The sequence below is a fragment of the Tamandua tetradactyla genome, chromosome 4 (genome assembly GCF_023851605.1).
Source record: "Tamandua tetradactyla isolate mTamTet1 chromosome 4, mTamTet1.pri, whole genome shotgun sequence".
NCBI lineage: Eukaryota > Metazoa > Chordata > Mammalia > Pilosa > Myrmecophagidae > Tamandua > Tamandua tetradactyla.
This window is the reverse complement of record NC_135330.1, coordinates 190,119,691-190,191,779: the sequence shown is the minus strand read 5'-3', so window position 1 is coordinate 190,191,779 and position 72,089 is coordinate 190,119,691. Positions and strand designations below refer to the sequence as shown.

Genomic DNA, 72,089 nt, shown 5'->3' with positions numbered 1-72,089 from the left:
ACAGGTTTCATGATCCAAAAAAGGCTAAGAATCATTGTCTTAAAGGGTGGGAAATGGAGGAAGAACTATTGAAAAGGGGCAGTAAGAGCCATCGAGGGAAAATTCTCAAGGCCAGCTGAGGAGGATAAATCAGCAGAATCAATGGTTCAACAGAAGGAAAGTGTTGAAAGTAGGCCACGGAGCTTGGCTGTTGCAGGAACTCGGAGGGGGCAGAATCCTAATTGAGTGGACTAAGCGAGGCAATGATGGGAAAGTACAGCTAGTATAGAACATTTTGGGGGGGGGAAGTGGTTTTGAAGTAGAGGAGAGAAAAAGCACAATAAGTTGATTGATTTCCTCGAAGAAGGAAAGGTAAAAAAGAAAAAGAAAAAGGGTGGAAAATCAAAGTTTTTCTTTCCTTTTTTCTTTTTTCCTCTCTCTCTCCCTTCCTTTTGACTTTTTTAAGTGGAAAGGATTATGTGTGTTTATATGTTGAAAACAAAGCCAGTGGAGCAGGAGCAGATGGAAGTTAAAGAAAGAGGGAGCATTGATAAAGCTGAGTCCACAAGGAGGGCAGAGGAGACAGGGCCAAGACGAAAGCAGGGCAGGCTCCCCTTGGACAGGAGCAAGGACACCTTCTATGATATTCCAAAAATGACAGCGGTGAAGGTGGAAGAGAGAAGCCAGGGGCGTTGTGTCTGACAGTTTCCTTTTTCTTTTGTGGTAGGAGGCCAGCCATCTGCTGTGCAGCCTGGAAAGTTCTCAGATCTACTCGCAGGAGTGAACAAGGGCACTGGCTTAATCAGGAATCTTCCAAAAACAGGCAACAGAAAACCCTGCTCAAACAGGCTTGAACACACAGCAAACTCAAGGTTCCTTGAGCGAAAAGTCCAGGGGCAGGGCTAGGTTCAGGCAGGATGGTATCCAGGAGTCCAAATGATGGGAATTGGTTTCCAGTCTCAGGAAAATGAAGCTGGCTCCATTCTCAGGCTCCACTGCTCAGTTCTTGGCAACAACGATTGCCTCCTCTTTGGATCAAGTACAGCAACAATGAAGGGAGCTTCCTCCTGGAGCTCGTGCCCAAGTCCCGGTCTTGACCCGGACTAGACTAGGCCCCTTTGGATCAAAAGCCCAGCCGTGAACCATGACTGCACCAGGGATTTTCATTCCCCTGAATGGCCATCTGGTCCACCATTGTGCCAGGGGATCTCAGAACACCGAAGAGCCAGATTGGGTCTCCAGGTCCATGTGGAAAGATCATCAGCACCGTGCTCAAGCCACATGTACTGAGCAAGGCAGGGAGTCCTGCCTCCAAGAAAATTTGGGACGCTGTTATTAAAAGATGAGGAGTGTGATGTAGGAAAAACAAGAATGCTAAGTGTGAGCCACAGGCATTGCTTTAGGACAAGTTGGTCTCTTAATGCTCTTTGTAAAATGGAAAGTAAAGCCTTCTGCTCAGAGGGCTAGAGCGTGCTAGAGGTGTAAGATGACTGGACCAAATCTGAACCAGCTTCTGCGGAGAGTGGTAGGGGAGACAATTAAGTATGAGTAAAGGTATCATTAGGAGCACCTGCTGAGGTAACTTAGCACCCATACGCAGTTGGCACGGTTATGAGACTGTTTTTTAGCAGCATTTGGTAGCCAGCTCTACAGCATGAGAAACTTTAGAAATATACTCACTGAAGACTGAGTTATAGCCAGAACGTAAGGTGCTCTATTTCAGTGGCAGTGGGAAACTCCTGACTCATCCTTGCAGGCAACTTGTTTGGGGCATGCACAGACCACTGAGCAAGTTACAACCCAAGAGCATACATGGTCCACACTGCAGGGAAATTTACTGTGGGGAAAACATAATGTTGTGATTTGGGAGTGATCCCCAGACAGTCTGGACACCGTGGGTTGCCGTGAGGGATCGTGAGTGTGCGCCTTCCTGGATTTGATATGCTTCCATGAATCCCATGTAACTAAACCAGTTCTTAAAATAGAAGGGCCACCAGTGGATTGACAGGCAATTCACTTTCAGTTTAATTTTACATTGCTCCCCTTAGGGGGCATTCCTATTATTTCTTGATTCCTGATCTTGTCCCCCAGCCTTGGTTTCAATTATTCTCAATCACTCACTACAATAGCCAAAATCTTCTCTGCCACAATTCTGTAGTTGACTCAGAAGAAGCATTGAACCTGGGGTGAGACGGGACAGGGAGGCCTCTACAATCCCTGTGGGACATGGCTGCAGCATGACCTCAGCACGTAGGGATAGAGTTAAATAAGCACAATAGGAATTAAAAAGCAAGAGAAGAATGTTTCACATACTTTAAGCAAATATGTTCATGGTATGTTTCCTAATTAACATAGAAAGTTGCACCATATTTCTTATAATAGGCATTTTGCAACAATTTCCCAGTGCATCTTTTGCCTCTCGCCCTTCTGCTCTGTCTCAGTTCTAGGTGGCTACTACTAGCTTTGTACAGCTCAGCTTCTACAAGCCTGCACCCTAAGGCCTAGATGAAAACATTGAAAACCCCAGGCATGGTATTCTGGATCCTTCCGAAGCTACCTTCAAACTTCCCTTTCATTATTTTACTTTTTTGTGTTTACATATTAAACATTTCATTGTGAAGAAAAATTCAGCGAAGAATATAACAGATTCCCAAGTGCCACAACCAAGCTGTAACTGTTAATTGGTTTGCCAGATTTGTTTCATAATTTGATTAAAGTATCACAGACCCAGCTGAAGCTTCCACCATCCCTTCGTTTCCATGTAGGAATTCAAACAATGTTGTGGCTGGCTTGGTCTCTCTGTGCCTCCTAAGAGGGAGTCGCTGTCTTGAAGTTGTTGTGTATGTTTCCCATCCATGTTTATATATGTATATTAGTTATACATTTCTATAGACAAAGTATGCTATATTTGAAGAGACTTAAACTTTTATATCAATCAAATCATACTATAGTTATCATATTCCAACTTGTTTTTTATTCAATAATGTTTGAGTTTTATCCATCTTAATAATGCAGATTTAATTCATTTGTTTATGTTAACTGCTCAATTACATTCTATTGCATGGATATATCAAAATTAGTTTATCCATTCCCCTAATGATGACTATTTATTTTGTTCCTGATAGAACAGTGGTTAACAGCTATCCTTGTAATTTTCCATATGCACGTATGGGGCTTTCTCTAGGGCTGTGCTTTTCAGAATGGTGCTCTGTTAACATAGCTTTAAAATAATGAAGATGAGTGTAAAAAATAATGGAACAGCAAACATTAATGTTACTCCAAGTTTACAAATCCCTCAGGAACTTGTGTTCACCAGCCACAATAGATAACTTTTTCTCAGGAATGCTGTACTTCTGAACAACTTTTCTATGACACTTGTAGTAATCAGGATACCCTTTTTGCTCTGGCTGCTAAGGAGCTTGGCACCCAATTTGTAGCTTCCTTGGGCACCTGCATGAGATTCGTGGTATGTATTTTGTGTGCTGAGCTCATCCCTGGCCTAATTCGTTTTCCTCAGTTTTACCACCTCAACCGATGAGTGCTTGTGTGTGTTATATGAATGTGTGCGCCCTAGAATCATTTGTCGAGTGTAGCATAAATGAATTACTGGATAAGTAAACAGATCAGTACAGCAAGACCAGAAAGGGCAGAACTGATGGACAAAATACGCTGTACCTATTGCAGAATCCTGCCTTAAAACTCATTTCTGTCAAGAAACATTTTCCTTTCATAAAGAACAGAGTTTTCAATTTCATAATTTTAACATTTTCTACTAGGGAGCTAAGCTCAACCGCACACTATATAAATACCATTTAAAAGGTTAAAGATAGTTTGTCTTGCTTCCTCGCCTTGATCAGAGGTGTTAATATATAAATCAAAAGGACAACTCGCTGTCTGGCTAATATTCAGCGACTGGAGGCAGGAACCACAAAAGCTGATAAAATACTAATATATCTCAAAGAAATCCTCAGCAGTGGTGAATGCATCTTTCTCTTTGAGGGGGAAAAAAGAAGAAGAAAAGATCAGACTTGTGAATGCTATAATCTGCCTGCAAAAAGATTATATGTAAATCATATGCAAATTCCCTCTGCTGGGCTGACAGTGACTAAAAGCAGTTATTGTGTCCCACTTGCTCAGCTACCGAAAAATGTGGGGAGTAACTAGTTCTTTAATAGTGTTCTGGGATCCAAGCCATTCTCTGGCTCCGAGTAAATAAGCCTTGTAAGTGTCTCGCCCTGATTAACCTTTTATGCTATGGGTGGGAGTCTTTTTCCACCTCGATTTCGTGACTTCTGATGTTTGGCCACTTCATTTCATTGTAAATTTCTTGCTTGTATCTGTTATTGTCATAGGAGCTATCGGCCCTATAATATGGAAGCTATTTTAAGTGCTTATTTCCCCCTCTACCGCCCTACTGTTCTGCTTTGGCTCTGTCTAAACATGCAGAATGGTTTGGCAGTTTTTAGTGACTTGGCAGGTGAAAGTAAGTTTCTGGTAGAAAAAGAAACAGAGATAGGGAGAGAGAAAGAGAAATAGGGAGAGAGAGAGAGAGAGAGGATGCTGTCATGCTTGGAAGAGACCAGAAGCCAGTTATGTTGTTTTTAGCCAATATTTGGGTGTTAGAAGAAGTATATCAAGGTAAGCAATGGAAGCATAGGAGAATCAAACGCTCTTTCAAGGCTGGGTTGGGAGACACTGATCTGGGGTGAAGCAGAAGCTGCCCACAGGCTGGGCTGGGGACCTAAGAGGACACTGTCAAATTGGAGAAGCCAAGAGCAAGCACCCAGGAGCAAACACTTATCATCCCACTTCTTGCCACTGCACTCAGGAAAGTGCTAAAGGGGTAAGGCTGGCAGACAGGAGCGGTAGCTGGTGGCTTTCCCCGCGGCTGCCTGTGGCCCAGGGACTCTAAGGAGGCCAGTGACTTCATTCTCAGGGTCGCTGTCACGCTGCATCTGGATCAGCTGCACCGGGCGGGGCGGGGCTGAAAAGCCATCCATCTGCTCCAGCCCCTGGCGGGTCCGTTTTGGGCTGGAAAGGGCAGGACCGTGGCCGGGTGTGGACCCCTCAACCCACACCCGCTGCACACACTTGGGACCCCGGAAAAACTGTAAGCCAGAGTAACCTGTCCTTGCTGACACTGGGACCGGCTCGCAATTTTCCCCCTCCAGAACAGGGCAGAGGGGAATTCCAGAGAGAGGTGATTGGGCCCAAATCGTGGGGCTTCTGAAGCGCCGCTCCCCACCCCCACCCCCGCCAGGTCAGCCGAGGGAAGGAACTTGTTGGGCTAATTCCATATTACTTCCAACCTCTCCACTCTGGGTTCCTGGCAAACATAGGCTTACCCTCAGGCCCTGTTAGTCTTGAGAAAGTATGTAATTCTTTAAAAGAAAAGAAAAGCCAGGCTTCCTGACTTCAATACCAGGTATTTCAGTGATGCCTGTGGGTTAATGACCATGCTGGCAAGCCCGCCCCCACCCTTTCGGCCTGTGTCGCCCCCCTGTTGCCCACGTCTTCGTGTGAGAAGGGACAGGCCCGGCGACTGATGTTGTTCCCTGAGAGCCAGTAGTTGGAAGAGGCTGAATGCACACGTGGACAACGGTGGGGCACTCTGACCCACTCTACAGCAGGCAGCCCAGTAAGTTAAACCACTATTCCTGCCACAGTCGACCCCAAATAGCCAGGGCTTGGTCAATAACTGAGAACTGCTCTAATTTTTACTCTTTCTCCCAGCTTAGGACCAACTGAAGAAAACCAAATACGCCCTCCTAACCAATCACGTGGGATGCCCTACTTCTAGGCAGCCTGCCGCCAACCTCCCCAGGCCAACAGCGTCCAATTGGGACATGCCCGAAGTGTTCCCTTTTTCCACTGTAAAGTGTTCCCATTCCCCTGCTGGCTTTTGAGTCTTTGCCAAATGCAAGTGATGGTAGTTGATTCCCTTGCTACAGCAAGTTCTGAATAAATAGCCTTTGTTTGTTCCCATTTGGGTGGTCTTTGTTTATTTCCACAGTTGCATACAGCTAAATACCAACCGTTGATGGGAAGGATAAATGGACAAGGATGCTGTCATGCTTGGAAGAGACCAGAAGCCAGTTATGTTGTTTTTAGCCAATATTTGGGTGTTAGAAGAAGTATATCAAGGTAAGCAATGGAAGCATAGGAGAATCAAACGCTCTTTCAAGGCTGGGTTGGGAGACACTGATCTGGGGTGAAGCAGAAGCAGCCCACAGGCTGGGCTGGGGACCTAAGAGGACACTGTCAAATTGGAGAAGCCAAGAGCAAGCACCCAGGAGCAAACACTAAGAATAGGGAGGCTGAGAGATTACAAACCTATGAAGCAGGTGCTGCCTTCACGGAGAGCGCATAAAATGTGTTTCCTTGAAAAGAAAGCTCCGAAGATCATTGAGCAGCTCTCTCAATTCTGAGGAGGCCGAGAACCTTCATATTCATTCAATCTATGTCTGCATCTATATCTATGTCTGTATCTATATCTATATCTAATATCTATCTGGTCTTCTCTGTGCTAGCGCTTTTCTAGATGCTTGGGAGAAAATAACGAATAACAGACATAACTGTGAAACAATTGTTGGTTTTCTGGAGATTGCATTATAAATGTCTAGGTATCTCTTTATCTATGTATATGCATATATGTATCTGTCTATCAAGTCACACGCTGAAGCCCATACTAGTGGCTACCAAAGTAATGACAAACCCTTCTCTTCCTTTAGAGTATAGACGAAGAACGCAGAATCCAGAGCATTTTAATTGACTTTGCAAATGATGCTGCAAAGCACGAAAGCATTTTGTTCCTGTTGTGAGAGCATTTTGTTCCTGTTATTATCTCATTTGTACTATTAATCGATCTAAAAGCCTTTCTTTGAAGAAAAGATGCTGCAGAGGGTAGACCACAATCCCTGATGTGTTCCTGGGCTGGTGGTTTAGGGATTAGAGGGTTTGGGAAGGTGGAGGTTTGACTGTTTGGTCTTTTTAAGCAGGTCAGGGTGGGGCTTTCGAATTTGCTGCGTTTGGACCGACTGGAGTTAATGAAAGCAGCATGGATTGTCTCAAGGTATTGACTTTCTTTACATAGAATTAAAAAATGTACAGATGCGATTCATCCACTCGGTCAAAACTTTCTTATGGAAGTTCATCTATTTTCTTATTTCAAAACTTGGGAATGAATTCACGGCAGTTGGAAATGAAACCATGTGTCATTAAACAACCAAACGTCCTTTCCTTGAGTCTCTTTTTTGCTATCTGTAAACAAGAAGTAAGAACACTGGGCTATCATAATACATTGCTCTAATACACTGCCTTTTCCAAGACACTTTGCAAAAATCAACTGTGCTTTTAATTTGAAGACCCAGATCTAGTTATGAAAATGTCACCAAGCAGATAGGGCAGGCTCTAACGCTGCCTATGTGAGCGACAACAAGCTTGTACAGAAATGTTTATTGGAGGGACATTGGGCTCATTCCCTGAGCAGCAGGGTTCTTTTTCTCTTGGTTTTTTTTTTTTTTTTTCTTTTTTGTCTTCAAAAAGATTTGCTGGTGCAGCAGTGGTGCTTCCCCTATTTGTGTGTGTGTGTGTGTGTTTATGTGTGCGCCTGAAAGCAGCATTGTGTAAGCTCAGCCTCTGTGCCGTTGGCAATTTTCACTAATTGTTTACAGTGCTCTAATTTTTACACTCTGCTTAAAGGATCTTTGTATGTGCTGATTGCAGAAGGTAATATTTCTGGCATCAGTAACCATGGTAATGAATCACCCTCCTCTCTGAGTTGGTGCCAGCTGTGCAGTGTCTAGATAGTAGCGCCCCAGCGTTTTGCTAATGAGTGACTCTCATTGGCTGGAGGAGGCCACAGCCACGTCTTCCCGTGCTTCCTTGGGTTCTGTTAGAGACTCTTCCTGGAGAAAAACAATGTGAAAAAATAAATCCCAATTGGCGAAACCCTGATCTCATCAGGAAACTATTGCTCGTTCTGGGAAACAGCACATGTGGAAAGGAGCCCTTTGAAGGTTCTGGGGAGGCCGTCTTCGGTCTCACCATTGCCTCCCCTCGCCTCCACCATCCATCTGGATCCGCGTCCATCATGCACAAAGCTCTTCATCAGCATCTCCTCTGTCCGCTGAAGACAGGAGTTTAAATCGTTTAGAGATTTATGTTATGAATAATTTAAGAGAGATAAAGGAAGCTCCCGAACTCTCTTTGAATTATGTAATGGGAGCTTTGAAATATGTTAGCATTTTGCCTTATCAGATTTAAATATTTTTTTGTGGGAAGATTGAAGTGGAAATGGAACCCATTGTTGCCTCTCATTCTACTGACTAACGATGCAGCCAGGAGAGACCAAGAGAGCTTTTTAACTTCATGGGAGAGATAAGAATCTGCAGTAATGGATGCTCTTTTCATCTATATCTATCGCCATGAACAACTGACACAATATCCTTACCAGCTTTTACAATGTTTGGATCCCAAACCCCTGCGACTTCTTTCACAGCCTACTGCTGCTTGGTTTTGTTATCAGTCTTTCAGCCTGGGTGGCATTTGGAAGAAAGCTAGGGACAGCTGATATCCAGAATAACTGCTAAGTTTTCTTTTCTCATAGTCATTTAGACATGGCCTCCCAGTTGTATGATTCTGGTGCAGCTGCTGTTTTTATTTTATTTTATTTTTTTGCTGAACATTCCCTAGCATGTAATGTAGGTATATGAGAGGCAGCATAATGTAGACATAATAAAGATAACATGTGGTGACTTCCGTGCTGTTCTACATACTTTGCATATATTAACATAGTTTATCCTCATATCAAGTCTATAAGTAGATATTAGCAGTCCCATTGTACAGAAGAGACAACAGAGGCACAGAAAGGTAAAGTAACTGTCCAAGATTACCCAGGTGGTAAGTGGCAGAGCCGAGATTCCGATGCAGGCAGTGGAGGTGCACCGCCTATACTCTAACCTCAACGCTCTGCTGTGGCAGGTAGCACACGGGGCTCAGCTTCAATCCTCAGCTTTGCCATTTGTCCCATATGAGCTCCCTTATCTTACTGTATCTCAATTTCCTTCTCTGTAAAATGGAAATAATAGCAACTGCTTCACAAGTGTGTCTTACTTTGCCAGAGCTTCTATGGCAAATACCACACAGTGGGTAGGCTTAAATAACACGTGTTTGTTGGCTCATGGTTTGAGGCTAGGAGAAGTCCAAAGTCAAGATATCAGCAAGACTTGCTTTCTCCCAGAATCTGTACATTCTGGTGCCGGCTTCTGGCAATCCTTGGGACCCCTTGCTTTGTATCTCTGCCTCTGTGGTTGATTATATATCCCAGAAAAAAAAACATGATCATAATCTTAGTCCATTCCTGTGGGTGTGAACACATTGCAAATAAGACCTTTCAAAGATGTTTTTCTAAGTTTATGTGTGTTACCAGACAAAGGTTATGGATGCCTGATGCACTCAATAACCAATCCCTGAGACACTAGGGTAGCAAAGAGAGAAAGAGTTTATTACTAGGCACGTAGTAGGAGAGCAGATGGCCTATTGGCCCAAAATCTGTCTCCTGAACTGCAGTAATTCTGATAATTTTGTTAGAGATAAAGATGGGCAGGGCTTAGGATAGAGAGCACAGTGGCCGCAGATGATGTAATAGAGGTGATCTAATTATTGAGCACGTGCAGAGTGATTACATGCTTAGTCACAGGATGTACATAATAAAATGGTGGAATGAGGTCTAGGTGACTTGTAGGTTAAAGTCTAAGCTACTGCGCATGTCAAGTGTATCGATTTTGGTTAGATCCAGTCTCAGTTGTCAAGATAACTTTGGACTTGGGATGGGTTAGTTTTGGGCTGACCCAAGAGCCTTCATTAATCAACATTAGGGGCTGTCTTTAATGATGATAAGACTCTTATCATCTTATGGGTAACTGGGTTCAAATGAAAGTTAGTCACAAGGTTTCTACAATCACAGGGGCAGAAGATACCGATCATACAATCATTATCAGAGGTGAAGGCAGTTAGACAACAATTTAGAGATTTCAGGCATTTCCCTCTGTTTACTCCATTATACCAGAAAGCAAAAAAGGAATATCTATATGATGATTCAGTAATCAAAATCATCCCTTAAATCCTGATTTCTTGGTTACATGTGTGGCCAACTGAATCAGGATGGGTCTTAATCTTATAACTGGAGACCTCATAGAGAAAGGGTATTAGTTAGGGTTCTCTGGAGAAACAGGATCAACAGGGAACACTCGGAAATATAAAACTTAAAAAAGTGTCTCACGTGACCGTGTTAACACAGAGTCCAAAATCCGCAGGGCAGGCTGTAAAGCCGACGATTCCGATGGAGGGTCTGGACGAACTCCACAGGAGAGGCTCGCCGGCTGAAACAGGAAGGGCCTGTCTCTTCTGAATCCTCCTTAAAAGGCTTCCCATGATTAGATTAAGCATCACACCTTGCAGAAGACACTCCGCTTTGGCTGATTACAAATGGAATCAGCTGTAGATGCAGCTGATGTGATCATGATCTAATTCTATGATGTGTCCTTATTGCAACAGACAGGCCAGCACTTGCCCAACCAAACAGGTACCACAACTTGACCAAGTTGACACATGAACCTGACCATGATAGGAAGCCACAGGGAGAAGCCAGAAGTGAATAAGAACCCAGACAAGAAAGGAGAGGACATCACCATGTGCATTGCCATCTGCCAGGAAAGCCAAGGAACCCAAAGATCCCAAACATCCAGTACCGATATGTCACAGTCCTCTTCTTTCTGGTTTCTGTGACTTTCAGGCTTGCTTTATAAGACCTCCAGCTAGCCAGATGACCCACCCTGAGTCAGTTGGGCCACACCTTAACCAAAAATAACATTTTTGAAGGGCCCATTTATAAATGGGTTCACACACACAGGTATGTAGAGGAAGATTAAGACTGAGTGTTTGTTGGGGTACTTAATTCAACTACCACTGGGTGGTTGGGGGGACTCAATGAGATGAAGTACATGGACGATGTTTGGAAACTCTAAAGTGTCACATAACTGTGTGACTGACGACGACGATGATGTCCTCAAGTGGAATGGTGATGAAGAAAATGTCTCCCTAAGGAATATTGAAATAAGAAGGTTACCAAATTATTAAACACTCTCAGAACTGTATTATTAAGAACTCACTTGTTTCAAAATATTGCTCCTGTTAATTGAATTAACTTGTAAGTTTAAAACACATGAGAACAAGTATGAGACCCATTAAAGATAGAGTCTTGCACTGTCACTGTTATCGTTTGAACATACCTATCATTTTTTGGGGGGTTAATGCAATATGCCACTTAAGAAAAACAAATTTTTTTGTTATAATAGATTACTTTGTCATTTTAAATAACTCAGGGTAAGAAGGAGAAACAACTGGTCCAGCAAAGCGAGACCCTTGATGGGAGCTGGGAAGGGCAGGAGCAGTGGCCATTAGATCATTAATATTTAGAATGACACATGACGGAAATAAAACATAGCCACGGCAAAGGAACTTTGCAAAGGATAAAAGGAAAGTAAATGGCATAAATGTTACTGCATACAAGGTTTGAGGCTCAGTTGGCAAGATGTGGTTGAGAGAGAAAGTAAGGAGATAGAGGCAGAGAGGGAAAGAAGACAAAAGACAAAGAGACGATATAATTTGATAGTTATGTTGAAGGCTTCATAAAGTTCTAAGTGTTCAAAAACAAGGAGGCTTGTTTTTCTTTCATCCCAGAAATGATCATCTGACTCTGATTTTCTCCAGGGATATTTTCCCAGTAGATAAAATAATTGCAAAATATACTTACACAATTCTCTCAAGAGGACAAGAATGATGCGTTGCTTTAAATGGAGAATGGTTTTTAGAACTTAGTTACTGCTAGCCAAAACTGTTAAATCCTTTATTGTCATAACTATTCCAGAATCGAATTGACAAGTGGAAAATATGGAGACTTGGAGCTTTCTAATAGAAAACCACAGTGCAGCTGGCTTTGGTGATATTGTCTTCTAATATGGTGCAATTATCTTCCCTAAAAAAGCTAATTTTAGTGTGGTGTCTGTGAGTCATGGAAGTTTAAGTTCTGAGAAGCAGAGAACAGGTAGGAACTACCTCTATTAACACTGGTAAAGGCGGGAAACAATGTAGGACAGCTGGCTCTGGAGCATTTTTGCATGTGTTTATCCCACACGAAAATCTATGAAAGCCTTGGAAGGGATCCATTAACATTTACTCAAAAAGACAGATGGTGAATGAGGGAGAGAGAACATTACAGTAGAAAAGGAGGAGAATTAGCTTCATAAGAAATCAGTGACTTGATATAACATGGCAGGTTTCCATGGAATACTATATGAGGGTTGATTCAAAGAGGAGAGGGATTTTCCAAAGGCTTGCTCTGAAGTAAGGATTTGGCTTTGGGGCCCCATGAATTACATTTATCTTTCAAAACAATCCTTCTCAGAATTTTAGGATTCTCTTACCTGGATCCCCCTGCTTCACTTCCACTACAGATTCACTGTTCCCCACTGGTTTCTCCATTTTATTCTTCCACTGCACGATTAAATATGCACGGATGGAGTACCCACTCTATTCCAGCATGGTGCTGGGCTCTGAGGGAGAGACAGATGACCCCAAGAAGACCTTTATTCTCAGGGTTCTCACAGTTCAGAGGAAGAGAGAAACAGGCAGAAATGTCATCTAGTGATGGAGGCAGAGTGTAGACAAATGAAGTGGCCAGGTATAAAATCTCCGGGAGTGCTCAGTACTGGGGTAAGCTGAAGAGAGCAAGTTATTGGGTGAAATTTTTATTTGCAAAATACTTACAGAGAATTTGGCCTGTTAGACCATTAGTTTGCACTTTTTTTGGTGAAAGATGGGAGTACAAGAGGCCAGAGCAGGGCGAAACCGTAAAAACGCACCAATCTCTTCCTTATTTCTCCTGGAAACAGTAGAGTTAAAATGGTAATAGAACAGCACAAAACAAAACACTCAACGGAAAGCAAGAACACAAAAAGCAAATACAGACAGCTTGAAATCCCAAGAGTCTCAAAAGCTTGGGGGTAAACTTACAGAGTGGGGGCAGGGCTGCCTGGTGTGAGTCCTGGGCCCAGGACTTGCTAGCTCTCTGGGCTGGGGGGGTCACCCTATGTCTCTGAATCTCAGTTTCCTTATCTGTGGAAGGGAGATACTATCCACAGCCAACTCACAAGGTTGTTGCGACAATTAAATGAGTAGATACATGTAAAGTCCTTGGAAGAGTGTCTGGCACCATGTATGCATCAGCTATGATTATATCTGTTAAAATGGATGATTTCAGACTGGAAGAATCCCAATAAGCATTTTAGAGGGGTTGACTCAGCACAAGAGATCCTCATTCTCTGGATAGTCCTATCTCTAAAGCTGTGCATTCCTGGGCTCCACTTGTTTACAACTCCAACTCTCGTCTCCACTCTAGGCTCCCTCTTCTTTCCAGATCTAGACCTGCACTAAATGTTATGTGCATATGAATCCCTAGAGATCTTGTTCTTATTCTGTAGATCTTATTCCGGGACTCTGCATTTCTAAGAAACTCCTGGGTTTGCCCTGAGCAACAAGGAATTAACAGCATGCTTTCTCGACATCCTTTTCCAAACAAAATTCTATTCAGAAAGGAAATAAGGAAAAGGAAAGCTTTTCTATTCAAAAGCTACTTGCGTGGCTGTGATGAAAGGTGGACCCTGCCCCCACAAACAATCCCGGCGCTTGCTGTCGGGCTCCATCTGCCTCCCCATGTTCTCCGTGACTCAGGAAATGCACCTCCTCCCCGTGGGAGGCTTCCAATAAGTGTCTACCATGAATAGAGTTTTCAAAATCATTTTCCAATTTCAAAATGCCATAGAAACACTGTGAGGAGGGTCATTTTCTCCCAGAATAATCACAGCTAAAAGGAACCATATGTTACAGTCTATCGTATTTGCCTATCGGCGTGTCTGCTTTCTTTCTAGACAATAACCTCATAAAGGCAAGGCCATGGGGTTCACTGTTGGCTCCCAGTGCCCTAGCTCGTTAGCACCATAGTCAATCCTCAACAGAAGTTAGAGGAATAGATTGATGCATTTCCGCAATGTGTGCATGATCTGGCCACATTTCACATCACCCTTTGTTCCGAGATGCCCAAGCTACGGATATCCCATTCATCTATGAAAATATCACAACTCTTGGCTCAGACTCTCACCAAAACCAGAGCTTTTCTGTATGTTGGTACCAACTAACCAGCCTCCAAGCATCCCAATTGCAGTTGTTATTGAAAGAAAGAATACTCTGTAAATAGATCATTCAAGGTGGAAAAATGACAATAACTTAAAGCAAGGTAATGTCGTACCATCTTTCAAAGTTCCAATGTAAGTGGTCCTGGTGTTATCTGTACTTAGTATTTTGGTCCAGAGCATCCTCGCGGGTGTTGGGGAATGGTCTCCAGCCTCACCCTTGTTCCACCACCCACCCTTACCTTGCACAGTTCCAAGGATTGGCTATCACATCAGCAATCCTCTTCTTTCATTAGCATCATTTATTTTTTTCACTGATTCATTAATTCAGCATACATTCTGATCTGTTCATGCCTTATTCTGGGGGCACACATATGGACAGGATGTAAACGCTTATATGCCTCTTGTTCCCTGGTTGTAAGACTTAGAGTGGGAGAGTCAGCGGTTTCTCCCCTAACTCTCAATGCACAAGCAGTGGCTCCCATCTTCGCCAAGGTCTGCCAGAGCCCTCAACATCTTCCTTATCATCAGGCAGAGGGTGGTGGCCAGGATGTCAAGTTGCCAGGAATCTCATGGAAAAGCAGTGGTCACCACCTACTAAGCCAGATGATGTTGTCCTTTCTGTTGCTATAAGTCATCACCAACAATACTAGTAACAAAGCTAACACGTAACATCTACCGAGTGCTCACTACCTGGAAATGTTTTAAGTGATTAACTTGAATTAACTCATTTAATCTCCACTACAGCCTTCTGAGGTAGCTATTACTCTTCCCACTTTATTGGTGAGGAAACTGAGGCCCAGAGTGATCAAGTAACTTGCCTTGGAGGGGCTGGGATCTGAAACCAGCCAGCCTGGTCTGAGAACCTCCACTCTGAGAGACCCAGGGCTCCCCAGTTCCAGCCTCTGCGTAGCTGGGAACGCTGGGGTGAGCAGTCAAGAGATTGGCACTGGCACGCTGGATGCAGCATATCACTGCAGGCCCAAGTGGGCATTAAGTTATGCTTCTCTTTCTCGATTGGGTTCTGAACCAAATGAGAAATAAGATTAGTGAGGAAGGCGTATGGGACACCCAAATGTCACCTTCATGACAGATAAAACTATTAGTGGAGAATGTGGCTGCTCCCTATGGAAGGGAGTGTATTAAGAATGAGGTAGCCATGTCCACTTGTCCAGGAGGGCCGGCGCCCAGAAGGCCCCTCTCCCCAGCAGGCGCTGGCAAAACCTGCAACAGGGAGGGGAAGGTGGAATGCCTTCATCCTTCAAGGAGCCAGCCGCCAAGGAGGGGAGGAGAGGACGGGGCTGGGCTGCTCCTTCCCATGGCCCCTCTTAGGCATGGAGTGGCCATCAGGGGGGCTTTCGTGGCTGACCCTCCCCAACAAAGAAGAACCCTCACCAACACAGAACATGTAGATTATGTAAGTAAAGCAAGCATTTCCCTACGGCCTTACAGCTCACCTTCACGTTTGGCCAGCACTTTTTACTTTGCGTTGACAAGATGAAGAGGGAAGCAGCCTCTAAGAGGCCAGAGGGCAAAGGCTGCAGGGGCTGCTCTATCTGAATGGATTTCTCCAAAGAGACACTCATCCTTTGCTCCTATACCCACCTCCCCACCTCTCCCCCGCCCCCTCAAAGCATCTGAATCCTCCTGCCTGAAGAAAAGATGTTAAGCATCTTAGAAACTCTGCCCTGCAGACTGGATGGTGATTGGAGCTTCAGCTTAGTGAGATCCAGAGGGGCAGGAGGCAGGATGCTGAACCACGAGAGCTGAATTCGGGGTGGTGTAGGGGCATCAAGTTTCTTAACCACCTGTAGAGTTTGTTAAAAATGCAAATTCCTCAGTTCCACACTCCAATCCTCCACCTGAGACCGTGATTCTGGGGGCCTGGGGCAGAGACGCAGAAACTGATTTTTCAGTAGGTGCCGCCCAGGTGATTCTGATGTGCTTGGTGTATGGGCCACAATTTGAGAAAAAGTGCAGTTTGTTTCTCATCAGTCAATTTAGAATAATGCTACATCCCACACAGTGCTGTGTTAGGACATGAGACAATCTGTGTCAAATCTCTGTGTAAATTGAAGATACTATACAACTTTAGGGTCATTCTGTGAAGACAGCTTCTATTATACCCCACAAACCTTTCATGCGCCCCATTAAAACCATTTGGACTCTTCACTATAGAGAATTTGGATTCAAAGTATTTTGTGATTTCTATGCTCTCCATTATAATTTTTCCCACCCTCTCTATAAGGCATTTCTTTCTCCATTTTCCCCCCCTAAAGTCAAGCATTTCTTTGCATTTCTGATTTTCTGTGGTACATGTCAATCATATCTCAATCCAGTTGCATTTCACTTGCAACAGATCCTCTCTGATCCCCTGTTCTGCCAACCTCATCATCAAAACCGTCACTCGCAGGCACAGAGCTGTCAGGAGCAGAGGCTCGCGACAGATTTTGGACATCACAGCCAGACCGAGCCCCCACTGGGACTTTATCCAGGCCCCTAGGATTTGCTGTAGCTTTGTTCGCTGCTGCTTTTATTGCAGGCTCACTGCTTCAGCACTCACTGCCCCATAACTGTCTCTACACCACCCATTAACTGTCTCTCAGCATACAACAAGGGGCTCCACCTACAAACTGGTCTTCTCAGAGGTACCCCAAGGGACTGGCTGGGTGTAGGTAGGACTTACAACCAGACCTGGTTTCTGGCCTCACTCCCCACCCCAGCACCCCAGTACATGACTCACGCATCATCTGTGCGTTATTGAATTTTCATCCCTTTATCTCATTCTAACTCAAATATACTGTACCATATGCTCTAACATGCCAGCCACTCACTCTATTTAATAACATCAAGTGTAACAGCTCCATTTGAATTAGATTACCTGTATTTATTGAATTTCTCTTTCATTCCACTAAAAATTTTCCAGAGTTGAGGTAAAACAGAAGCTTGGTGCACCGGGTTAGTTGCAAGATCCCCAAATGCATATCTGCTGTTAATGGATAGATTTATCCACGAATGGGCTTAGCTTGCAACCTTCTTCTCCACCCTTATTTATTGTTATTGAAGCAACAGGATTGTGGCAACCCCAAGCCTCCCTCCTATCTGTAAAACATTCTGCACTAGCCCTTTCAAAAATAAAGAAATTCAAGTATTCAGACCAAGATGGCAGCCATAGCTTGGATGGTGTACAATGCTCTGAGTGTGTGATCATCTGAGAATGGGCTTATTCATAACCCCTCCTTTCCTCCCCCTTCCCTTCCTTTCTCTGACCTCCTTTTCTTGGCTTCATTCTTAGAAGTGGTGTCTTTTCCCAATATTGCTCACGAACTCAGGAAATTCAAGGATTAATTAGGTTGTAATGACTGAAGGATGGCGGCGCCAAATACCCAATTCCAGGCAAGAACTGCATTCTAATCACCCTAGCACAGCACATCCTTGAATTGCTTTCCTGGGGTTTTGGTTACACTCAGCCAGAAACCTTACTGGGAAGGTGGTGGCTCTAGGGGATGCTGTCCATGCCTCAAATACACTGATTGACAAAGAGTGCCTGGCTTCCTCTTCAATGTGAAAAAACCTGGCCAAGAAAAGTATTCATTTAAGTGATCATCTTGTTTACAAGTATTCATGTGCCAGATACTATGTGATGTTAAATAATAGCAGAGAGGAGCAGAGAGTGTTCAGAAAGCAGTAAGGTTCAAATAAGAACTGTGATTGTAAATCCCGTAGGGCTTTAGGGAGAGAGGGCCCTGTCATCTGGAGGGTTCCAAGAAAGATAATTGTTGGCTTGAAGAATGGATCAAGTGAAGATGGTGTTCTAGTTTGCTAGCTGCCAGAATGCAAAATACCAGAAATGGAATGGCTTTTAAAAAGGGGAATTATTAAGTTGCTAGTTTACAGTTCTAAGGCCAAGAAAATGTCCCAATTAAAGCAAGTCTATAGAAATATCCCATCAAAGGCATCCGGGGAGGGATACCTTGGTTCAAGAAGGTTGCTGAAGTTCAGGGTCTCTCTCTCTCAAGTGAGAAAGCACATGGTAAACACGGTCAGGTTTCCTCTCTCATGTGGAAGGGCACATGGTGAACATGGCATCATCTGCTAGCTTCTTCTTCTGGCTTCCTGTTTCATGAAGCTCCCCAGGAGGCATTTTCCTTCTTCATCTCCAAAGGTTGCTGGCTGGTGGACTCTGCTTCGTGGTGCTACAGCATCCTCTGCTCTCTCTCAATCTCTCATTCTCCAAAATGTTTCCTTTTTTATAGGACTTCAGAAACTAAACAAGACCCACCCAAATGGGTGGAGACACGCCTCTACCTGATCCAGCTTAACAACCCCTCTTGATTAAATCACACTTCCAAGGAGATGATCTAATAACAGTTTCAAACATGCAATACTGAATAGGGATTAGAATAAATGGCTGCCTTTACAAAAGGGGATTAGGATTAAAACATGGTTTTTCTAGGGGACATACATCCTTTCAGACCAGCACAGATGGCAACAGAGGAAAGAAAAAGACATCGTAAGTGTGGGAAAGGCAGACCTCTGCCACCTGCCTTGCTATCCTCAACTGTGGTCCCAAAGGAGTATCTGCTGGATCTTCCAAGGAGTTGCTCATGAACTCCATTTGGAGGGATTTGACTATTGCACCTTTGGCTGATTTGAGGACCACAGTCAAAGGCCCTGGCAGTAGAGGGAAGGAAGCCACCCCTCTGAGGGTGCAGAGAGGCATTACCGTGAGCCCAGACCCTGCGTGTGTGCCGGCTGCCCGCCTGTCCCATGCCTTGAAAAGCCAGGCTGGGCTTCACGTAGCTTTCATTATGTTACCATTCGTTTGCTCGCATCTTTCCCTAGGGCTGTCGTATCAAAGTACCATTAACCAGGGGAGGCTCAAAAACAAGAGAAATTTATTGCCTCACAGTGCTGGAGGGTAGAAATACAAATCCAGGTGTCATCAGGCCCATGCTCCCTCTGAAACCTGTCGGAGAGAATAGCTTCTTGTCTCTTTCAGTTTCTAGTAGTTGCTGGCAGTGCTTGGCCGTTCCTGGCTTGCAGCTGTACTCTTCAATCTCTGCCTCCGTTGTCACATGGCCTTATTTCCTCTGTCTTTGTGGGTTCTCTCCTTTTCTTATAAGAACAATAGTCAAGTTGCATTAGGGGTGCAACCTATTTCTGTACGATCTCATTTGAGGTATGGAGTTAGGACTTCAACATATTTTCTGAGGGGTATATAACTCAACCCATAATAGCTTATATCTATATTAAGTCTAAGAAAAGGAAAATCAATTCAAATAAAAATTATTGTGGAAATGATTTTCTCATTTGAAACATACTTTTGATAAGCTCCTACTCTCCCTTTTTTTTCAGTCTCTGGATTCTCCTTCTCAACTCAAGGATGACATCTTTTCTATCTTCTCTGTTGACCTCTCTCCTTTCAATTTATCATTTTTCTTCTCCCTAAAAATGTGTTCTTTGCTTTTCTTGCTTTACATCCTCCTCCTGAACAATTTGATCCACATCAGATGGTTACAAACTTCCCTCATGACTCCAAAATCAATACTCAAGCCCTATTCCTAAATTGGGCCACAGACTCGCATATCTGTATTTATCCATTTTGGATGTCACTCAGGTATTTCAAACCTAACTTGTTAAAAATAGAACTCACTTTTCTTCTCCCTAAAAATGTTCCCAATCCCTTTTTTCTTTGCTCACCCTTGTTATTCAGTTTATTCCACATTGTGTCAATGTGTCTAAGATTTGTTCCCCTAAATTGAGCAACTTCTTAGCACACATAATTAACAGACTACCTCTTACCAGGACAACAACCTTTTAACTGGACCAGCTGCCACCAGCATCTCTGCATTTGAGCTCATCTTTACATTGCTTCCAGAGCTATTTTCATAAAAATAAATTCTTATCATGTTCTCTTTCTCTAAAATTTTTGGCTTCCAGCTGTTATAGAAAAAAGTCAAAATTTCTAACTAAAAACGTAACCTCTTTGATATCACCTTTTGCCACTCCCCATCACTATTTTATATTCTCATTATACCAAACTTGTCTCCAGTCTATAAATGAGCCCTTTCACAAAGTCATGCCTTTGCACATGCTGTTTTGTTACCTGGAAATCCTTTCCTCCCATTAGTTATCTGGTGAGCTCCTATTCATCCCACAAGAACTGGTTTAAATGTCACCTCTCCTCTAGGTAGCTTTCCTGAACCCTCTAGTTTGCAAATCTTTGCTCTCACATCTGAGGTCTTCTGGGATGTGAAATAAAAATCCCACTTGTTTAATCTGCTGATTTTTAAAATCAGTGCCAAATTTTCATTTAATATGTGTATCTATATATAATTGATGTGTTTAAGAATATTAAGTGAGTTCATGAGCATTTTTATATCTCTGTGAAATAAAGTGTTTAGAAATACGTGATTCATGTTCTTCACTGTCTGAATGAAGAACTTTTTAAAATTTTCATTTTGATTTTAAAAATTCAAAAATTTGCAAATACCCTGTATCTACCAAGTGATGACTTCAGCTTCCCCCTTCCCCATCCAACAGCAACTCTACCTTCACTCTCTATGAATTTGTCATCATTTGATATTTTACCCCAGAATAGTGCCTGTGTTTCTACTACAGTGCCTTTCATTAAAATGGAAGAGGTATTGTTTTAACTCCACAAACGTAGAACAGTTTGCCATTGCCCACTGTGGCTCCAGGTGAACATTTCTGGCCCCTCTGTTCTTGCTTCCCATCCTCTATCCAACAATCATCGTCACCTTTCAGCTCATGGAATAGGAGAGAAGTTCTCAGGGCCCAGAGCACACATGTCCCCTTTCCTCTCGTTTATTTTCTTGATATTCTTAGAGGTAGATGCAGGGTGGAGTGGAGCCCTGGTGAGTCTCTGTCTTTGGGTGGGGTGATGACAGTGTATTTGGATGGAGGTCTCTCCAAAGGCCTTCCTTCCCCTTGTCCCTCTTACCCCCAAACATATCCTCTGAGTGCCACCTCAGACCAGCAGTGGTGACATGCTTAGTACAACGGGCTGTTTCCTTAACCTGTACAGGAATGTTAAGAACAACAATTCAAGAAATATGAAGGATCAAGGAACAAGGATGTGATCCCAGACAGTGATAGCCTGGTCTGTTCCTTGGAGGAATGTATCGCAGGATTTGGTTAGCAGATGGTTCTTGCCTTTGGGTGCAGAACAGTTGCTTCTATGAGAGATGTCTAGAGCATGGACTGAGTTCTAGGAGTATGATTGGGCTTTGTAGATACCTCACAGTGTCATCAGGATTTTCTTTGATTTGATTGTGTTTCATGTTCTATGCATTTCTTTATTTCCAAAGTCCCTGTGCTCAATAAATAAATGTTCATGGTTCAAATTATTAATAAGACTATAGTTCAGAGCTGTGAGAGTTTTTCTTTGTTTTCTTTCCTTTGATTTTAAAATAATGTATGATGGAGGCAGATTTTCTAATAACCTTTTGCCCAAGTAGTGCTTTGCCAAGCTTGGTGTGGAAACCAATGGTTCTGCCTTTGTTTTAGTTTCTTAGCTGCTAAAACAAATACCATACAATGGATTGACTTACACAATAGGAATTTATTGGCCATGGTTTTGAGAATCAAGACTTGCTTTCTCCCAGAAGACTGTGATGTTCTGGGGCTGGGTGCTGGCTGCTGGCAATCCTTGGTTCTTGGCTTTTCTGTCACATGGTGGTTGTCTTCTCTTTTCTCTTTTTGGTTCCACTGACTTCCAGCTTCTCAGCTTCTGGTTGCTGTCCCATGGTTTCTTGCTCGGTCTAACTTTCACTCTGCTTATAGAGGACTCTGGTAATCCGGATTCAAGACCAACCTGATTCAGTTGGGCCACACTTTGAAGAGCTCTTATTTACAGCAGTCCGTACCCATCAGAATGCAGACAAGACCAAGAACATGTCCAAACTGGGGCACACAATTCAGTCCACATCAGCATTCCAACATACTCTGGACTCTTTTCCTTTCTTTCTTCTCTGAGTCAGTGGGCAGGAGAAGGAACTTGGGGTGACCTGGCTGCTTTGAGGTCTTCAATGGCACCATGAAGGAAACCCAGAATTAGGCAACCCTTCCCCACCTCTAGAGAGCAGGAGATAGCGTTAGGAGTAGGTCAAGGGACAAACCTAACTTCACCACTTTCTATCTTCAGGATATTTGCTGAATTAATTAACCCCTTTGAGCCCCAGTTTTCTTCTCTGACAAATGGAGTCAAAATTTAGCTTAGAACTGAAGGGGGAGAGACCCTCTTAGAAAGGCGAGTCCAGAGCCAGTTTCCCTGGGACCGCTATACTAACTTCTAGACTTCTGCCCAATAGCCCTGACAGCTAGCATTTTGCTCACTTGGGTTATAAATTTGCCATGTTTTGTGGTGCTATTTACTTAAATACTGGTCTGTCCCTCATAATCAACTCTTGGAGAGAAGGTGATGGGTCTTTCTCTGCTTTTGCAAACTCAGTGTCTCAGGAGGGGCTGGAGTAAATAAGTGACTACGAGAAGAAAGAACTAAATGAATATATGAAGTGCAAATCCAACCTTCAACGGGACCAAGGAAGGATCTTCTTGCGATCTGTTAATGAGGTCTTCAAATCTCATTCATATGTTGAATTACCAATGCTGAAATTATGAGTATTTAAATGTCACTTTAAAAAGGGTAGAACTGAAACCTGTGGATTTTATTTCCTGAAACAGGGAGAGGTGCCATGAGAAGGCCTTGAGGGAAACAGCCATAGAGGGGTGGGTGGGCTTCTCCACTGTCTGGGAAAGGAGACGAAAGGCTGCCCTCAGTCCTGGGAGTGGGGGATAAAGGAAGACGGGCAGCGACCAGGAGTTTGTACCTTTGAGGTGACTGATCCCTGAGCTAATTCTCAACCAGTTGTAGCATGTCAGAGTCTGGAGACAGTGCTGCATGGGAGCCAGGAGGAAGACAGAGGACCTGTGTATGTTTTCTTCCAATACATGGAGTAGAAGATGTAGTTATCATCTGCATCTGGGGCCCAACCCCCCAGACCAGCGGTGGCTCTTCCCCCAGGCTCACTTATGTGGCAGTGGTAAGAGCTGCTGCCTGCTCACCGCAGGACATTGGGAGACACCCCTCACCAGCTCATGCGGACTCACTTATAGGACTATTTTTTGTTCTTAAATGTCTTCATTTGAAACCTAGATAGGGACCTTGCTGGGGAAAGAGAAAAGATGGAGAAATATTTATTCAGAAGTGAGGGAATGCCACCACGGAATTTATCACATTATCTTTGGCTAATAAATAAAAATAAAGTTCTTATAGACAGGAAAATGAGGCCACGGAGCACACAAAACACCATGATCCTGCTAAAAAAGAGAGGAAGCTGTCTGCAAACTTTCCAGCCAAGTGCTTCCTGCTTGACATCTCCATAAAATATAAGATCATCTGCAAAGATGGTCTGCGGGGAGTTTGTGTTTCCATTATTAACATCTCAAATTCCAGTGGCAAATGGAGACCTGGGAGTTCTTAATTGCTAAATCACATCACATAAGAAAGTAGCAATTAAAAAAAAAAATCCAGCATGGGAGAACTAAAAGGAACTTTAGAGAAAAATCTGGTCCCACCCTCTCCTTTTCAGATGAAGGAGCTGAGGCACGGAATGCCACGTAGTTACAAAGCCCAGGAGCTGCCGAACTGGAATTATCATCTGTGGCTTGGCACTTCTGCTGCTATGTCATTCCTTCCCCTAAATAAGTTGGGTACAAAATATCTATTTCGTGTCTTCCAAATATGTTTCTAGATATTCCCATAAACCTGTAAATGTCCAACTTTTGCTGTAGAAATCGCTCTTTATAAATTTTGCTGCAAGGAAATCACCTGCCTTTAGAGGAACAAGGTCTTGCTTTCAAGGATTAAGTCAGGTATACACCTGTGCAGTTGGGAGAACGTACCTGAAGCATTTAACTGAGAACTGAAAACTGACCTGAGGAGGAAGGTAATAGCTGGGACCAAAAAGGATCCATCATGAGACAGTTCAAAGACAACCCCCACACTGAGCTTTGGGAGGGGGAGCGGGAGGAGGCCAGGTGGGGAGGGAGCTGTGCTGGGTTCTGCTGTGGGGAGGGCAGGGACGTGCAGTTGCCAGCAAACAAACAGATTGAGCAGCTCCAGCAAATCTGCTCACCAGTGTATGAGGCATGGAGGCAGAGTTAGGAGGCTCATCTATAAAGAAGCAGGTAGGGGCTGGGGGAGGACTGCCTGGGGTCACGCCATGCACGGTCAGATTGTGCAGGCATCCAGCTAGCTCTGATTGAATTGGATGGAAATACAAATGGGGTGAAGCCTGACCGAAAAAGGAAAGCACAAACGCAAGCCTGAGGCTGTAGGAAAGAGCTCAGCAAAGAGCTCCGGACTCTCAAGGAAAATGAGGGAAACTGCCATTTATATAAAAAGCCGTGCAGGATTTTCCAGGAGGCAGATGGAGCTGTTTCTTAGGCCACTGACAAAACAAGGTTACAAAAATGAAAAAAAAAAAATTAACAAAGTTCCAGTTTTGCATTAAAAATATAGAAAAAGGATATTTTCAATTCAGCATATGTGCATTTAATTTATTTGTGTGGCAGGAAACAAAACTGTTAGGCCTGAGGGCCTGCTGGAGAGAATGTCTGTGCAATTTTCCCCACTGCACTGAATTGAATTGTGAAGATTCTCCTAATGAGGCCACCTTCTGTAACTCTAGTTTTTGCTGGAACTCATCTTCCCTAGTTTTTCATTGTCTGCCCCCTTCATCTCCAGCCTCATCTCTCATCCTGGGGGCTCAGAAGGAAGGGCTTTGGCCACCTTTCATGGCTTCTCAATGGACCAGGGGTGTTCGGAAGAGGTAATCTTATCTACCTATTAAAGCATGGTGCATCTTTTCTAATCTAGTCATCTCCCATTGCTTTAACTGTCCCCTTTATATAGATTTTTTTCCCCCCAAATCTGCCTCTCTACCTCTGATCTTTCACTCAGGATCAAAATTCAGTCCCTCATTTCTAAGGGTCTGTTGATCAATTACATTATGCCCCCCCCCTATATCAATATTTCAAAGGAATTCACCATCTCCCCTCACCAATGTAGCTCTACTCTCTTCTCCATTTCTCTTACCAGCTGTCCCACTCTCCCAGTCAGCAAAGTTTGTACCCACAGATGATCTCTGGTTCTACTTTCTCTCTCCATTTAGCATTTTGTCAGTTACTCTGTCCTGTAAGTCCTTCCTTCTCAAAGTCTTCTCATGACTGTATGCTCCTTTCTCAAAACAGAATTGCCATGAGAATTCCGGCCTTTATATTATTCCATGCTTTGCAAGTAATAGTAACAGTCGGTAAATGTTTTGGTGAAACAAATGATGGAAGAGAGAACCCGCTAGTTTGCAAGACTTCATAAAATGATGAACTGGAAGGCAGAAAGAAGGGGGAATTATTCCCAGGGACTGACAAAGGAGGAAGCCCCCTAACAGGTCACTTGAGTGTTAATTAGAAGACCTGAAAAGACACATCGCTGGTCTTCTTTCTTCCAATCTCTGCTTCTACTAATTCATCCCTATTACGTGTTTACAAATATTTCAGATTTTCCAATTATTCTCTTGTTCAAAAACTTCAATTTCCTGTATACACCCTTTTCGTGCGTCATCCAAGGACTTGTGTGTTTGGCTTCAAAGTAGAGGAGATGTGTGTGTGTTTGTGTGTGTGTGTGTGTGTATGTATAATGTCTGGGTAGAAAAGGGTGGGATTCAAGTGTAGGGGTGGGTGGGATAGAAAGTAAACTCAGCAAGCATTTCCCACGGGGGATTCAGGTAAGAGGTTTTCTGAACCTGGATAAAGCTGACATGATCCATCAGAAGCATTTATCTGTTTATTTCCAGGGAGATTTTGTACTTGTACAATCTCCTGGGATGAGATTTCTTCCCACTATTTACACTTAGTGGACGGTATGCCTCCTATAACTTCCCAGGTGGCCTGGAACACCTCTCGGGGCGCCACGGAGGGAAGGAAAGCCAAACAGAAAAGGAGGGGGTGGTCAGCAAGGACCACTTGAGCCAGTCAGAGAGGGTTTGCCCAGGAGACTGCCTGAAATGGGCTCTGAACTTGTACAGATGGAGGGAGAGGAAACAGCATGGATAGTTTTGGCCATAGAACACTCTCAAACAACCTGACATCATGAGAACTGGTGAGGAAGACCCCAAACCTGCCATCCAGCAGCCTCCCTTGGTGGCTGGAACCCCCCTCAGCCCCTGCCTGCTGATAGGCAGACGGCTACTTGTTTCTGCCACTGTACTTGGAAACAAAAGCAAGAGGCAAGCCTAGGGTACTTGGGAAATAATATCATGGGTACTGGGCCCATTTCTGATTTTAAATGACCAAAAGAACAAGGAAGAGGGAACTGTGGCATTACATGTTAGGATGGGTTCTACTCATCAGCTATTTCAAAGCCATTTATAGGACAGAGCAGATGCCTTCCTTAGTATGAATATTTTATGCTTTTAAGCATGTTCCAGGCAGCCAAAATTACCCCCACCCCCACCCCCCGCAAACACACCTTATGCCACAACGAAGCAGCATTGGCTCTTTCTATAAATGAGGTTAACTATTTGGAGGTAATTCAAATTTTAAAAGCCATCCAGTCAAGACTACTGAGGTTGGAATCTCCAGCAGATGGCAGCAGTGAGTCACTATCTCCCAGTGAGACGTTGGGTCACAAACATTACCCTATTTTTCAAATTGTGGTAACATACATATAGCATAACATTTGTCATTTTAACCATTTGTGTGTGTATAATTCAGTAGCGTCACTTTTTATTGTTTAACTATCATCAACACCATCCAATACAAAAACATTTTCATCCTCAAACAGAAACTCTACCCATTCTACAGCAACTTTCCATTTACCTCCCCCCCCCCCCCCAGCACCTAGTAAGCTCTAATCTACTTTCTGACTCTATGAACTTGCTTTTTCCGGATATTTCATATAAGTGGAATCATACAGTATTTGGCCTTTTGACATTACTCACATTTTGCGGGCTGCATTCGTCTTATTGAACCTGTATTATTTCTCATTCATGGTAAAAATGCTCACTATATGTGGAGTAATAATAACTGGCTGATTCTTTCATTCAATATCATTGAATCATAAAATTGAGAGAAATGGGAAGACTACTTTTCCTGGGCCTCTAATCCAATCCCTGTGTGTTATATCTCATCTTTCAGAAAATAAATATAACATATGCTTTTGGAACTTACTGCTTCAAGATGAAATAAGATCTATTGCTTGAAATTTGTTTTTGCTACCAGAGTAGAAGAACTGAAATTTGGGATTTTTCCTTTCCAATGTAGACTTTTGGTAAGAGGGGTTCTCACTATTTTGGTGTCATATCAGAAGTGATTGCAGTCTTTCTCTTACAAAAGGGAAAATTGAACTTAGTTGTTTCAGGGACAGTTTAAGAGTGAATTTTCTGCCTTAAAAGGACATCAGTCAGTGGGATTAGATACACTCTTTAGACTGACTATGAACCTAATTACTATATAAAAGAAATGCAAAGATCCTTAAATTAAGTATCTCTGTATAAGCTTGCATATATGTAAATGTATGCATTTATAGCGTGGTATATTTTTCTACTTTAAGAATATTTGAGGGCTATGTATTTGCTATTACCTCTGATATGGAGATAGAGAGCGCAGCCTCACACAGTAGAAACATTCTTTTAAGTTTAATTTCACTCTCTATTGAGACTGTAGATGGCTGCAGGTCTGTGCTTTAGCTGACTGGTATTTTTAAAAGGAAGCCCAATCACATGTGGCTGTTTGTAGCTGGCAATTCCTGAAGCTGACTCTGAAGCCGAGGCACCGTATGTTAGCAGATGGTAGAGAGTGATGGAAATTGCATTTGGGATGAGTGCCAGCCGATCTGGGTGTACCTGAGATTCCTTAGAGGGTCATGGAGAAGAATGGCTGTTCTCTGAAAATGGCATCTTCTGCTGCTTACTGTCGACAGTTCTCTGCCCCTTCGGTGCGATTCTAAGGAAAAGAATTTTTGCATTTGCTTCAACCAAGTTACAGGGGACACAGGCCTCATTCCCATCAGCGAGTATTTGTTTTCCTGGTGGTATTGGGAGAGGATTAAGGCTTTACACCACTCCCACCCTCTACTGCCCAGTTCTGCCAGAGGTTTGTGAAAACATTCTCGCTTTGTTTCAGCACATTCAGATATGCCAGCGAAAGAGACGGCATGCTGAGGACGGGTGGAATTCTATTAATTCCCCAAAACTTAAAATTCTTACTTTAAACACACAGCTTTTGGTACTAGCTTCATAAATCCCAGATTCCTACAAAGGCAAATATTGTATTTTGGGTGTGTATGTGTGGCTACATTTGGAAAAGCAATTTTCTGTATCTGTATGTCTTGCTCAGGGCAAGAAGCAAATGTCAGTTCAGGCCTGTGTAATTGATATGTGACATTTTAGTTTCAAGGCTTAGCCAAAGTAGTTACTAATAGATTTTCGATGATGGATATGGAATTTTTTTTCTCTTGTCCTTCAGTGGGAAGATCCAAAGGATAGGACATAATGGTGGGTTTCAATGCATTGGTGATAGTTTTGGAGAGGGAAAGCTTTTCAATTCATATATAGGAATGATGTTTTAGTTGTCTATATACCAAAGACAAATTTATTGAATTAATTTGTGTGGTAGAGTGAATATTCTTTTTCTGATGATTGTTACTGTCAACTTTTTTTAAACTGAGAAGCACGTTAAAAAAAAAACAAAAGCACTAGAACAATACAAGGAGTACAGTCACTCAACAAATGTTAATATCATTTTTATCGCTTGTACTTGAAGGGTGGTTATTTGTAATCATCTCAGGAATATCTAGATTGTTAATATGATAGCAGTTCACATTAGGAGATTAAAGATAAACAGGTTTTCTCTAATGAATGTTGGCTAGTGTCATCCAGACCTATCTCAGGCTAGGATCTTGGGAGACCTAATAACTCTGAGGATGAATCAGCCTGTCAGTGAGAAAAATGACCTTGGCCCCTTTAGCCCCTTTATTCCTCTCGGTCTATTTTCCTTTAATTTCAGGTACAGAAGCACAAAGACTAATGTATCCAGGCTCTCTGAGTCTGGAAGCTTTCTTAGATTTGCCAACTTGCTAAGTTTTTATTTTTTCACAAGAAGTTCTGCACAAAGAGAGCCCTACCTTCCTGCTTGATAACTGAAACCTCTCCTGATAATTCTTAGCCTTTTGCGACATGGTGAAAGAGACAGCAGCAGTGTTCTGCTCATTCTCAGGGTGTCTCCCGGGGATGAGAATGCAGAGCAAAAAGATTCTGGGACTTGGGTGCTCAGTGATTATGGCAGATGCAAATTCAATGAGCAATGGTCAAAGTGATAGGTTTTTTGTTTGTTTGTTTGTTTTTTAGGGAAACAAATGCCTTTTTGTTTGCATGGGTGCTCTCACAAAGTAAATGTCAGTGTTGTGGAATTACAGCCCACATTCGTCTCTAAGAGCTGCTGATTTCGGGAGCCACTTTAGCTCTTTGGAGTAGCAACATTGTATTATTTCATTTTTCCATCAACAACCATTAGCAGTGCTCTATTTTTTTTTTTTTTTTTTTTTTTTTTTTTTTTTTAAAGGAAAGACAGAGAGAAGGAAGGAAGGAAGAAAGGGAAACATTTTTAAACATTTTCTTGTTTTTATTGTATTCTGTTTCTCCGTTTTTGTTACATGGGCTGGGGCCGGGAATCGAACCGAGGTCCTCCGGCATAGCAGGCAAGCACTTTGCCCGCTGAGCCACCGCGGCCCGCCCGGCAGTGCTCTATTTTTGAACACCACAAATCCTTTCTCCCCAAGAGGACCTTCCTTTATGACCTATCAGTCCAATTACAGAAATCTTGAGTATATTCAATTATTAAATCAGTCTCACTTCAAAAACAATTGGTCCTGATCATTTTGTAAAAACCATATATTATTTTTTTGAGGGAAACTTAACATGCAATGAAATGTGCAGATCTTAAGTGTAAAAGTCAATGAGTTTTGACAAATATATACACCTGTGTAGGCTACCAGATGCATATTCAAAAATCACTTCTACTTCTCGCAAATAAAAATAAGAACATGACAATAAGTACACAATTTTACTTACAATAGCATCAAAAAGAGTAAAATATTTAGGGATAAATTTAAGGGAAAAAGTGCCAGCCTTGACACTGAAAACAGCAAAACATTGCTGAAGTAATTGAAAGAAAATCTAATTAAAAGGAAAGGCTTCCATGTTCATGGATTGGAAGATTTGGTATTGTTAAGACAACAATACTTCTCTAATAGAGCTCGAGATTTTAAATGACCTCTATCAAAATCCCAGCTGCCTTTCTCTGCAGAAATTACAAGCTGGTCTTAAAAGTCATATGCAAATTCAAGGGACCTAGAATAGCCTAAACAATCTTGAAAAAGAATGAACTCTGAGGACTCAAACTTATCAAATTCAAAAGTTACTATAAAGCTCCAGCAATCAAAGCAATGTGATACTGACGTAAAGATAGACACATAGATTAAGGGAATCAAATGAGAGTCAGAAATAAACTCTTACATCAACTGATTTTCAACAAGAGTGTCAAGACTATTCAATGGTGAAAGAATAGCTTTTTAAAGAAATGGCAATGGGATGACTGAATATCCACATGGAGAAGAAAATAGGTGACATTTACCTCACTTGAAACTGAAAAGATTTGTGCCAAGACACAAGACAAGGTTTGCTGGATGCTTCCTAGGAAGCTCTTCCTTGCTTTTTCTGGGATTCCAGGAGCAATCCTCTCTTCCATGAAGGAGGAAGGATGTAGATGAGGTGGCAATTATCCTATAACCACAAGGGATCCAGCTGTAAAATGAATCCAACACCACGATGGTAGAGTGGAGAGATGGAAACAGCCTGGGTCCTCAATGCTCAGTGACTGTATTGAGCAGCTGGATCAAATAACCAAAAAGTTATATGACAGGACTTTCCTACAGGTGAGTCAAAAAATTTTCCTTGCTGTTTAAGCTAGGGATTTCTGTTATTTTTTTGTCAGAAGCGGAATCAGAAGTAAAATACAGACGTGATGAGCAAAACCACAAATTGCAGGGTGGGAAGAATGAAAACTCAACCCTCCCTTCCTCCCTCTTGTGCTCTGAGCCTGATGAACAGGGTGCACTTACTCACAGAGGCATGAATTAGGCACTTTCTCCACTCAGCGTGATGTTTCACCCTACTGAAAGGGTTTGTTGTTTTACAGCAACAGCCCTCGGACGCTCGGGCAGAAACTTTGTTAAGCAACCGCCAGGAGAATGTGTTGCTTCTGCTTCTCTTCCTCACCTTCTGCAATTTCTAAAAAATTATATAATATATGTCTATCTTAAAAACAATATCGTGCACAGATCTTAAATGGACAGCTTGGTGAATTTTTACACATGTAAACATTCATTTAACAGCCCCACAGGCCCAGATGGCTGTCAACAGCCCTGGAAATTTCCCCCCAAACACAGTTCAGTTCCTAGTCTTTCTCTATCACCATAGATTAGTTGTAGCCTTTCCTTGATCTTCATATTAAATGATCAGGCAGCATGTACTTTTTCAGGTCAGATTGCTATTGGCTTTTATTATGCATATTGTCTATGAGCCATTTACTGAATGTGTTTACTAGATTTTTCTTTCTCATCGTAGTATCGTGTAGCACTTTAAAAATATCCTGCTATTCGTTTATTCATTTTTTAGTTTATAGACATCTGGATTATTTCCACTTTGGGATATTATGAATAGAGCTGCTCTGACCATTCTTATAGATGTCTTTTGGTGGATGGAGGGACTCGTTTCAGTGGGGCATATAACCAGAAGTGGAATTGCTGGATCACAGAGTGTGCTCAGTTTTTGTAGATTGCCAGGGTTCCAGAGTTATTTCCCAGTTTATGCACCATTACAGTTGGTATTGTCAGTCCTTTGGTTTGGCCATTCAGGTGGGCTGCAGTGAGAGCCCACTGTCACCGTGACGACTACTTATGTTGAGCATCTTTTCAAGCCTTACTGGCCATTTTGGTATCTTCATTTGTAAGTGCTTGTTCAAATCTTTTATCCATTTTGTTAAAAAGTAGGGTCAAGGTTTTTTGTTTTGTAGGAGTTCTTTGAATTTTCTGGATATATGTTGCAAGTATCTTCTCCTAGTCTGTGACTTGCCTTTTTACTTTGTGTTATCTTTTGTTGACCAAAAGTTCTTAATATAATGCAGACTGATTTATCAATTTTGTTTCTTTTATGGTTACTGATTTTGTGTTCGATAGTCTTGAAAATATTCTTCTATGTTTTCTTTTAGAACTTTACTGGAATTTTATGCTTTTAGGTCTCTGATTCATCTCAAATTACTTTTGGTGTGTCCCTGTCAGGTAGAGACCAATGCTTATTTGCCTTCCATACAGATATGCAATTCATCCAACTTCCCTTATTAAAAATCTCATCTTTTCTCCTTTGCTGTAAATCAGATGACTCTTTGTGTGTGTATATCTGTTCCGGACACTAAAATTTATTCCATTATTCTATTTGTCTATCCTTAGACAAATACCATACTATTAATTACTGTAGTGTTAAAGTAGGGCTTCATATCCAGCAGTATAAGTCTTCCAACCTTGCTCTTTTCCTCAAAATTGTCTTGGTAATCTTAAATCCTGTGCATTTTTATATGATTTTTTGGAATCAGTCTGTTAATTTCAACAAAAATAAATTGCTGAGATTTTGAGATTGCACTGAATCAACAGACAAATTTTAATAGAATTGGCCTCTTGCTCATAGTGAATTTTCCTAATCCATGAACATGATTTATCCTTCCATTTGTTTAGATGTCTTAAGGTTTCTCTCTAATGTTTTATATTTTTCAAATTCCTAAATATTCCTGAGTACTGGATGGGTTTGGGGATTTTTAAAATTATAAATGTTATTTTTCCCCACAACACATTTGTGTTTAAAAAAATTTTTTTTTCTTAATTAAAAATCATCTCATAGTTTTGAGGTATAATTGACATACCATAAATGATATACCTACTTAAGTATACAATTTGAAAAGTTTTGACATATGTAAACTATCACCACAATCATGGATAATGAATATATCTGCAAAATTTCCTTCTGTCCTTGGTCATTTCACCCTCCATTTTCCTCCCCACCCACCCTGCAGTTTCCACACTTGGCAACCAGTGACCTGCTGTAGATGAGGTTGTACTTCTAGTCACACAGTATGTGTTCTTATCTGCCTGGCTTCTTTCTCTCAGAACAATTATTTTGAAATTCATCCCTGCTTTTGCAGGAATCACTACTTCATTTTTATTTCTTTATTGTTTATAAGGGAAGTTTTAGTTTCACAGAAAATCCTGCATAAAATACAGATATCCCACATATCACCCTAATATTAACACCAAGCATTTGTGGGGTACATTGGTTACAATTCAAGAAAGAACATTTTCATAATTGTTCTATAACCTACAGCCCATCTTTTACAGAAGGAGTCACGGTTTGTGTTGTACGGTCCTATGTTTGGTTTTTAAAATGTCTATTCTAGTAACACAGATGAAACCTAAAATCTTTCCCTTTAAACACATTCAAGTACATAATTCAGAGCTGTGAAATTGCGTTCACAATGTGGTGATACCAATACCACTATCCATTACCAAAACTTTACAATCAATCCAAAAAGAAATCCTGTAAAATTTAAGCAACTGGCTCCCATTCTCTCCCCACATCCTGGCCCTTGGTAACTATACTTAAATTCTGACTTTATGAATTTGCTCATTCTAATGATTTCATATTAGAGAGATCATCCAATATTTGTCTTTTTATATTTGGCTTATTTCACTCAATATGATGTCTTCAAGGTACATCCATGTTGTTGCATATATCAGCACTTCATTTCTTTCTATGGCTGAATAATATTCCATTGTGATACATTTTATTTATCCATTCACTGGTTGATGGACACTTTGGTTGCTTATTTTCTTTTGGCAATTGTGAATAATGCTGCTATGAATATCAGTGTGCAAATATCTCTGAGTCCTTGCTTTCATATCTTTTGGGTACACAACTAGAATTGGGGGTGCTGGGTCACATGGTAATTCTAAACTTAACTTCCTGAGGAACTGTTCTACCATTTTTCATTCCCACCAACAATAAGTGAGTGTTCCTATTTCTCCACATCCTCTCCAATACTTCTAATCTGCCATTTTCCTAAATTACATTTTTGTTTAATAAGCACCCAACATGTTTTTTTAACATTGGACCCTTTATGTGATTTCAATTTTAGCAAATCTGTGTTCACATATGATCCACTTCTGGATTTCATAAAAGAACTTTAGATATATCTCTGGTACCCTTGAAAAAATTAATTAGGTCTAGTGTGTTCCTTGGTATCTTCATTATAACTGTGTCTCTGTAATGTTGCTGGAAACAAAGCAAGCCTGGCTGGCCAGCTAAGGAAGAGGGTATGAGCAAGGCTGGAAGGCAATGCTTTCCACTAGGTATTTGTGTCTGTTCAAAGTGAATGATGGACTGAAATAAGCTTTATGAATTCTTAGGAGGCACCCTAATTTCTTCAAAGAGCTTCGAGAAATTAAAAAGAATATTTTAATAGACATCTTGGTTCTTCCTAATTTAAAGATTTATGTTGAGAGACAAAACACCCATAATATAAGTGGAAAGGGTAGTTAGTTCGGATTGCTAAAAAAAATTCAAAGGTTTCTATTATAACTACTCAGCTGTGTACTGGGCATCATGGGCAGTGTGAGTAAATTTAAAACCCCTTTCAGACAGGAATTTCTCACTCTTTCCCCTTCCATTCCTTTGTAAAATCAGAGCTGAAGCCAATTACTAAAAGGGTAACATTTGTTTTCCTTTGCCCTAAAAGAGATTCAGTAAAAAGAGAAGTTTGACTGCTTGGCCTCTGCATGTGGAGCTGCTGACATTTGCAGAATGCTCTTTGATTGCTATTCCCAAATTGTTTTCATAAACAAGCATGCAGTAGAAAAAACAGGTTGGAAAAACATCTTCAACAACCAGCCAGGTATCTGGATTCCAAAGGCTGCTGCAAAATCTGCAAGGTAGGACTTACTTGAAGAAAATGCATGCACTGTAGGACTTTTTGGGATCGGGGAAGAAGCTCTGGAATTTACAATAATGAAGTACTGCTACTCCCTAAAGCCTAGGAATTTATGGTGCCAACATAAATGAGGTGAGTCTATGCCAGTGGTATGAAATAATCAGCAACATGGTATTGAGAAAAGAAGAAAATAAAGGTGTGTTACTGAACTTTGGCTGGCATAATTCCTCTAGCCAGTAAAATTTCTATATGATTTGATACAACATAGCACCAATACCCTAAAAAACTTTAGTTTTAACAAGAGAACAAATTCCATACCAGTAAAATAGTGTTATTCATTGAAACAGTAATTCCCCCTATAAAATCACCACCCTCTAATTTCACCATATTAAATTTAACTGCTGATGCCTAGTGAAAGTCTTATAGATTTCACTTAAAACTTTTTTATATAAAAAAACATACAATGGAGGGGGGCCAAGATGGCGGCTTAGTAAGGTACATGCGTCTTAGTTCCTCCTCCAGAGCAACTACTAGGTGAACAGAAACAGTGCAGAAGAGCTCCCGGGGCCACGGCAGGGAATGGACACACAGTGTACCCCAGTCTGGACTGGCTAGTCTGACTGCGAGACTCGGCTGCGGTGAGATCCCCAGGCGGCGCGCGACTCCCCGAGCAGCGGCAGCTGTGGCGGCCGGAGCTCCTCCCTCCCTCCTTCCCGGGCCGGCTGAGAATCTCGGAGAGGCAAGTTTCCCAAGCCGCGGCGGCCGGCGCCCCTCTTTTGTGGGCGGCTTCCTTGACCGGCTACGAGTCTCGGATCAGAGGGCTACCCAAGCCGCGGTGGCCCTCCCCCGCGGGCGGCTTCCTGGTCCAGTGGCGAATTCCCCAGGCCGCGGCGGCCTGCAACTGACGCCCCTCCCCCAAGGGCGGCTTCCTGGTCCGGTGGCGAATTCCCCGGGCCTGCTGTGGCCGGCGACCGACACCCCTCCAGGGAGAGGAGGGAATTTCCGACAGTGGCAGGGACTGGGTCCAACCAAACACCAATAGGGAAATTAATAAAGGAGCCACAGGGTCCCCTCAAGCCACGGCGGCTGACGCCCCCACCACGCGCGGCCCCCCCGAACCAACTGAGAGAATTGGATTGGAAATCCCCAGGCCACGGAGAACGGTGACCGGGGGGATCCCTTCCAAACACGTGAGACAAACGTGTGCCACGAGCGCCACTTACTGGGCAGGATAAGAAAAACAGAAACCAGAGATTTCACAGAAAAATCTCACAACCTTGTTGGGTCCGACACCCAGGGAAATCTGACTAAATGCCCAGACGCCAGCAGCAGAAGATAACGGTCCACACTCAGAAGATTGAGAATATGGCCCAGTCAAAGGAACAAACCAATAGTTCAAATGAGATACAAGAGCTGAGGCAACTAATGCTGAATATACGAACAGAAATGGAAAACCTCTTCAAAAAGGAAATCGAAAAATCGAGGGAGGACAAGAAGAAGACATGGGCTGAACAAAAAGAAGAAATAGAAAAACTGAAAAAACAAATCACAGAGCTTACGGAATTGAAGGATAAAGTAGAAAAGATGGAAAAAACAATGGATACCTACAATGATAGATTTAAAGAGACAGAAGACAGAATTAGTGATTTGGAGGATGCAACATCTGAATTCCAAAAAGAAAGAGACGCTATCGGGAAAAGAATGAAAAATTTGAACAGGGTATCAGGGAACTCAAGGACAATATGAACTGCACAAATATACGTGTTGTGGGTGTCCCAGAAGGAGAAGAGAAGGGAAAAGGAGGAGAAAAACTAATGGAAGAAATTTTCACTGAAAATTTCCCAACTCTTATGAAAGACCTAAAATTACAGATCCAAGAAGTGCAGCGCACCCCAAAGAGATTAGACACAAATAGGCGTTCTCCAAGACACTTACTAGTTAGAATGTCAGAGGTCAAAGAGAAAGAGAGGATCTTGAAAGCAGCAAGAGAAAAACAAGCCATCACATACAAGGGAAACCCAATAAGACTATGTGTAGATTTCTCAGCAGAAACCATGGAAGCTAGAAGACAGTGGGATGATATATTTAAATTACTAAAAGAGAAAAACTGCCAACCAAGACTCCTATATCCAGCAAAATTGTCCTTCAAAAATGAGGGAGAAATTAAAACATTCTCAGACAAAAAGTCACTGAGAGAATTTGTGACCAAGAGACCAGCTCTGCAAGAAATACTAAAGGGAGCACTAGAGTCAAAACCGAAAAGACAGAAGAGAGAGGTATGGAGAAGAGTGTAGAAAGAAGGAAAGTCAGATATGATATATATAATACAAAAGGCAAAATGGTAGAGGAAAATATTATCCAAACAGTAATAACACTAAATGTTAATGGACTGAATTCCCCAATCAAAAGACATAGATTGGCAGAATGGATTAAAAAACAGGATCCTTCTATATACTGTCTACAGGAAACACATCTTAGACCCAAAGATAAACATAGGTTGAAAGTGAAAGGTTGGGAAAAGATATTTCATGCAAATAACAACCAGAAAAGAGCAGGAGTGGCTATACTAATATCCAACAAATTAGACTTCAAATGTAAAACAGTTAAAAGAGACAAAGAAGGACACTATCTACTAATAAAAGGAACAATTCAACAAGAAGACATAACAATCATAAATATTTACGCACCGAACCAGAATGCCCCAAAATACGTGAGGAATACACTGCAAACACTGAAAAGGGAAATAGACTCATATACCATAATAGTTGGAGACTTCAATTCACCACTCTCATCAATGGACAGAACATCTAGACAGAGGATCAATAAAGAAATAGAGAATCTGAATATTACTATAAATGAGCTAGACTTAACAGACATTTATAGGACATTACATCCCACAACAGCAGGATACACCTTTTTCTCAAGTGCTCATGGATCATTCTCAAAGATAGACCATATGCTGGGTCACAAAGCAAGTCTTAACAAATTTAAAAAGATTGAAATCATACACAACACTTTCTCGGATCATAAAGGAATGAAGTTGGAAATCAATAATAAGCCGAGTGCCAGAAAATTCACAAATACGTGGAGGCTCAACAACACACTCTTAAACAACGAGTGGGTCAAAGAAGAAATTGCAAGCGAAATTAGTAAATACCTCGAGGCGAATGAAAATGAAAACACAACATATCAAAACTTATGGGACACAGCAAAGGCAGTGCTAAGAGGGAAATTTATTGCCCTAAATGCCTATATCAGAAAAAAAGAAAAGGCAAAAATGCAGGAATTAACTGTCCACTTGGAAGAACTGGAGAAAGAACAGCAAACGAATCCCAAAGCAAGCAAAAGGAAAGAAATAACAAAGATTAGAGCAGAAATAAATGAAATTGAAAACATGAAAACAATAGAGAAAATCAATAAGACCAGAAATTGGTTCTATGAGAAAATCAATAAGATTGATGGGCCCTTAGCAAGACTGATAAAAAGAAGAAGAGAGAGGATGCAAATAAATAAGATCAGAAATGGCAGAGGAGACATAACTACTGACCTCACAGAAATAAAGGAGGTAATAACAGGATACTATGAACAACTTTACGCTAATAAATACAACAATTTAGATGAAATGGACGGGTTCCTGGAAAGACATGAACAACCAACTTTGACTCAAGAAGACATAGATGACCTCAACAAACCAATCACAAGTAAAGAAATTGAATCAGTCATTCAAAAGCTTCCTAAAAAGAAAAGTCCAGGACCAGACGGCTTCACATGTGAATTCTATCAAACATTCCAGAAAGAATTAGTACCAACTCTCCTCAAACTCTTCAAAAAAATCGAAGTGGAGGGAAAACTACCTAATTCATTCTATGAAGCCAACATCACCCTCATACCAAAACCAGGCAAAGATATTACAAAAAAAGAAAACTACAGACCAATCTCTCTAATGAATACAGATGCAAAAATCCTCAATAAAATTCTAGCAAATCGTATCCAACAACACATTAAAAGAATTATACATCATGACCAAGTAGGATTCATCCCAGGTATGCAAGGATGGTTCAACATAAGAAAATCAATTAATGTAATACACCATATCAACAAATCAAAGCAGAAAAATCACATGATCATCTCAATTGATGCAGAGAAGGCATTCGACAAGATCCAACATCCTTTCCTGTTGAAAACACTTCAAAAGATAGGAATACAAGGGAACTTCCTTAAAATGATAGAGGGAATATATGAAAAACCCACAGCTAATATCATCCTCAATGGGGAAAAATGGAAAACTTTCCCCCTAAGATCAGGAACAAGACAAGGATGTCCACTATCACCACTATTATTCAACATTGTGTTGGAGGTTCTAGCCAGAGCAATTAGACAAGAAAAAGAAATACAAGGCATCAAAATTGGAAAGGAAGAAGTAAAACTATCACTGTTTGCAGACGATATGATACTATACGTCGAAAACCCGGAAAAATCCACAACAAAACTACTAGAGCTAATAAATGAGTACAGCAAAGTAGCAGGTTACAAGATCAACATTCAAAAATCTGTAGCATTTCTATACACTAGTAATGAACAAGCTGAGGGGGAAATCAAGAAACGAATCCCATTTACAATTGCAACTAAAAGAATAAAATACCTAGGAATAAATTTAACTAAAGAGACAAAAAACCTATATAAAGAAAACTGCAAAAAACTGCTAAAAGAAATCACAGAAGACCTAAATAGATGGAAGGGCATACCGTGTTCATGGATTGGAAGACTAAATATAGTTAAGATGTCAATCCTACCTAAATTGATTTACAGATTCAATGCAATACCAATCAAAATCCCAACAACTTATTTTTCAGAAATAGAAAAACCAATAAGCAAATTTATCTGGAAGGGCAGGGTGCCCCGAATTGCTAAAAACATCTTGAGGGAAAAAAACGAAGCTGGAGGTCTTGCACTGCCTGACTTTAAGGCATATTATGAAGCCACAGTGGTCAAAACAGCACGGTATTGGCATAAAGATAGATATATCGACCAATGGAATCGAATAGAGTGCTCAGATATAGACCCTCTCATCTATGGACATTTGATCTTTGATAAGGCAGTTAAGCCAACTCACCTGGGACAGAACAGTCTCTTCAATAAATGGTGCCTAGAGAACTGGATATCCATATGCAAAAGAATGAAAGAAGACCCATATCTCACACCCTACACAAAAGTTAACTCAAAATGGATCAAAGATCTAAACATTAGGTCTAAGACTATAAAACAGTTAGAGGAAAATATAGGGAGATATCTTATGAATCTTACAATTGGAGGCGGTTTTATGGACCTTAAACCTAAAGCAAGAGCATTGAAGAAGGAAATAAATAAATGGGAGCTCCTCAAAATTAAACACTTTTGCATCAAAGAACTTCATCAAGAAAGTAGAAAGACAGCCTACACAATGGGAGGCAATATTTGGAAATGACATATCAGATAAAGGTCTAGTATCCAGAATTTATAAAGAGATTGTTCAACTCAACAACAAAAAGACAACCAACCCAATTAGAAAATGGGAAAAAGACCTGAATAGACACCTCTCAGAAGAGGAAATACAAATGGCCAAAAGGCACATGAAGAGATGCTCAATGTCCCTGGCCATTAGAGAAATGCAAATCAAAACCACAATGAGATATCATCTCACACCCACCAGAATGGCCATTATCAACAAAACAGAAAATGACAAGTGCTGGAGAGGATGCGGTGAAAGAGGCACACTTATCCACTGTTGGTGGGAATGTCAAATGGTGCAACCAGTGTGGAAGGCAGTTTGGCGGTTCCTCAAAAAGCTGAATATAGAATTGCCATACGACCCAGCAATACCATTGCTGGGAATATACTCAAAGGACTTAAGGGCAAAGACACAAATGGACATTTGCACACCAATGTTTATAGCAGCGTTATTTACAATTGCAAAGAGATGGAAACCGCCAAAATGTCCATCAACAGACGAGTGGCTAAACAAACTGTTATATATACATACGATGGAATATTATGCAGCTTTAAGACAGGATAAACTTATGAAGCATGTAATAACATGGATGGACCTAGAGAACATTATGCTGAGTGAATCTAGCCAAAAACTAAAGGACAAATACTGTATGGTCCCACTGATGTGAACCGACATTCAAGAATAAACTTGGAATATGTCATTGGTAACAGAGTCCAGCAGGAGTTAGAAACAGGGTAAGATAATGGGTGATTGGAGCTGATGGGAGACAGACTGTGCAACAGCACTAGATACAAAAACTCAAAAATGGACAGCACAATAATACCTAATTGTAAAGTAATCATGTTAAAACACTGAATGAAGCTGCATCCGAGCTATAGGTTTTTGTTTTGTTTTGTTTTTACTATTATTACTTTTATTTTTTTCTCTATATTAACATTCTATATCTTTTTCGGTTGTGTTGCTAGTTCTTCTAAACCGATGCAAATGTACTAAGAAACGATGATCATGCATCTATGTGATGATGTTAAGAATTACTGATTGCATATGTAGAATGGTATGATTTCTAAATGTTGGGTTAATTTCTTTTTTTCCGTTAATTAATAAAAAAAAACATACAATGATGTTGAAGTGATCTATACGTGTTAACACAATAGACATAACATGAAGAAAGAAGAACTTGATATTTATTTTACACATAGCTTATAAATGATTGGAAATAATATTTTTTAACACCAGTGGATCCCAGGCACCGTGCTATTATTTTTATTTATTTTTTTTTTTTATTTATTTTTTTTTTTTAAAGAGAGAGGGAGGAAGGGAAGGAAAGACAGAGAGAAGGAAGGAAGGATGGAAGGAAGGAAGGGAGGAAGAAAGGGAAACATCTTTAAACATTTTCTTGTTTTATTGTATTTTGTTTGTTTGTTTGTTTTTTACATGGGCTGGGGCCGGGAATCGAACCGAGGTCCTCCGGCATGGCAGGCAAGCACTTTGCCCGCTGAGCCACCGCGGCCCGCCATTTTTTATTTATTTATTTTTTTGGGTGTGGACAGAAAACAGTTTATTACCCACGTGGACAGACACCGCGGTATGCGGACACAACTTTCACTATGACCGCTGTGGGGAAGGAGTGCGTGAGGACAGCTCTGCCACCCGAGGGCGCAACCGCCACTGCCCATGAGGGCGCTAACAGAGTCTTAACCAGGAGGAGCCCTGGCAGTCATCTAAGGAAGTATTCTCCTCTCTATAAGCCCAAATAAATGTACATTTAAATAAGCAAATATAAAATACAAAAAAAGACGCATAGATCTGATATTTTGTGTCAGTTAGAATCTAAAAAATTCAGGAATCAAACTTTTCCCCTCATTTTTAACATTTTCTCATAGGTTAAGACTTAAACTCAGCGCCTCCAAGCAGGCCTGGGGCTGGGTGCAGGCTCGTGGCGGCCGTTGGGTGGGTGCATGTCTGCGGCAGGGGGCTGGTGGAGCTTGGCCCGGCCTTAGGTGGTGCTGATCCCGCTCAGCTCTTGCCTGATGGCATCGATGATCTCCTCCTTCACTTTGTGAAGTTCTCTGACCACCTCCTCTAGGATCTCCTGCTTCATCCAGTCAAAATCGAAGGCATCCAGGGCCACATCATTTACAGTCCCAGCGGGCTTCATCCTGGAGCGAGGCTGCGACTGAAGGGGGCTCTTAGCTTCGGGGCTCTTGGCCACAGACGGGGTTCTACACAGCAACGATGACACGGGCTTCTCCACCGAGTTGCTCCGCTCCCAGGGCTTCCGGCCAGCCTCTGAGGAGTTAGGTAGCTGGCTGGCTGCCCGGGTCCCCGGAGATGGAGAGGTGCTGGGATCTTCTGTTTGGCTTTCATCTTCCCTTTTGTCAGCTGGCTTGTCTGTTTGTGAGGCTGCTTTTCTCCTCTTGGCCAGCAGTTTGTTCATTTCTTCCATGAGGCCTCCTCCACTCTCCCCACTGCTTGCCCGGTTGGCATCAGTCTTTGAGGATCCACTGGGACTTGAGCCTCCAGATGCATCTTCTGGCCTCTGGACTCTTCTCAGCTTGGCCCCAGCCAGGGCAGCAGCCAGTCCTGACACAGAGCTCTCATCATGGCTGGTTCCCTGTGCTCCTCCCGCTGGCAGTGGGGGCGGGGGAGGCGGGGTGGCTCCCGAGGGTGGAGGTGGGACAGGGGGTGGGGGTGGAGGTGGTGGCCCACTACATGCAAGGGGGACACTGGTTGCAGATGAAGGGTGTCCTCGTGGGAGGATGGGTCCTGTGGCTGAAGTTCTTCTCTCAAGAGACTCTTGTCGCTGCTGCTGGTGCTGCTGCTGCTCCATCACTTGTCTTCTCTGGAGGTCCATCTCATCAGGAGAGGGGCCATTCTGTGCCAGACGCTGGGTGGAGGGGCCTCCTTCTTGGGAATTCATGATGTTCAGCACAAACAGCATTGCATTGGAGAATGTGGTAGCTTCTTCTTTACTTGCAAAGTTTAAGCCATAGACCTGGCGGGCAGCTCTCCACTGGTGGAAGGTTAGTGTTGCCTGATTGTACTTCAGCCCTTTCACAATTGAATAATTGATCACAACCTGCTGGTCTTGCAGCTTGACTCCAACAACTCGGAAGGTGTTGTTGGCAGTGTTGTGGTAGATGTTGATCCTACTGAATCCCTGCTGGCCAGGTTTGATAGGTACCCATTTTTTACTGGTGTCATCGTAGACCATCACGGAAGCCCGGGCTTGGCAGATACTCTGTTCACTCATTGTCGCTGCTGCAGGCGGGCCGGGGGGCGACCTGGCGCGGCGGCAGGGCGCGGGGGCGCGGAGCGTTAGCGGGGGAGCCGGCCCCCGGCACAGCGGCTCTGCGTCTCGCTGGACTGCGGAGGGCAGCAGGGGCTCATCTTCTCCGGGCAGGCGTCCAGGCCGCTAGCTGTGGGGAAGGGTGGCGGCTGCCGACAGCTGGGCCCCGGCCCCTGCCATCTTGGCGGGCGCGCGTGCCTGGGCCCCGTGCTATTATTTTTAAAACGTTATTTAATACTCAAAATGACTTTATGAGGTAGGTGACACTATTTTATTTTACAATGAAGGAAATTTAGCTCAATGAGGCAAAGTAATTCATTTACCTTAACACTACTCATGTGAGAGAACGCAGCATGTGTAAATATAATTCTGCTTGGACAGCTATGTAATTTCTCCATTTTAGATGAGAACAGAGATTGTTTCCTGTTTTCCACTGTCTCCCAAGAGCTGTGACTGGAACCACACAGGTGCTCCATAAATACTGACTAAATGGAAGACTATTGCATTCAGTGAAAAAATACAAGTAAAGGTTAGCTCTCTAGATCTTACAATGGAAAGTTAATTTTTTCCATTGCGAATGTGCTACCTTTTCTTTTAACAAGCTGAATTTAGTTAAACAGATAATACAATTAATAAAATAGTGATATTCCCCCCTGCAGAGAGTCTATTCTCCCTAGTTTACTCTCCTCTGATATTTGCATTATTTATATGTAAGAAGTGGCCTGAAAAATGGCAATAATCAAAACAATTACCCAAATCACTGGTTTGAAGGGCAGTTTTTCTTTTTAGTTTACAAACTGTTGTTTTTGCTCTGACCTGGCAACAAAAGGTTTGCTTTGAACCTTGTGTTTTCAGGACAAGAATTTATGCTAGATTTGCCACCCCAAGGGATACTATTTTCCCCAGGGGCTATACGGGGAAGTTGAATTTCCCAAACTGCATAGAACCAACCACAGCCATCACTTCCAATTTTGAATATTTTATTTGGAAAATCTGGATTTTTTTTCATTTATGTGTTTTTCATGCACATCTCCTGTCAACACTTAGTATGAGTTGAATATTCTCAGTTAACTTTCCATCCAGATCAAGCCAAGGCTAAGACTAGCATAGAGGAGCTAAATCCCCATTATTTTTGAGAAAGCCAAAGCTTCCAAGTGAAATATCTATAAAGGATACTTTTTGGTGATGGTTGGGAGTGTCACAGAAGATCAATATTGTAAAGATACTGACTGTACCTGACTAGTTCATCATTCTAAGATCAAATCAAATCTTGATTAATTTAAACCTCAACCATAAATCTGAGGTAAACAGAAGACCCTAATTAACTAACAACCTACTTCCCCTAAAAATCAGTTAAGGTCATCAAAACAGAATCCAGAGATTGCATGCAGCTAGCACACTCTCCACCTACCATCTTTCAAGGATACAAAAAGAATTTCAACCTTTTACAAATAATTTCGTTCATGAACCAGACTTTCAATATAAGGATAAGAGTACGGATTTAGCTCTGATTGCAGAGGCCTCCAATTTTGATCTCTGGAAATTCTAACTTGGCCCATTTTCTCCTCGTGTTTGGTTGTTTCTGAGGCCCTGAATGTCCAGTCAAAACTTGGACTCTTCCTGAGAACTGGCAAAGGTGTCATGGCTCTAATCTTTATTGAGACTAAACCCAATATTATAAATATCCACAAATGGGCCCCACTGGCTTCCAAAAATGAAAACACTTTTTTAGATTGTCTGAGTCCATATATATATATACATATATATATATATATACGTATATGTATATATATATATACACTCATGGATAAAGCCAAGTTTGAGATTTGGAGTTCTTAGCTTCTTCCGGGTTTTATAGGCCTCCTGCATATCCCTTTGCTTAACTTAACAGCCAGCGAAAGTCTTCCCTGGAAGGTAGGTTAAGTCAAGCTCGAGCATTTCCGCGTTATTATTGTCAGCAGGGCGCACAGACTGAATTGCAAAAACTGATGCCACGAGGTAGCCAGCAAGCCCCTGGCAGCAAGCAGGCCCCGCCCCACCGTAACTTCAGCTTTCTCAACCCTTCCTAGCTCTGGCCATAGCAAGCAGCCAATCACCTCCCTCAAGTGTAGCCAGTTACCATATGAAGAAGCTGCTGCCAGCAGCCAATCACCTCCCTGGAGTGTAACCAATTGCCATATTAGGAAGACGCTAGCAGCATTGTCTATAAATACCGGGGCTCAGTCTTTCGGAAGTTACTTGTCTTAACCCGGTGGAAACGTATTTCCCGAACTTCGGCGAGATGCCGGTTCGTTTGGCCATGGTTTGGCCATGGTGTTCGTGGAGGCTCGTGGCTTCATGCTACGACAGCACTAGCTAAAAAGCCTACCTGAGGACTCCAATTAAGGTGTACAAGCTCCCGGTACCGGAGGAAGAGGACATCGAACAGGAACTCTTTAATTACTAGTATAAAATAGCTTTTTGCCCCTATTCAAATAGTTGGATAAAAAAGTAAGTATATATTCTCTACTTTTTTTTGCATGGGCAGGCACCGGTAATCAAATCCGGGGTCTCTGGCACGGTAGCCGAGAATGCTGGCCCGCCCCTCTGCACTTTTTAATGTTTTAAAAAGTTGGGGTTTTTTAAGCACACCTGTTTATCTGTCTGTGGAGGAGGCTCTGTCCTACGACAGGGAAAAGGCCAGCCATGTACCTTCTCGGTAAGGATGCGCGGCCTTCGCGCCCCTTCCCCGGGTTCCCGCACCGTCAGGGTCACACCAGCACCCGCTCCAGGCTGGGGGGTGGGGGCCTCGCGGCCGTTATTAAGCTTCCCAGCGCAGCCCGCTGGTTCTCGGGTGGAGCCCACAGAGGCCGCGTGCCTGCCTAACTCCTCAGACACCTTCACCCAGCGCGGGGCTCACGTTGGCCTGAAAGGACAAGAAGGCCAGCGCCCGCCCACCCGGCCCGGGCTCGGGCCCGGCTCCGCAGCGCCCGCAGGTCCCCGGCGTCCTGGCCTCCCCTCCCCGAGGCGCCTCACCCGGCCCCACCGCGGGCGGCCTCAGGGCGAGGCGGGCTTGGCGTGGGGGCTGAGCACGAGCTTCACCGCCTGCTTGTCCAGGCTGGAGTTGAGGCTCTCGTCCTCCTTGCCCTGCTCGGGGACGCACGTGCAGCCCACGGGCACGGTGACATAGTGCTCGGTGTAGACGTGGCGGCCCCCCGCGCAGGCCGCCGTGCGCCGCAGGACCACGGTGGGCACGAGCAGCGGCGCGCTGCGGAAGTGGAAGTCCTCCTCCCCCGCCAGCCCGGTCAGGCAGCCGCGGCACAGGCAGTAGGCCTCGGGCAGGTACCTGGGGTACCTCGTGGGGTCGTAGGAAATTCTCTGGGCCCGGGGCGGCCCCTGCGCAGGGTGGAGGGCCCGGCTCGGGGGCGGCTCGCCTTGCGCGCCTTTTCGGGCAGGCCCTGGTTGGTGCAAGGCCCAGCGCGCCATCCGTCTAGCTGCTCCAGGAGTTCCTCGGGCCGCTCTGTTTTGTACCGGGGCAGTGTCCAGCTTGGGGCCGGAGGCCGGCCAGCAGCCTCCACCTGGCAGTGCCCACGGGCTCCTGCGCCCACGGCTTGGGCCTGCCGCCGCAGAGCTCCTGCCGATGGCCTCCAGTGTGCAGCCCCGTGGGCCGGTGGGTCTCCGTTTAAAACTAGCAGCCGTTCTAGTGGGTTTGAAATGGTATCTTTGGTTTTGGCTTGCATTTCTCTAAAGACTAATGGTGTTGAGTGTTTTTTCATGTGCTTATTGGCCATTTGTATATTTTCAGGGAAATGTCTATTTGAGTATTTTGTCCCTTTTTTAAATGAGTTGTCTTTTTTGTTGAGTTACAGGATTTCTTTATATATTGTGGATATTAAACTTTTATCAGATATGTGGTTTCCAAATATTTTCTCCCATTGAATAGGCTGTCTTTTTATTTTCATGATAAGGCACTTTGCTGAAAAGTGTTAAATTTTGATGAGGTCTCGTCGTAACTATTTTTTTCTTTTGTGGCTAATGCTTTGGTTGCTAAGTCTAAGAAACCGTTGCCTAACACAAGGTCCTGAAGATGCTTCCTTAGGTTTTCTTCTAGGAGTTTTATAGATTTGGTCCTTAAATTATTTAGGTTTTTGATACATTTTGAGTTAACTTTTGTATAGTGTGAAATGCAGGTATCCCTTCATTCCTCTGCGTATGTATATCTGGCTCTCCCAGCACCATTTTCTTTTTTTTGAAGAGATTATTCTTTCCCAATTGAGGAAACTTGGCAACTTTGCCAAAAATCAGTTGGCCCTAGATGTGAGGCTCTGTTTCTGAACTCAAGTTCATTCCACTGGTCTATAAATCTGTCCTTATGCCGGTACCATACTGTTTTGATTAGCTTTGTAATGAGTCTTAAAGTGAGAAAATGTGAGCTCTCCAATTCATTGTTCTTTTTCAAGATGTTTTTAAGCGAGGATGTATCTGATGTTGTAAGAAAAATTCATGGTCTTTATCGCTCTTATTCAGATAAGTCCAAACATACTTTATGTATTTTCTGTTCTTAGATAATTGAGGTTGCTAGAGAAGTGAAACTTCATTATAATATTTTAATATATCATGAATCAGACAGATTGGATGTAATTATTCAGTTTGTTTAATTCGCAAAAGGCAGATCATTGGTTGCCTGGTGGTGGGCAGGGAGGGATAGGTAGAGAAGGGTTACCAAAGACACAAGGACATTTGGGGGAGCGATGGATGTAGTTAATTATCTTGATTGTGGTGATGGCTTCATGGGTGTATTAATGTCAAAATTTATCAAATTGTACACTTAAATAAGTGGGGTTTATAGGTGCAATTATACCACAGTAAAGCTGTTAAAATGATTTTCTATGTGGGGTCATTACCACAGACCCCATAACAATAAAAATGATAGTGAGAGAATATTATGAACAACATTGTGCCAACAGTTCTAGACAATGTGACTGAAATGGCCAGTTTCTAGAAGCATGAAGAAGCTACGCTGTCTTTCAGAGAAGGATGCTAACATTAGTAGCTTTTAGGAAAATGCAAATCAAAACCACAATCAGATTGTCATGTTAGAGTACCGAAATGGCAACTATTAAACAAATAGAAAACTACCAGTGTTAGTGGAGATGTGAAGAGGCAGAAACACTGACTTACTCATTGTTGATGGGAAACTAAAATGGTATAGCCACTGTGAATGACAGTTTGGCTGTTCGTCAGAAAGCTAAGTAAACTTCACACTATTTGGCATATACTCAAAAGAGCTGAAAGCAGGTATGCAAACAGACACTTGCATACTGATTTTCATAGCATATCTTCACAATTGCCGATAGAAGGAAGTAACCAAAGTGTGTGTTAATTGATGACTGGGTAAACAGTATATGGTATATACGTAAGATTGAATATTATTCTGCAGTAAGGAGGAATGAAGTCCTCAAGCATGTAACATGTATGAGCCTTGAGAACATTAATTTGAGTGAAATAAGTCACATAAAGGACAGATATTGTATGATCTCACTAATGAGAAGTAACTATAATAAGTAAACTCATAGAGTTAAAATCCAGACTATAGGTTACCAGGAGATAGAATGAAGAGAATGGAAAGTGGATGCTTAATGTGTTCATAATTTTTAACTAGGTTAAATTCTAATGCTTAGAAATTGATGCAGGTGATAGTAGCCCGTTCTGTTGAGTTTAATTAACAGCACTAAATGTTGTGATTGTGACTGAAATGGGACATTTAGAGCACTGTATGACACTAAAATGAAGAGTAGAGGAAAACAACATGGTATTATGATCCTTATTGTTGATGACTGATTAATAGTACAAATACAAAAATGTTCTTTCGTGAACTAGGACAAATGTACATCACTGTTGCAAGGAGTTAATAATTGAGTGGCATGTGGGACAATGTACCTATTGTAAAATATGGGTTATAGTTAACAGTGATGTTTTTATATATTCTAAGATGTACCACACTAATCTCTTAAAAAAAAAAAAAGCTTTAAAATTTAAATATTAAAAAACCCAGAAATACAGTCTGAGAAAAATCCCATTTATGAACCAAAAAGCAATATCCAAGTCAAATACCAGTAATATGCCCATTTTATATAAAATCTGACCTTTTGCTTAAACATTTTTATTGTGAAAGATAACATATATACAAAAAAGCAATAAATTTCAAAGTATATTTGTAATTAGTTATAGAACAGAATTCAGAGTTTGTATGGGTTACAGCTCCACAATTTTAGGGTTTTCCTTCTAGCTGCTCTCAGATACTGGAGACTAAAAGAAATACCAATACAATGATTCAGCAGTCATATTCATCTGTTAAATCTTATCTTCTCTGTAATAACTCCTCCCTTTCCTTTGATCCTTCTCCCAATATTCAGGGGTATTTGGGCTATGCCTATTTTCACTTTTTCATGTTGGTAAGGGGTGTCAACAACGTGTGATGGGGGATGAGATATACCCTCACCAAGTCAGTGGGCCAAGTACTTAATCTTGAGGCTTGCTCTTGTGAAGCTTGTTTCTGTAGTGGAGAGGCTAAGCCTACCTGTAGGTATGTCTAAGAGTTATTTCCAAAGGGCTTCTTTTGTTGCTCAGATGTGGCCTTTCTCTCTAAGCCCAACTCCTCGAGTGAAATCATTACCCTTCCCACTACATGGGACATGACATCCAGGGGTGAAAGTATTCCTGGCGACATGGGACGTGACTCCCAGGGAAGAGCCTGACCTGGGTAGCGTGGGATCAACAATGCCTTCTTGACCAAAAGTGGGAAGAGAAGAAATATAACAGAAGTTAGCAATGGCTAAGAGAGTTCAAATAGAGTTGAAAGGCTATTCTGGACACTACTATTATGCAAACTTCAGCTAGATACTGCTAATTTCCACATTTTGCCAAACCGTAACCAAAACCAAGTCTGTCAACCCAAGAGAATACCTAGGGCTCTGTCTGAAATTTTACAAAAGTTTCACACATTAAGATTATTTTTCCGGAAACCTACAATCTCCAGGTGGTTCCTAGGCCAGAGAAATCCTGAAATCCAAAGGAGCCAGCCAGCCTCTCCTCACCAACATGAAAAAGTTAGAATGGGCATAGCCCAGATGCCACTTCACAAGAGCGGGCCTCAAGATAAGTACGTGGCCTGCTGGCTTGGGAGTCTCTTAATGTTTGAGACAGTATCAGGCATTTCCCTGGTAGTGAAGCTTAATAACATATTTTTTCTCTTGTCCCTCGGGGGAATTTGCCAATACTTTTTAATTAACTGCCCAACATATTCTGGGTTGTATCCAGCTATTAAATTAAGCTGTATAGAATTACAGGCCCTCGTTCTGTTCTGGATTCCATGTGTTTGGGTTGTTTAAATGATCTATCTACACAGGTTGAGTTAGATTATGTGCTGCAGAAATTTAGGTTTTGGACAAAATAAACCTCTCTTCCTTTGGTCTCATACGGTATGTGAAGTTCTAAAGTACAGACAATATCATCCTTACCTTAGATTCTATAAAATCTTCTAATCTTTTAGAATTATACCTCATAAATACAACGAGCCACGTTAGTTAGAAAGACAAAAAGAAATACAATTCCCCAAGAATAAATCATCTTCCCTTGTTAGTAAACTTAACTGTCACCTACCTCTGCTTTCTTTGTAAGTTTGTTTTCCTCCATACTTTGCTGTATGCGCAGTTCCTTGAAAGGTCTCTACCCCTAATCAGTCACCAAACTTGTTACATACTAGTCCTTATTTTAACTTTAACCACCAGGAATGCAAAGATGAAAATGCTTCTTAAAGAGTTTACAGGCTAAAGCAGTGGTTCGCAACAGGGGTGTTCCCCTGCCCCAGGGGTATTTGGCAAGGTTGTCACACTATTTGGGAGGTGGTGGGGATGCTCTACACATTGTCAGTAGAGACTGCAAAGTTGCTAAACATCCTACAATGCCCAGGACAGTCCCCACAACGAGGAATTATATGGCTTAAAATGGTAATAGTGGGAATGAAATGTGGCCCCTACCATACAGCACACAAAAAGACAAGATGGTAATAGAGGGAGGTTGAGGAACCCTGGTCTAAAGGGATGATGAACATATAAACAGGTAAGGGATAAATGCTGTAAAAATTAGCATAATATATTAATAGAGTACCAAGGGACTGATTTTGAAGATATGTTCAAGGCAGCTACTTTTCTCTATAGCTACATTAAAGAGCTTTTATCATGGAAAATGCTATACATATGCACAAGTACAGAAAGTAATATAGTACACCCATATACCCATCATCCAGCTTTAGCCATTATCGATGTTTTGTCGATTTTGTTTCATATGTACATGCCCACTTGTACTTTGATGGATTATTTTAAAAGCAAGCCCAGACATCATAAACTTTCAATTGTAATATTTCAGTATATATTTCTAGGAAACCAGGGACTCTTTTATATATATATATATTGTAAGTCCTGGCCCAGTAGCCTCTGGCTGGAAGGCCCCACCTGAACTAAAACCCGTGAACATCCGGGCATACAGCTGTTCAAACTCAGCCAATCAGGACCTGCCCTGACAAACAAAGGACCCCCACTGCACACAGCCGGTAACTATGCCCACTTCACACAGCCTGTAGTTATGCCCCCCAACCAAGGCCCGTAGCTATGCCCATGGCCCTAAAGCGCGCAAAACTCCTAACCTACCACAGGAGCCCCATAGGCGTCGTCAGCACACCCCACTGGCTAGCCTATATCTAACCCCGCCGTTCCTGGGGGGGGCGCAATTCCCTGGCCCACACCCTGAGCACCCGGACCCAAGAACCTCACCCCAGGACAATAAAATTTTTAACTTGGACTCAGTTTTTCTGAGTTTTCAGTGGGCTACCATCTAAAACCTGACATTTTGGTGCCAAAAACCCGGGAGGACCCCTCCCAGGGGAACTCACTCCTCCTTCCTGGACAGACCTGAGGTCCCTCCACCGCCTGTTGGCTAGCCTGTTCTCTGAGCGGACTTTTACTGGCCTGTGCCTTCCGAGTTGGTGAGTCATCCCTTGCCCATACCTTGGTCTTGTCCCTGCCTTCCAGAGGGGCCTGTCCGTAATCGCGGCCGCGTCAGGAGACCCTCTCCGACTGAGTCGTCCTCCAGGGACGCCTGGAGGGTTCTCGGTTTTCTGCCATTTCCAGGGACGTGGGGTGTGGAGATGTCCTCACTCCTCCCTGCCAGTCCCACAGGGGGACCCCCCCATAGTCCCCCCCACGCCTCAGGACGCCGCGACTTGGTCTATTTCCGGACTTAAATTATGGGCAACCAGGAGTCTCACACGGACCTAAAAACACTGCTTGGATGTTTAATCCACAATCTGGGTAAATTGGACATATCCATAAAAATGAAACAGCTTATCTTTCTGTCTACTATAGTCTGGCCCCAATAACTTCTGTCAAACGGGTCAGCCGGGCCACCTGAAGGCACTTTAGATTTCAAGATCCTCTCTGATCTGAACACTTCTGTCAACAGACCAGCAAATGGTCGGAGGTCCCGTATGTCCAGGCTTTCTGTCATCTAAGATCCCGGCCCGATTTATGTGCTACTTGCAATACCGCTCAAGTTCTCCTTGTAGCAAAGAAACCCTCACCCGCTCCTTCCTTTACTCCTCCCTCATCCTTGGCTTCTGCTTCCTCCAACGAGCAGGAAGAGTTTGCTTCTCCGCCAGCCCCTCCTACTAACCCCCTTCCCCCTTCCTATTCCCTGGACCCTCTCGCTTCCCCAGTCAGCTCGCACACCCATTCACATGACCCGCCAGCGCCGTCTTCTGCTCTGGTGCCACCCTTCGCGCTCCTTAGTTCCTCACGTAAAGTCGCAGAAGCTGATAGCATGGTCCAAGTCCCCCTTTGTCCTCAATCGCATGACCTTCCGGCACCGTCTTCCACCCCCATTTTTTCTCGATCACGTGACCCTCCAGAACTAATGTTCCACACACCTTTGTCCTCTATCACATGATCGTCCGGTGCCATCTTCCACACTCTGTTGTCCTCTATCACATGGCCCTCCAGCGCCACCTTCTGCCCCGGTGTCATCTTTTTCACTTCTCTGTCCCCTTCGTGAAGTTGTGGGAACTGAGGGCGTGGTCAGCGTTCATGTTCCCTTTTCTCACTCTGATCTGGCGGCTATCGGAAAACTGCTTGGGGTCCTACTCTGCAAATCCTACGGCGTATATTAAAGAGTTCTGTCATTTAACCCAGGCTTACGACCTTACCTAGCATGATGTTTATGCAATCCTGTCCTTTACTCTCACCCCTGATGAGTGTAGTTGTATCATAGCTGCCTCCCCTGCGCATGCGGATCAGTTACACCTGTCCAGTCCTAACATGCCAGTTGGTGAGACCGCAATTCCCATGGAAGAGCCCAACTGGGACTATCAGGTGGGAGGGGCCGGCCACAAGCGCCGGGACCAAATGGTTGAGTGTATGTTAGCAGGATTAGAAAAGACAGTCCAAAAAGTTGTTAATTATGATAAGCTCCGGGAGGTTACCCAAGAAGCTTCAGAAAACCCCGCAGTTTTTCTAAATCGTCTTACTGAAGCTCTGATTCAGTACACTAAGCTAGACCCCGAATCTCAAGCTGGAGCCATGGTCCTAGCCACCCACTTTATAACTCAGTCTGCCCCAGACATTAAAAAGAAATTTTAAAAGGCTGAGGATGGCTCTCAAACCCCCATCCGTGACCTGGTGACCATGGCCTTTAAAGTCTTTAGTAGCCGGGAGGACACGGCCGAAGCCACCCGACATGCCCACCTCCACCAAAAAGTAAATTTACAAGCCCAGGCCCTAGTAGCAGCCCTGAGGCCGGCAAAGCTTTAGCAACCAGGAAGAAAGGGTCCACCGAAAGCAGCTAAAAACACTCTGCTGGGAGCGTGCTTTCAGTGCGGCCAGGAGGGACACTGGTCCTGCCAGTGTCCACACCCCAGGCCACCCACCAAGTTGTGCCCAGAGTGCAAGCAGCACGGGCATTGGCGCAGCGACTGCCCAAACCAGCGAACTGGCTCGCCCTTGGCACCTCAATGCAGAGTGCAAGCTAGCCAACAGATGAGAACTCCTCGGCCTGATGGACAACTGATGCAGCCCAGACTCGGCGACCCCTATCACCCTCGCTGAGCCCAGGGTAATGCTACAGGTGGCGGGTAAGTCCATTTCCTTTTTGGTGGACACGGGGGCCACCTATTCAGTTTTGTCTTCTCATTCCGGTTTTAGCAACCCTTCCCAGGTCTCGGTGGTTGATATTGATGGTAGACCCTGCCAACCACGGCAAACGCCGCCGCTGTTGTGCAGCCTCGACCAAATCCCCTTTTCTCACTCCTTCCTCATTTTTCCCTCATGCCCAACTCCGTTACTAGGGCGACACATTCTTCAAAAATTGGGAGCCTCAGTCCAATTTGGCCCTCCTTCCCCCTCCCCGGGGGTGGGACTCTTCTTAGCAGCCCTCATTCCAGAAAGGGGTCTATCTCTGCTGCTCCCACCAAACATAGTTGGCCCCGAGGTCTGGGATACTTCGAAACCTATAGTGGCCACACATCATGCTCCAGTTATTATTAAACGCAGTCTTCCTGTTTTCCATCACGGCCCCAGTTCCCAATCTCCAATGTTCACCAGTTAGGACTAAAACCTATCATTGACCGCCTATTGGAGCATAAACTTCTTATTCCATTTCAACTCTCTGTGCAACAACCCCATTTTACTGGTAAAGAAACCAAATGGGTACTACAGTCTAGTCCAAGATCTCCACCTCATTAACGAAGCTGTGGTCCCCCTCCACCCCATTGTTCCTAATCCCTACGCCCTACTGTCACAGATTGCTCCCCAAACTACTCACTTTATGGTCCTAGACCTCAAGGATGCCTTCTTCACCATTCTGTTACACCCAGCCTCATTTTTTCTGTTTGCATTTACTTGGACAGATCCCTACACCAACCTGTCCCAGCAATTCACTTGGGCAGTCCTCCCCCAGGGATTCAGGGACAGCCCCCATGTTTTTGGGCAGGCTCTTGCATCTGATTTACTCGGCTGCAAACTTCAGCCAAGTGCTCTCTTGCAATATGTGGATGACTTCCTTCTTTGCAGCTGCTCGCTATCCCACTCAGCAACAAACGGCTACCCTCCTAAACTTTTTCAGCAAAAAAGGGTATTGGGTTTCTCCTGCCAAAGCCCAAAATAAGTCAAGCCTCAGTCTCTTACCTAGAGCTAACAATAACTCCTACCACCAAGCAAATCACTGTCAACCGTGGCGAAGCCATTATGGCTCTGCAACCACCCACCACAGCTAATGAAAACTTCTCCTTCCTCGGATTTGTGGGATTCTTCAATGAGTCCCCAACTTTGCGCTCCTAGCCAAGCCCCTTTATGCCACAGCAAGGAAGACACCGACCGGGCTGCGCTCTCAACAACCATTGAGCTCTCTGGTTGCAGCATTAACGGCGGCTCCACTGCTGTCTCTACTGAACCCCCAACGCTCCTTTCACCTCTTTACAACCGAAAAACAGGGAATAGCTATTGGGGTCTTAGCACAACCCCTAGGACCAAAACACCAACCTGTAGCTTACTTATCCAAACAACTAGACGCCGTGGTTAGGGGGTGGCAACTGTGTCTACGTGCACTTGCGGCGGCTGCAGACCTCACCAAAGAGGAACTTAAACTCACCCTTGGCAAACCCATCTCTGTCTTCTCACCTCATCGGCTCACTGATCTGCTTACACACAAATCCTTAGAATACCTAGGACCCTCACGCATCATAGAATACCCAGCCATCAGCCTTTTAACCTCACCATGACTTAACCCGGCTACCCTCTTCCCGGACCTGCCTATGACATCCCCTCCTATCCACTTCTGCATAGAAGTGTTAGACAGCCTAGCCAAACCGTACACACATCTTTCAGATCAGCCTCTGCCCCATCCGGACCTTACCTTGTATATAGACGACAGTGCCAACATCACAGCCAAGGGACAATGAATAGCTGCCTACGCGATTGTTATGGATTCTGAAATAATAGAGGCCAAAAGACTCCCCATAGGATATACCTCACAGAAAGCAGAACTGACTGCACTCACCTGTGCCCTTACTCTCAAAAGGGAGAAAGGTAAACATTTACACAGACTCGAGATATGCTTTCCTTATTGCACACTGTAATTCAGCTATATGGAAAGAACAAGGCTTTCTTACCACAAGAGGATCTCCCATAATGAGTGCTAGCCAAATCTCAGATTTGCTCGCAGTGCTGCAACTCCCAGCAGCAGCGGTAATTATTCATTGCTGAGGACATCAGGCACAAACCTCCCCAATATCAAGGGATAATGCTAAAGCTGATGCAATAGCCAAGTCTCTTACTCCCTCATCCTCCCAACCTTCTACTATACTCTTCCTATAAATAAAAACACAACTGCACTACACTGAATCTGAAAAGAAAACCTCTTAAAAAAAGGGAGGCACTATACCACAGGAAGGATGGATTCTCCTCCAGGAAAAGATTGCTATCCCTCAGCTCCAACTACTACCTTTCGTTACTGAAATCCACCAGTCCCTGCACATCAGGCCAAAGGCACTTCACCGCTTTCTCTATCTGCTCTTTTCCTTCCCACTTTTACTACAGGCTATTAGGAGGGCACACAAGACCTGTCTTAACTGCTCTCAAACTACATCCCAAGGTGCCCTCCGACAAGGGCTACCCACTCACCAGTTACAGAGTTACCTCCCTGGACAAGACTGGCAGCTAGACTTCACCCACATGCCCACTCACAAAAAATTCTGCTACCTCTTAACCTTTGTGGATACCTTCTCAGGTTGGATTGAAGCCTTCCCCACTGCCAAGGAGACTGCAGAAACAGCCGCTTCCCTTCTACTCCAGGAAATTATTCCACAGTTCGGTCTACCCAACACCATCCAGTCCGACAACGGGCCGGCTTTCATCTCTTGCATCGTTCAGCACATAACATGGTCGCTGGGAATCATGTGGAAGCTCCACATCCCCTACCACCCACAATTGTCGGGAAAGGTAGAGCGGGCACACAGGATCATCAAAACCCACCTAACCAAACTAGCTTGAGATAAAACTTTCCTGGCCCGAACTTTTTCCCTTGGTGCTAACTTGCATTCGTGCTGCCCCGTGGGAGCCCACAGGCCTCAGCCCATTTGAACTCCTGGACAGTAGGCCATTTCTTTTCCCCAACATCCCTACTAATCCACCTCCCCTAGCAACATACTTACCTTATCTCTCCCTACTAAGGGAACTGCTCTGGGAGCAAGCGGACTGAGCTCTACCAGTTATAACAGGTAATTCTACATGTCTGTCCAGCAAAACTTTACGGCCAGGTGACAGCGTCCTACTCCGTGAATTAAAGCCACAATCTTTACAACCTAGGTGGTCAGGCTCATATATAGTCTTACTAACCACCCCTATGGCAGCAAAACTCTTTGGACATAGCACGTGGATCCAGCTGTCTCGTCTTAAGCTTTGCCCACCGACCTTATCAGACCGGTGGAAGGCCACCTCGCTATCCCCCACCCGAATTCGCCTCACACGCCATCATGGGCTCCCACAAAATTCTTCTCCTCATTCTTCTCCTCTTCACCATCCCTAAGCCCCACCAACCCGACACGCAGGTGTATGCCTGGAAATTCACCATAAAAGAAATTTGGGTTGTAGGATCCGTAGAACACTCTCAAATTATTGCCCAAGCTACTGGTCCAGTAGAAGGGTGTCAAAAGCGTAATTCCATTATCATTGATCAGGGTAAAAGCTGCCTCGATCCGGGGAGAAAAAATGCACCTGCGCTGTGCTTCCTTCATAAGCAACAACATGGCTACTGCCGCAGGTGGCTGGAACATAAGGACGTGTCATTAATATTCTTGCAGAAAAACCTTACCCTGGACAGGTAACAGATGCTACCGAAATAACCAGTACAGGGGGCCTGTACTGATGCAAAACCCGGATTGCTCACTAACCCACCACCCCAACCGATTCCTGGAATTAAGAATAGCAGACCTGAGGGAGGGGCCAAGATGGCGGCTTAGTAAGGTGCGCGCGTCTTAGTTCCTCCTCCAGAACAACTACTAAATAACCAGAAACAGTACAGAACAGCTCCTGGAGCCACGACAGAGACTGGACACAGCGTACCCCAGGCTGGACCGGCTGCGAGACTCCGCAGCGGTGAGTTCCCCGAGCGGCGCATGCTTCCCTGGGCCGCGGCGACTGGCGGCCGGTGATCCTCCCTCACGGGCAGCTTCCCAGACGGCTGAGAGTCTTGGAGAGGCGAGTTTCCCAAGCTGCGGCAGCCAGCGACCAGCGCCCCTCCCTCACAGGCGGCTTCCCGGAGGGAAAGGAGTCTCCAACAGTAGCAGGGACTAAGTCCAGCCAAACACCAATAGTGGCATTAATAAACAAATTCTGACTACTAAAAATAGGCCCCCAGGTCAGGCGAAACTGATCAAGGCAGAAGTTGCCTATTGGGCTAACTGAAAAAGAGGAAAGGGGGCGAAACAGAGTCTTCTGCGGCTGTTTCTACGGAGGGTTGGTTGCCTCTGGACTCAGCGCCGGGATTACACAGGTTGCAACTGCCCCAAATGCAGAAACAGGCTGCTTTCAGGGCTCTCTACCACCTGAACCTTCCCTACGGGAGGGGTGAAACGCAACTCAGGTGGAATCCCTCTCTCAAGGAATTCATATCCCAGGACTTCGCAATTGGGAGCCATTAAAACCAGCCTACAACCTTTCCTCTGTCTCCACCACACACCCAGTAGGGAGAGTCTTCCAAAGTTAAAGGAACCACAACATCTTTTGCTGGTGGGACCCACAGACAGACAAGCGCCACACACTGGGCAGGATAAGAGAAACAGAGTACAGAGACTTCACAGGAAAGTCTTTCAACCTGCTGGGTCTCACACTCAGGGAAATCTGATTGAATGTCCAGATGCCAGCAAAAAATAACAAGTCGCACCAGGAAAATTGAAGATATGGCCCGGTCAAAGAAACAAACCAATAGTTCAAATGAGATACAGGAACTGAGACAACTAATTCTGAATATATGAACAGAAATGGAAAACCTCTTTAAAAACCAAATCAATAAATTGAGGGAGGGCATGAAGAAGGCAAGGGATGAACAAAAAGAAGAAATGGAAAGTCTGAAAAAACAAATCACAGAACTTATGGGAATGAAAGATACAATAGAAGAGATAAAAAAAAAACAATGGAAACCTACAATGGTAGATTTCAAGAGACAGAGGTTAGAATTAGTGAACTGGAGGATGGAACATCTGAAACCCAAAAAGAAACAGAAACTATAGGGAAAAGAATGGAAAAATTTGAGCAGGGGCTCAGGGAATTGAATGATAATATGAAGCGCACAAATATACGTGTTGTGGGTGTGCCAGAAGAAGAAGAAAAGGGAAAAGGAGGAGAAAAACTAATGGAAGAAATTATCACTGAAAATTTCCCAACTCTTATGAAAGACCTAAATTTACAGATCCAAGAAGTGCAGAGCACCCCAAAGAGAATAGATCCAAAAAGGTGTTCTCCAAGGCACTTACTAGTTAGAATGTCAGAGGTCAAAGAGAAAGAGAGGATCTTGAAAGCAGCAAGAGAAAAGCAATCCATCACATACAAGGGAAACCCAATAAGACTATGTGTAAATTTCTCAGCAGAAACTATGGAGGCAAGAAGGCAGTGGGATGATGTATTTAAATTACTAAAAGAGAAAAACTGCCAACCAAGACTTCTATATCTAGCAAAATTGTCCGTCAAAAATGAGGGAGAAATTAAAACATTTTCAGATAAAAAGTCACTGAGAGAATTTGTGACCAAGAGACCAGCTCTGCAAGAAATACTAAAGGGAGCACTAGAGTCAGATACAAAAAGACAGAAGAGAGAGCTGTGGAGAAGAGTGTAGAAAGAAGGAAAATTAGATATGACATATAAAATACAAAAGGCAAAATGGTAGAGGAAAGTATTACCCAAACAGTAATAACACTAAATGTTAATGGACTGAATTCCCCAATCAAAAGACATAGACTGGCAGAATGGATTAAAAAACAGGATCCTTGTATATGCTGTCTATAGGAAACACATCTTAGACCCAAAGATAAACATAGATTGAAAGTGAAAGGTTGGGAAAAGATATTTCATGCAAATAACAACCAGAAAAGAGCAGGAGTAGCTATACTAATATCCAACAAATTAGACTTCAAATGTAAAACAGTTAAAAGAGACAAAGAAGGACACTATCTACTAATAAAAGGAACAATTCAACAAGAAGACATAACAATCATAAATGTTGATGCACCAAACCAGAATGCCCCAAAATACATGAGAAATACACTGCAAATACTGAAAAGGGAAATAGACACATCTACCATAATAGTTGGAGACTTCAATTCCCCACTCTTATCAATGGACAGAACATCTAGACAGAGGATCAATAAGGAAACAGATAATTTGAATATTGCAATAAATGAGCTAGACTTAACAGACATTTATAGGACATTACACCCCACAACAGTAGGATACACCTTTTTCTCAAGTGCTCATGGATCATTCTCAAAGATAGACCATATGCTAGGTCACAAAGCAAGTCTTAACAAATTTTAAAAGATTGAAATCATACACAACACTTTCTCGGATCATAAAGGAATGAAGTTGGAAATCAATAATAGGCAGGGTGCCAGAAAATTCACAAATACGTGGAGGCTCAACAACACACTCTTAAACGACCAGTGAGTCAAGGAAGAAATTGCAAGAGAAATTAGTAAATATCTCGAGGCGAATGAAAATGAAAACACAACATATCAAAACTTATGGAATGCAGCAAAGGCAGTGCTAAGAGGGAAATTTATTGTCCTAAATGCCTATATCAAAAAAGAAGAAAGGGCAAAAATTCGGAAATTTACTGTCCACTTAGAAGAACTGGAGAAAGGTGAGCAACTAACCCCAAAGCAAGCAGACGGAAAGAAATAACAAACATTAGAGCAGAAATAAATGAAATTGAGAACATGAAAACAGTAGAGAAAATCAATAAGACCAGAAGTTGGTCCTATGAGAAAATCAATAAGATTGATGGGCCCTTATCAAGATTGACAAAAAGAAGAAGAGAGAGGATGCAAATAAATAAGATCAGAAATGGAAGAGGAGACATAACCACTGACCTCACAGAAATAAAGGAGGTAATAACAGGATACTATGAACAATTTTATGCTAATAAATACAACAATGTAGATGAAATGGACAGGTTCCTATAAAGGCATGAGCAACCAACTATGACTCAAGAAGAAATAGATGACCTCAACAAACCAATCACAAGTAAAGAAATTGAATCAGTCATTCAAAAGCTTCCCAAAAAGAAAAGTCCAGGACCAGACGGCTTCACATGTGAATTCTACCAAACATTCCAGAAAGAATTAGTACCAACCCTGCTCAAACTCTTCAAAAAAGTTGAAGTGGAGGGAAAGCTACCTAATTCATTCCAAGAAGCCAACATCACCTTCATACCAAAACCAGGCAAAGATATTACAAAAAAAGAAAACTACAGACCAATCTCTCTAATGAATATAGATGCAAAAAACCTCAACAAAATTCTAGCAAATCGAATCCAGCAACACATTAAAAGAATTATACATCATGACCAAGTAGGATTCATCCCAGGTATGCAAGGATGGTTCAGCATAAGAAAATCAATTAATGTAATACACCATATCAACAGATCAAAGCAGAAAAATCACATGATCATCTCAATTGATGCAGAGAAGGCATTTGACAAGATTCAACATCCTTTCCTGTTGAAAACACTTCAAAGGATAGGAATACAAGGAAACTTCCTTTAAATGATAGAGGAAATATATGAAAAACCCACAGCTGATATCATCCTCAATGGGGAAAAACTGAAAACTTTCCCCCTAAGATCAGGAACAAGACAAGGATGTCCAGTATCACCATTGTCATTCAACCTTGTCTTGGAAGTTCTAGTCAGAGCAATTAGACAAAAAGAAATGCAAGGCATCAAAATTGGAAAGGAAGAAGTAAACTATCACTGTTTGCAGATGATATGATACTATATGTCGAAAACCCTGAAAAATCCACCGCAAAACTACTAGAGCTAATAAACGAGTACAGCAATGTGGCAGGTTACGAGATCAACATTCAAAAATCTGTAGTGTTTCTATACACTAGCAATGAACAAGCTGAGGGGAAATCAAGAAACGAATTCCATTTACAGTTGCAACTAAAAGAATAAAATACTTAGAAATAATTTAACTAAAGAGACAAAAGACTATACAAAGAAAACTACAAAAAACTGTTAAAAGAAATCACAGAAGACCTAAATAGATGGAAGGGCATACCGTGTTCATGGATTGGAAGACTAAATATAGTTAAGATGTCGATCCTACCTGAATTGATTTACAGATTCAATGCAATACCAATCAAAGTCCCAACAACTTATTTTTCGGAAATAGAAAAACCAATAAGCAAATTTATCTGAAAGGGCAGGGTGCCCCGAATTGCCAAAAGTATCTTGAGGAAAAAAAACGAAGCTGGAGGTCTCACGCTGCCGGACTTTAAGGCATATTATGAAGCCACAGTGGTCAAAACAGCATGGTACTGGCATAAAGATAGATATATTGACCAGTGGAATCAAATAGAGTGCTCAGATATAGACCCTCTCATCTATGGACATTTGATCTTTGATAAGGCAGTCAAGCCAACTCACCTGGGACAGAACAGTCTCTTCAATAAATGGTGCCTGGAGAACTGGATATCCATATGCAAAAGAATGAAAGAGGACCCGTATCTCACACCCTATACAAAAGTTAACTCAAAATGGATCAAAGATCTAAACATTAGGTCTAAGACCATAAAACAGTTAGAGGAAAATGTAGGGAGATATCTTATGAATCTTACAATTGGAGGCGGTTTTATGGACCTTAAACCTAAAGCAAGAGCATTGAAGAAGGAAATAAATAAATGGGAGCTCCTCAAAATTAAACACTTTTGTGCATCAAAGAACTTCATCAAGAAAGTAGAAAGACAGCCTACACAATGGGAGGCAGTATTTGGAAATGACATATCAGATAAAGGTCTAGTATCCAGAGTTTATAAAGAGATTGTTCAGCTCAACAGCAAAAAGACAGCCAATCCAATTACAAAATGGGAAAGAGACTTGAACAGACACCTCTCAGAAGAGGAAATACAAATGGCCAAGAGGCACATGAAGAGATGCTCAATGTCCCTGGCCATTAGAGAAATGCAAATCAAAACCACAATGAGATATCATCTCACACCCACCAGAATGGCCATTATCAACAAAACAGAAAATGACAACTGCTGGAGAGGATGTGGAGAAAGAGGCACACTTATCCACTGTTGGTGGGAATGTCAAATGGTGCAACCACTGTGGAAGGCAGTTTGGCGGTTCCTCAAAAAGCTGAATATAGAATTGTCATTTGACCCAGCAATACCATTGCTAGGTATCTACTCAGAGGACTTAAGGGCAAAGACGCAAACGGACATTTGCACACCAATGTTTATAGCAGCATTATTTACAATCGCAAGGAAACGGAAAGAGCCAAAATGTCCATCAACAGACGAGTGGCTAAATAAACTGTGGTATATACATATGATGGAATATTATGCAGCTTTAAGACAGAATAAATTTATGAAGCATGTAATAACATGGATGGACCTAGAGAACATTATGCTGAGTGAGACTAGCCAAAAACTAAAGAACAAATACTGTATGATCCCACTGATGTGAACCAACATTAGAGAATAAACTTGGAATATGTCATTGGTAACAGAGACCATCAGGAGATAGAAATAGGGTAAGATAATGGGTAATTGGAGCTGAAGGGATACAGACTGTGCAACAGGACTGGATACAAAAACCCAGAAATGGATAGCACAATACTACCTAACTGTAATGTAAGTATGTTAAAATACTGAATGAAGCTGCATCTGAGGTATAGTTTTTTTTTTCATTTATTTCTCTCTATTATCGTTTTATTTCTTTTTCTGTTGTCTTTTTATTTCTTTTTCTAAATCGATGCAAATGTACTAAGAAATGATAAATATGCATCTATGTGATGATATTGGGAATTACTGATTGTATGTGTAGAATGGAATGATTTCTAAATGTTGTGTTAATTTTTTAGTTAGTTAAAAAAAAAAAAAAAAGAACAGCAGACCTGTGGAATCCCAGATGGGAAAAGGGCGAAGCGGCAGCAGTCTATAACAATCTCAGCTGGTCTCACCCATAGGGAAAATGGCTCATAGTCTGAAGCTATTGCCCTGTAACCACCGAGCCATTAGACACTCTGCTGGAAATCAAAGATGTACCAGCAAGGTGAAACCCAGGTCCAAGAAATCTCGCAATCTGGAAAACCCCAAAACCCTTCACCTGGAAAAATTTTTTGCACTTAATTACAAGCGCACTGGATACCACTCACATTTTTAATGTCTCTACCTGCTTCATTTGCGCCTCCCTGAAAAGCCTTTCTGGGCAGCTGCCCCGTTACCAGACACTCTTAATACCAGCATGCAGAATGGGCACGACCAGCAATTTCACTCCTTTCAAGTCCTTCTTGCTCAAAAGCCACTTTTCTAGCTTCAGCATTTGTTATATTGCAGCACAATCAAACTTCACATGTAACACAACTATCACGATGGAAAAGGCACTCCATGCAGAAACACACTTCTGATGCAACGGGACCCTTACAAAAACCATGAACTCCTCCTCTCCCCTACCCTGCATCCCATCAACTCTAGTTCCCCAGCTAAACCTCTGTGGGGAAGCTGAGTTGTTGTCTCTTCTCCCTGATCCTCATAGCAGGCGGGCGACTTTTCTACCTGTACTTGTTGAATTGTCTCTTGCTTCTGCAGCTGCTGCCACAGGTGTAGGAGGGGGTGCGTTAGGCCATAGCTTGACAGCCATGGCAGACCTTGAGGACAAACTGAATGCAGCCATTGGTGCCTCAGAGGCGTCCATCGCCTCCCTTCAAAGTCAAATCACCTCTTTGGTGCAGGTAACCCTACAAAACCGAAGAGCAGTTGACCTTTTAACAGCCAAAAAAGGCGACACTTGTTTAGTTCTGCAGGAACAATGCTGTTACTACATCAACAAAAGTGGCTTAGTAGAGGAGAACCTCAGTGTCCTGACGAAACTGCAAACAGACCTTAAAGAAAAGCAGGCTGTTGTCCATTCATCCTCCTGGTGGAACTCCCTTGTCCTGGTGTGGCTAACCTCAATACTCACCCCAGTTTTAATTATCTGCCTACTGTTAATACTTGCTCCTTTTGTTTTAATAATCCTGTTATGTTTCTTATGTTTAAGAAACTCTTATGTTTTTAAGCGTTGTTGGTAGTCGGCCATTCTGAGTCAGTCACACAGCACACAATCACGAAGAAACGACTCAGGAGACAACCCTCAGGGGTGAGTGGAAGGCGTTTGCTTTATTTAGGAAGTGTGTGGGTTTATATAGGCTGGGAGCATGCAGGGACACATGTCGAACGGGGATTGGTGACCGTTGTTGCTAGGGTGGAGGGCAGGTTTAAGGTTAACGCTTTTTTTTTTAAGAGAGAGGGAGGAAGGGAAGGAAAGAGAGAAGGAAGGAAGGATGGAAGGAAGGAAGGGAGGAAGAAAGGGAAACATCTTTAAACATTTTCTTGTTTTATTATATTTTGTTTGTTTGTTTGTTTTTTTACATGGGCTGGGGCCGGGAATCGAACCGGGGTCCTCCGGCACGGCAGGCAAGCACTCTTGCCCGCTGAGCCACCGCGGCCCGCCCCAGGTTAACGCTTTTTGGTGTGAACCACTGCCAGCTCTGGAAAGAAGTCTGGTCACGGGTTAGGCCATTTTGTGTTGTCTTGCATCTACCCCAGCAGCCATGTTGGCAAGAGCTTATGATTTCTCCATCAAAGCATAACTGTTAAATTTCAGCAAAAATGAAAATCCTTGAGATGTTAATATGTTCTCTACATGAAAACAAAAATGACCATATAGATTTTTTGTTTGAAAGTTGTTAATAGATATTTGGCTTATTTCACCCTTTGATGAGTGAGAGAATAGCTGGCATCTTTCATCTTTTGCATACCTTGTGCATTGTGTTCTGTCAGAGGATTCCTTATACTCTGAAGCTGCTTGGGTGGTGATCTCACTTCAGAGTTTTCCCATATATTTACACTGGCCTGATCCACAGAACTGATTAAAATTCTGCTGCACACCCACACTGTCAGGTTGGGACCTGATAAACAATATTAATTGTGTCTTTAGTCCAAGTTCATCAAGGTAGAATGTTAATTTCTCAGTCTGGCTGGCTGTCTCCCCTGGTAACAGCTGGTCCTCATAGACAGATTCACTCAATGTCTGTATTTGTGGGCTGAGGCAGTGGCATTGGCATTTGGTGAGAGAAGCCACCCATCAGTCAGTAGAGGACAAAGACATTAAGATGAACTTGTCCCCTAATTCACTTTTTGTGGGGACTCGCAATTCCAGGCGCCCACTGGAGGGAGGGGTCCTGGATTTGAGGCCTGTTCTTCCTTAGTAAAGTCACTGACACTTGCTTTAGTCCGTTTCCATATCTCTAAATTGGGGGGGGGGGGGGGAGTACCAAAGGGCAAACTAGCTGAAGGGATTAGTGGAAAATGCTTGTGATAGACACGCGGGTGGCTTCCACCTTTGGCTGTTGTGAATAATGCTATTACAAATGCGGGTGTACACACATCTGTCCAAGTTCCTGCTTTCAGCTCTTTAGGGAATATACGAGAAGTGGGATTTCTGTGTTGTATGGTAATTCTATTTTACATTTTCTGAGAAAACGCCAAACTGATTTCGACTGTGGCTACACCATTCTACATTGCCACAAGCAATGTATAAGGGTTCCTATTTCTCCTCATTCTTGGTGACACTTATTATGTTTAGTAATTGTCATCCTAATGGGTGTTAAGTGGTAATCTCATTGGGATTTTGATTTTCACTTCCCTGATGACCAGTGATATTGAGCCTCCTTTCATGTGCTTATTGGCCAAATGCATAGCTTTAGAGAAATGTCTATTCAAGTCTTTGGTCATTTTTCAATTGGATTATTTGTCTTTTTGTTGTTGACTTGTAGCAGCTTTCTATGTATTCAGTGTATTAAACCTTTGTCATATTTGTGGCAGCAACAAAGTATCTATCGATGGATGAATGGGCAAAGAAAATGTCGTATATACATAAAATGAAATATTATTCAGTTGTAAGCAGGAATGAGTTTTGATCATGTGACATGGATGAATCTTGAAGATACCATGTTGAATGCAATAAGCCAGTCACAAAAAGGTGTTATTATATGATCTTGCTTACATAAAATACCTAGAAGAAGCAAACTTCATAGAGACAGATGGTGGTTTATAGGTTACCATGGGCCAGGGGCAAGGTAGGAGGCAAGAAGAGAGAGTTATAACTTAATGGGTGAGTAGTTTCTGTTTGAGATGATGAAAAATGAGGGGTAAAGGATGTTGGTGATGGTAGCACAATATTGTGACTATAATTGATTCTACTGAATTGTACTCTTGAATGTAGTTAAAATGGGAAATTGTGTACTCTATATTGGTTACTACAATAAAAAGTTTAAAAACAAAATCCTTTGATGCCTGGTAAAGTCAAACGCTTAAGAAATGCAAGCCCCTATTATGTGCTGAAAAAAGATGTTTGTAGTCCTAATTCTAGCAAAACGCATAGAAGTACATGTTTAAACCTGCTCTGTTCTATTTGATGGCCATGGCCTCATGTGGCAGTTGAGCACTGGAAATGGAGCTAGTTTGATTTGAAATGTGCCGTAAATATAAAATTCCCACCAGATTTCAAAGATTTAACCTGACCAAAAAAAGTAAAATATTTTATTAATAATTTATCTGTTGATTCCATGTTGGAATAATATTTTGGGTATATAGGCTTAAAAGAATAAGTCATCCAAATTAGTTTTCTCACTCTCTCTTTATTTCTGTGGCTAGTATAATGTAAAATGAAATATGTGACTTGCGTCGTTCTTCTCCTGGACATGCTGGTCTAGACATTGCCCTGAGAAGTGGGCAAGAGCCCCTGTCCCCCCCGTCCAGGACCTGTGCTTCCTCTCAGCATTAACCAGGCATCATTTCCCAGTGGTGTTGCATGTCCACATCACATTCTAATCAGTATTTCTGAAAGCAAAAACTTGTGCAGTTTTCCATGGCAGGGGAAAGTTAGTAAGTACCCCTACCCGGACACCACTCACCAGCTGAGGCACCCTTCTCCCTCTGCTGGGAGTGCTGCAGCTGGCGCCTACCCAGTGCCAGGGCACCCTACTCCATAGCTGAGAGCACTGTGGCTGGTGCCTACCCAGTGCCAGATTACCCTCTCCATCACTGGGAGCACTGCAGCTGACACCTGCCCAGTGCCCAGGCACCCTTCTCCATCTCTGGGAGTGCTGCAACTGGCGCCTACCCAGTGCCCAGGTGCCCTTCTCCATCACTGGAAATGTTACAGCTGGCATGTACCCAGTGCCATCTTCAGGTACCTCTGGCTTGAGGTGTAATGGAGTATTTTAATTTCCTAAAGCTGCCGGGATGCATTATACCAAAATAGGTTGGTTTTTATAAAGAGGTTTTATTAAGTTACAAATGTGCATTTCTAAGGCCTTAAAAATGTCCAAACTAAGGCATCCAGAAAAAGATACCTGGACTGTGAAGAAGAGCCAATGTCTGTCACAGGGTAAGGCATGTGGCTGGCATCTGCTGGTCCTTCTGCCCGGTTCTGTTGCTTCCAACTTCTCATACCAGTGGCTTACTCTCTTAAGTGTCTTTGGGCTTTCACTTAGCTCCTCTGGGGCAAAACTCTGGGTTTCTTCTCTTAGCGTCCTATCTCTCGGGGCTGGTGATTTCTTCTCCAGGCTTTGGCTGTTTCTGTGAGTCCTTGCTTAGCACCTGGGACGTTTCTATCTTGATCTCCAAATGTCTGTGTCAGCTCTCAACTACTCTTCTCTCTTGAACTCTCTTAAAGGTGCCAATGAACTAATTAAGACCCACCTTGAGTGAGCAGTCACATATCCAGCTAATCAAAAGGTCACACCCACAACTGGGTGTGTCACATCTCTGTGGAAGCAACCTGATATAAAGGTCCCATCCTACAGTGTTGAATCAGAATTAAAAGAACATGGCTGCCCCCAGAGGATTGGATTAGGAATAAAAGAATATGACTTTTTGGACATATATACAAGTCAAAGAAACCCAAAGAACTCCAAACAGAATAAATCCAAATAGGCCTTCCCCGAGGCACATAATTAATCAGTTTGTCAAATGCTGAAGAGAAGTAGAAAATCCTGAAAGCAGCAAGAGAAAAACAATCTACTACATACAGGGAAAATCAAATAAGACTGAGTTCAGACTACTCAACTAGCACCCTGGAGTTGAGAAGGCAGTGGTATGATGTATTCAAGATCCTGAAAGAGAAAGACTTCCAGCCAAATTGTCCTTCAAAATTGAGGGAGAGATTAAAGTTTTCACAAACAAGTCCTGAAATAATTTGTCAACAAGAGACTGGCCCTACACAAAATACTAAAAGGAGTTCTGCCAGCTGTGGAAAAAAAAAAAAGGCAGGAGAAAAGGAGGTCTGGAGGAGGGCACAGAATTGAAGAGTATCATTGAGGGTAATTAAAGAATACAAAGAGGGAAAAGAATATATAGCTCTGACAAATAAAATAAAAATAATAAGATGATGGAATCAAGAAATGCCTTTTCAGTAACAACTTTGAACTTTCACAAACTAAATTTATCAATTAAAAGATAAAAGATTGGCAGAATGGATTAAGAAACATAATCCAGCTATATGCTGCTTACAAGAGACTCATCTTAGACCCAAGGATACAAAATAGATTAAAAGTGAAAGGATGAAAAACCCACAGCTAATATCATCCTCAATGGGGAAAAATTGAAAACTTTCCCCCTAAGATCAGGAACAAGACAAGGATGTCCACTATCACCACTATTATTCAACATTGTGTTGGAGGTTCTAGCCAGAGCAATTAGACAAGAAAAAGAAATACAAGGCATCAAAATTGGAAAGGAAGAAGTAAAACTATCACTGTTTGCAGACGATATGATACTATACCTCGAAAACCCGGAAAAATCCACAACAAAACTACTAGAGCTAATAAATGAGTACAGCAAAGTAGCAGGTTACAAGATCATTCAAAAATCTATAGCATTTCTATACACTAGTAATGAATAAGATGAGGGGGAAATCAAGAAACGAATCCCATTTACAATTGCAACTAAAAGAATAAAATACCTAGGAATAAATTTAACTAAAGAGACAAAAAACCTATATAAAGAAAACTACAAAAAACTGCTAAAAGAAATCACAGAAGACCTAAATAGATGGAAGGGCATACCGTGTTCATGGATTGGAAGACTAAATATAGTTAAGATGTCAATCCTACCTAAATTGATTTACAGATTCAATGCAATACCAATCAAAATCCCAACAACTTATTTTTCAGAAATAGAAAAACCAATAAGTAAATTTATCTGGAAGGGCAGGGTGCCCTGAATTGCTAAAAACATCTTGAGGAAAAAAAACGAAGCTGGAGGTCTCGCGCTGCCTGACTTTAAGGCATATTATGAAGCCACAGTGGTCAAAACAGCATGGTATTGGCATAAAGATAGATATATCGACCAATGGAATCGAATAGAGTGCTCAGATATAGACCCTCATCTATGGACATTTGATCTTTGATAAGGCAGTCAAGCCAACTCACCTGGGACAGAGCAGTCTCTTCAATAAATGGTGCCTAGAGAACTGGATATCCATATGCAAAAGAATGAAAGAAGACCCATCTCTCACACCCTATACAAAAGTTAACTCAAAATGGATCAAAGATCTAAACATTAGGTCTAAGACCATAAAACAGTTAGAGGAAAATGTTGGGAGATATCTTATG

General features: G+C 42.7%; 1 long non-coding RNA gene and 2 pseudogenes across 4 annotated transcripts in view; 1 reads left to right on the top strand and 2 right to left on the bottom strand.

Annotated features, from left to right (window-relative positions):
* The window catches only part of LOC143679605 (uncharacterized), an 11,027-nt gene extending 4,201 nt beyond the window's left edge, over positions 1–6,826 (top strand). The window contains exons 3-4 of one of the 3 annotated variants that reach the window (XR_013173867.1): positions 5,993–6,123; positions 6,711–6,826. This is a non-coding gene — a long non-coding RNA (uncharacterized LOC143679605). The other 2 variants (XR_013173869.1, XR_013173868.1) reach the window with 2 other exon arrangements.
* Positions 6,827–27,949: 21,123 nt separating this feature from the next.
* LOC143680597 (interleukin-17D pseudogene) lies at positions 27,950–47,590 on the bottom strand (annotated as a pseudogene). Its single transcript, XR_013174071.1, has 2 exons — positions 47,141–47,590; positions 27,950–28,259 (listed from the first exon to the last, which is right to left on the bottom strand). The product of XR_013174071.1 is annotated as an interleukin-17D pseudogene (transcript).
* On the bottom strand, positions 42,366–44,127 carry LOC143679604 (ena/VASP-like protein pseudogene; annotated as a pseudogene).
* Positions 47,591–72,089: the final 24,499 nt, after the last annotated feature.